This window comes from Amblyomma mixtum, chromosome 5 (genome assembly GCF_055824585.1).
Source record: "Amblyomma mixtum isolate Tamu chromosome 5, ASM5582458v1, whole genome shotgun sequence".
NCBI classification, from domain to species: domain Eukaryota; kingdom Metazoa; phylum Arthropoda; class Arachnida; order Ixodida; family Ixodidae; genus Amblyomma; species Amblyomma mixtum.
The window spans coordinates 80,647,714-80,718,408 of record NC_143016.1 but is presented as its reverse complement, the minus strand read 5'-3'; the positions used below and the strand labels follow the sequence as shown (position 1 = coordinate 80,718,408).

The window sequence follows — 70,695 nt, the reverse complement described above, 5'->3', positions numbered from 1 at the left end:
TTTAGGATGACGCTCTTTCAGGCGAGCCAGGAGGCGTCCGGTGGTGGTAATTGACTTGAGTATTGTTCGCACCCCTTCCTTTCGGAGAATACCAGCCGAGGTTGTACTGGCACCTTTTACGCATGGCCTGCATACGCGTCTTTCACGCTGGCGTATGCTTGTGCTAGGCGTAGAATTTTTTGCTTGTGTCTTTTTTGGTTTCAGGTGATACATGGAATGAACAAACTGTAGTGTGCTTTTCTTTGGAGGTCAGTGAAAAAATAGTCGCCATATTCGCTTTTACAACACCACGGAAAGCTGCGATCTGCACTCAACGCAGCGCCGGATCCGCATCGGCAGCTTCTCCAGTCCTCAAAGTGACGTCACGACCTTTCTTGACCAATCACGGGCGGCGGCGCGCCGCACGGCGTGCCCCGCGGCATAGGCCGCATACTTCTGCTAAAAAAGAGAATTCGCGCTTGTTTTTGCCTTATTTGGATGCGATATTCGAGCATACTGCATGAAAAACTATACGACGCCGCTGCCAGCCTGCCAGCCAGCGATAGCGTAAAGGCCCAACTCCAAACCCACTTCCGAGGCGTCGCGCCGCGCGCTGGCGCGCTGAGCGCCGTGCCGCGTCGGGCGTCGAGAGAGGTATACATCTCCATTCTCCGGGAACTGGCTCGCGCCGCTCGCGTTGGGTTGATGTTGCTAAAGCAGTTCGACTGCCAAGAGTGGTGAGAGGTAGTAATTCGAGTAAATAAATGATTTTAAAACGTGTGGAATGTATTTGGTACACAAATAATTAAGCACGCCTTTTCACTGTGATGCTGTATCGCAAAACCCGCAGCGCCATCGTCACTCGCTCACTCTGTGCCTATGCTCTGTGCTCGCGTGCGGCGCGCGCGGCGCCGCGCGCCGCGCGCGAAATATCTGGCAGGGACAGATCGGAGCGTCAGCGCTTGCGCTGCTCGCGTCTGACGCCGCGCGCATGCGCAGACTGGTTCTGGCTGACGCCTGCGACGCCTGGCGCGCGGTGACGCGCGGCGCGACGCCTCGGAAGTGAGATTGGAGTTGGGCCTTAAGGGGTTATTTCCCATATATGCAGAAGGTAATTCTCTACTTCATATTCATAGATCCCTGGGAGTTCCCATGCCCCCCTGGCACACTGAGCCAGCGGTTAAGCGGTCCGCCACTGCCCTGCGATGGCAGGTGCTCCTAGCGGAGGGCATTCTGTGGCCCGTGGAGGCTGATCTTCCCGAGCGACCAGTCATTAACTGCCATCTGCTACGGTGGGCAGTTTGCTCACTATCCGCTGGGCAGGTTGTGACGACTCCGCAGGGTCACGTGACCTAGGTGGCGCCCACCTGCCTCCTAGGTCGCTCTCTGGGCACCACCTGCCACAGATTTATGCTCGTGATTTTTCGCTCAGAACGCCGATGCCGGATTTCCCGAACAACGGGGCCTTGATGCTACCGCGTTAAAATGAATAATGCGAATAAACGACTTCATTGAGCGTCGGTGTATGTACCTTGGTTTAGTAAGTGCAGTGTGCTTTGAAGTACGCCTGGCTGCCAATACCGCAGATGTGATGAGGCGAAAACTGGTTCGTTTCAGAAAAAAAAAACAGTATAAAAACGTGTTGCGGCGGAAAAACCACAGTACAGATACAAGAAATGAATGAACAGCACAGGTGCGTAGCCAAGAACAGAAGCCCTTTACGTTTGTCTCCTGTTTTTTCTAACCGTCCCAGCTCTGTTCGTTCTTTACTTGTCTCCAAACAACAACCGACCCAAAGTTATACTTTACAGTACAGCTGTTCGCAGCGTCGGAAAACAATTTCTGGAGTCATTTGTGCATATCTCTCTACAGGCGATACGCAGTTAGAAGCAAAGAATTCAAAGCCGCAAAATCTGCAGTCGTGTATCTCAATAAGTAAGCCTGTTACGATTCCAGAGGAACGACGAACAGTCGCAGGAAGTGGGTAAGGAAGGGTCTCCTCTTGGTGCCCCCTAACTGCAGTGTACATAGAATATCGGATAGTAGCGCGCGCTCGTAGGGTTGCGTAAATGTCCGAAGAGATGGCGCCAGAAACACTGTAAAACGTGATCTGAAATACCGTGCGAAGTAATCAGAAAGGCTTCCCAATCTTGTGAAGCTCCGGCAGTTTGCGCTCGCGCAGCGAGGCGTGCTCTGAGCGCTTCGTCGGTATGGTTGCCTTCTTCCGCTGTCTACTATATATGATCATGACGACATACAAGGCCATCGCCTGCTCGACACAGTGTACGTAGACGCCGCTACATACACTGACGACAGAAACCACAAGAAAAGCAAAGAGGCAACGGTGATCAACTCAGACCTAAAAGAAATCACCAGCGCATCAATCCTGAACTGTACGGTAGTCGAGGCCGAAGAGGCAGCCGTGGCTCTAGCGGCAGCGGAGGGCTACCGATCCAACAGGTCCTTAACCATACTCACCGACTCACAAGCTGCACGCCGCAACTACCGAAACGGCAGAATCAGCCACAGCGCGCTCCGCATTCTCCGCTCAAGTGGCAAAACCGAAAACAACGAGGCCAAACACACGATAGTTTGGGTGCCGAGACATACCGACATTACGGGAAATAAGGAGGCGGATAGGATAGCTCGAGGGTATACGCAACAAACCGAGCATCCAACAATCCCGACCCCGCTGAGGAACCCGAGCCGGTAGCCCAAAGCTATACAGAGATTCTTAACTACTACAGAGGGATGAAATTACCCGCCCGCACACAAACAATTCAATAGAGAAGACGCCATAGCATGGTGACAGTTACAAACGGGAACACTCCTGTGCCTAAACATGGTAAGTAAAATCTACCCCACGCAGTACAAGAGCGAGTGCCCGTGGTGTGGAGACAAACCAACCCTATATACCATACATGGGCTTGCCAGAAAATAGACGAGCTAGCCACAATATAAAACCCGAGTGCGGAACAGTGGGAGAGAATGCTATCCAGCGACATCCTGAAAGTCCAACAAGGACTAGTAAGGCGTGCACGCAGGGCAGCTAACCTCAGCGGAGCTCCCCTGGACTAGGGGAACCGACCCTGAAGAAGAAGATGGAAGACTCCATCTGAAGCCGCAAAAAAAAAAAATACTGTAATAGAGCAAATAAACGTTTTGCACCACCACCATCGACACACACACGCGCATGCAGGGTACGACAAGTCTTTTTTTTTTTTACTCTTAGCCAGGAAGGCTAATGAGCGGAATCAACCAGTCTCGCGAAATTTCCACCCAGCGACCTCCGTCCCCGTCAATGGCGGCCGAAAAGCGGGGGAAAACCTTGAATTCAACGTGAGCCAAAAATCCAAGCGCCGATTTCTTACTTCAAAGATCGGCACGCTTCCAGCGACAAAGCCTCAGTCCATCATTGTCAACATGCGTTCTCGGAGGTATATTTAATGTCGAAGGAATCGCTGATATCAACCTGAAATATCATCCAGCCTCTCCAGTATCACCTCTCAAGCTAGAAATATTTTTATGAAAGCCGCATTGGCTTCATTTCTTTCCGGACAAAATTCAAGAAATGCATTGTGCAAAGAACGCATCGCGCAATGCAAACGCACGAGACACATGAAGATGCGTTTCTTACAAGGTGCGAAACAATGCGCGCCTGACGCAGAAAAAAACGAAGGGACGGCAGCTGCGCGCCAACAACAACAACAGAAGCCAACAACTCCACAGGCCAGCTCTCACTATATCCCTCTGCAGGAGATCAAGCTTGCAGCCATGGGTAATATAGCCACCAAGCCGCAGCCGCCAGTCATGGGGAACCCGGCGAGGCCGAGGAGGGCTGAAGGGCAGGAGCCAAGAGAGCGCTCCTTCTCGGAGCCGGCGAGGCGCTTGCCTGCGGACAACAGCAGGCAGAGCTGGCCATGGGAAAGCCCAGACGGCGCAGACTGGAAGTCCAGCAGTGGCGGCGCCGAACACTCGAGCAGCAGCAGCAGCAGCAGCAGCCGGTACGAGAACGATGAGAGCATCGCGTCGTCCAGCGACATCAGCAAGGACGAAGAACTGAGCTCGGCGATGAAGGCAGGCATGCTCGGCTTCATCCTAGTCATGTGTTTGGTCATGACGATATTCCTCAGGAGCCTGCCACGCTCTCCGGCCGCGAGGGAAACTGAGACGCCGGACGCCAACCTCTCGACGGTAGAGTCCATTCCTGGCGCAAGCAAAACGCCGGTCATCGTGGACGACGGCAACCAGGGAACAGAGCCGCCAGAGCGCGCTGCGGCGCCAGCGCAGCGGCAGCATCACGGCGGGTGACAAGACATTGACCAGCCGTCGATTACGGCTAGCGCGCTCTTCGCCGGACGCTGCACCATGGGGCGCGACCGACCCGTTGTGTATAGATGTCGTCAGGCTCCTCGGGCCATTAGATTCTGTATGTAGCGGACCAGCTGCCGATTGGCGCTCCGTGAAAAAAAAAACAAAAAAAAACACCTTACAGGCTGCTGAATTGTGTGATCATAAACGTCAGATCGCAACCTCTTGTTCTTGAATGCTTGTAAAGCGCAAGGCTATTCTTTAAAAAATGTACATTCCATTACGCGAACAGTGTTTAGAGCGCACGGCTACTGAGCCGGAGTACCAAGGTTTTCACTACCGCGGCGGCCGCGTTTCGATGGCGGAAGTTAGGTGGGCGGATTAAGAAGTTTGCGGGGATACGGTGGCCACCGCTGGCAAAGGACAGGGTTAATCGGAGAGGCATGACAAAGGCCTTTGCCCTGCAGTGGGCGCAGTCAGGCTGATGATGATGAAAGAGGGTAGGAGTTAGAGATGAGGTTTAGACAAGCGCGTGGGCCCTCTAGACTGCGCTAGGTGACTGCACATTCATGCTTATTGGTGACCTCCAGGGCTCAACCCACTATTCAGAGTTGCATACCTCTGGCTGACCAACGCCGTCTTCCACTGATTTCAGTTTGAGATTTGGAGGCTTGCTTTAGAGTGATTGCAGAGACTGCAGCGGGAACTTTATTCCGCTGGATACATCAGGGAGTGAAATGCAAAAGGCGCCCGAGTGCTATGCGAAATAGTGCACATTAAAGGTCCCTTTCCAGAGCCCCCTGCAATCAATATTTAAGTGTCGCTCGGGTGGAACAATGGCCGGCAGAATAAAATGCCAGGCTAATCCCACCCATAGCGATGACAACTCAACTCGCCTCCCGAGATATTTTTTTTTTGGTGACCGCATCTGCTAAACAATTTCGTCTTCGTATACACGTCCTGCCTTTATTACTTTCTTGGGACGCAATGTTATTCCCAAACAAGGGTGGCGGGCTGTGTCCCGGAGCATGGGAAATGCTCTTTAGTCACCGCTTTCACAGTAAGCGCGAGGTTTTTCGACTGTGGGGCGGAGTTCGTGGCTCGTGATCCTCTTTTGCTATCCAACCGAGATGCACGGCCACGCTTGTTCGTTGTATTTGAGAGGCAGTGCTATTGCCCTAACACATATTTTGACGGTAGCACCACCTTCTTTCGTAATAAGCGTGCGTTCGCAATAGCTGCTTTCATAAGTGGGCTCGACTGTAACCATTTTTTCCGGGCAGTGAGGTGAGGTAGGAGCTGAACCATACGACGCGGCTGCTCAACGTCGCGCTCGCGATCGGAGCGGAAACACCGAGCCCATGAGAGCCCAGAGTTTCGTGTGACTGAGGCGGCGAGGGCGCGTTGCTAAGACTGAGTACGTTGCATACCTCGGCACCATGAGAGGTGGCTCACTCACACTCATGACCACTCGCAATCACTACTACTCACACACACTCACACTCATGTCCATTCACACTCACAACCACGCACTCACACTCGCACTCATGACTCACACTCACAACCACTTACTCAAACTCGCACTCACGACCACTTGCACTCACTCGCACTCACACTCATCATCACTCACACTCACACGCACTCACACTCATGTCCAGTCACACTCACAGCCACTCACTCACACTCGCACTCATGACAACTCACACTCACAACCACTCACTCGCACTCATGTCCACTCACAATCAGAACCACTTACTCACGCTCATGACCACACGCACTCACAACCACTCACTCACACTAATTTCCACTCACACTCATGTCCGCAGCCCGCTCACACGCATTCACGTTCAGTGTACTGTTTCCTTGTTTGCTGACGACGGAGGGGATGAGAGATTTACTGTCGCGGCGACTGCCCTCGTAGCTCCCCTAACATTAGCCTGAGTCGCAAAGATGTGGTGGTGAGCTGCCCAGGCTTTGTCGGGCTATTTGGCCAATTTGCACAGTTTCGATGCTCGAAGAAAGTGGTCACTCATCACGCATATTCCATGCACCGAATGCTACGCACCTGTGCTCCTGCGCTTGCTGCTGAGATGATGATTGCCTGTATAGCGTCAGCGGCTGAGATGCTTAGACAAGTTTTTGAACAGTGTCCATAGGCGTGCGCAGGGTTCTCCATGAGAATGAGCCAAGTTTTAGCGCAGTGCCCCCCCCCCCCCCTCTCCCTGCCCCCCACCCCAACCACCTCTCACCTGGACCCTGCCGCCAAAACGGAGAGCAAATATGAGGAAAAACATTTATTTCCATGTGATGGAATTGCTAAATATACAAGATATTATAGAGGTGTAGTTTATTTTAGTCTGTAACATATCGGCAGATGAATATATGGTATAGAGAGGATAAGCGGCTGGTTTTATTGACGCTCAAAATGTGAACAAGTGAGGGGAAAGATTCACAGTATTGCCAGCGTCTCCACAAGAGGTCTTGTCTCCACCCAGACGAAGACAGTCCTCTTGTTGAAACGTTCGCAAACACCCTGAGGCTTTCCCTCCCCTGTTCACCACGTGAGTACCTGCAGAGGAAGGCAGTCATTGCGTCGCTGAAGCATTGATGTAGCATCGCGCTTCCGGAGTAATTTCCGTTCTCTCTAGACCACAGAAACTATAACATATTTGTTTTTTGGTTACTGTCACAGCAAAAAAGAAACTGAAAAGATTGCCTCCAAATTACCTGGCAAGTAAACCGTTCTTGGAACGCAACATCAGAGGTCTTTGGCCGTTGAAAAACCTGCTTGGCGGTAGCACTGCACTGTAAACAATGACCGAACAGGTGCGACAGATTGAATGTATGGGGCAGACTTGGCGATTAGGGGGGAAGGGGAGGGGGGCGCACCTTTTTCCCTTGTGCGTGTGCCTATGACGGTGTGCAAGTAATAATAATGAGTTTGCCTTGACAATATTCTTCGATGGTGTCTAATTACCAAGATTTGGTCTTCCTTGACAATGACGTGTCCGTGACTCTGCATCAACTCATTGGAGTCAAGTGACGATTATGAATACTTTTCGCGGCATGGAAAATGGAGCGTGTTTTTCAAAAGATCGAGTGATTTCCTCACGCAAAGGAAAATGGCTGGAATGGGTCGCAAGTAGAGGATTTCCCCGCGTAATAACGATGCTAGGGGAGGTTGCCATTATCAATCAATTTACAAAACCTACTAAGCTTACTATGTGTGACCGATCTGTGTACTGTACATGTCTGCAGGGCAGTACGTTTTCTGTATTGCCCATAATCCCTGTCTGAAGAAAGTTTTACAAAACCAACGCAGTGTTTTTGAGGCCAGTGCATGCGGAGACCACGTGCGCATCCGCGTGGTTATAGGGGGTGCTTACTTTGCACCCGATTATTCTCCAACGTCGTTCTCGGAAGAATGCATATGCAGCTAACTTGTGAGCCAATTTGAGCCAATCTGAAATGATATGACTTAACTGGGAAAAAGCGCTATCCAGAAGTTATTGGTGGAAATCATAGTATCTGGTTCAAATGATGCCTCATGCTGTCCAGATATCAGTTAAGGTAAGATTGCTGAAATCGGTGCGTGCCAACAGAAATTAATCCCCTTGCTGTACATGGAAAATGAACAAAATCGCATTTCACGAGCTCATTTCGGTTTCACTCGCCAAATGCCGAAGATTAGGCGGCACAAATTAGAACCAAGCCTCGCATACATGCAACGGAAGCTTGTATGCAGTTGTTGACTTGCCAGGGCAGCCCCCACCCGCTCATATTGCCAACGGCGTAGTTCTGCTTACATGACGCTGACGGGAGCCTATTCATGACCAAAGAAAAAAACATTTTTTTTTTGGACTCCGGGGAGAGCGTGGGGGAGCTTAATTTTCAACTCTTTCCTGTTCTGCGAGCACAGTCCAGAGTCGAATATGTCGGCACCCTTCGACCTGTTTGTGAAAAGCTCCTGGCCCCCCTTCCGCCCGCCGCCCTCAGTTTTCTGTTCCCTTCTGGTCACATTTTTGGCTGTGGCGTCGTATGTTTTTTTCTTCAGTGCCTTAGCAGCACTCGCTTGCATGATACTTTTAAGCGAAATGAAAACTGTCGCCCTAGCTTGATTCTTATTAACTTTTGGTCGCATGTACTGCTTTTCTTTTGTAGTTTCTTTTTCTCGAGTGAAACGGTGACAATACTCAGACACATTCTATTTTATATCCCTTTCCCGAGTACATAAAAATTAAGTTCGAACTGTACGTCCAACCAATCAAAAAAGGTCCGGCAATTTGGTTGCCACCTCATATCCACTGCCGAAAATCGCCGCAATGTTTCATCACAGTTGAGTTTCCCTCTCCATCTTGTGGAGGTAAATTACGTTGATGATGATCATTGAAGGGTGCTTGACGATATTGCTCGATCACGTTGCCAGAGGACACTTCTGGAGAGGCTAACTTTTTATTACCAATTAATAAAACAAAGAAAGATACAAGCAAGGAGAAAACTTGTTTACATTTAACTGACCAGTAGCTTAACGTGACGAAACCAGCCCTCGGTCCCGCCCAAACACTTGATTTTAAACCCTATGACCCTGCCGTCGGTGGAGACAGTAACCAATCAGGTAACTCCACAAACACCAAACACTTGATTTTAAACCCTATGACCCTGCCGTCGGTGGAGACAGTAACCAATCAGGTAACTCCACAAACATCAACCCAATAAATCATTGAGGAAAGGAAAACGTCGCCAATCAATAACTGTAAAAGGACAACACAGCCAATCAGTGATTTTGGAAAGAAGATAACTCACCTCCACAAACACTGCACAAATATGTACATTTTCCACCATCAAGATTTCGGAGGTTTCTCCCTTCCTCCCGCGAGTTTCGCAAACATTCTCGATTTCCCACGGTGCAGGTTGTTTCAACCTCTGGTAAACTCAGGTTCGGGGAAAGCCACCTCAAGGCCCATCTGTTCAGTACCGTGACTTACAAACCGTCTTCATGCCTGTAGCTAGCGTGGCAATGTCCTGTTGACCGCGCCTCAAGCTGTCAACGCGTGCTGCCATAGACATGGGACAAAAGCTACACGACGAGGATCCGCCTTTCCGCAAGAACGTGCACAGTGGGATGCGACCTGACGTATATGTTCCCGGAGGGTGTTTGACCTTTCCCTTATTCTCGGAATCCGTCGCTATCCCGCTCCCCTTATACCGCTGGGCAGCTAGTGTGACTCATCCCCCTCCCTGCAGTTGTGCGGAGGGCAGAAAAAAAACAAAAAAACTCAATGGACATTCCTTTACCGCGAACCCGGACGCGGCAAACAATGCACAGGACCGCGAACTTCACTACCACCATTGGCACGAAACAATAATTTCTGGCGCAAATTAAAACATGGATGATGGCTGGATGATGGCACCACCCATACGATAGAATCCCATATTAACGACAGCAGCAATACACTAGAGGAAATATCACTAACTGAAGAAGGAATATTTGCCCTACTTCTCAGTCTTGACACGAAAAAATCGGCAGGCCCAGACAATATACCGAACGCATTTCTGAAACGTTACGCTGAATGGATTTCCAAGTATTTGCTTATTTTATACAAGAAATCAATAGAAAATGCAGAACTCCCAGAAATGTGGAAAATAGCCAAGGTAATTCCGGTGTATAAATCAGGAGACCCAGCAAATGCTTCCAACTATCGCCCTATTTCCCTTACATGTACGGCTTGTAAAATCTTAGAACATTTAATTTTGAAGCACATTACAACGTTTGTAGAAAACCACAATTTACTTATTCCCAATCAACATGGCTTCCGAAAAGGTTTGTCCACGACAACGCAATTAGTAGAAACTGTCCACGACCTAGCTATGACAATAGACAAAGGGGGGCAAATAGATATGGTATTCCTTGATTTCTCAAAAGCATTCGACCGGGTATCTCATTCTAAACTTCACTACAAGCTAGTTCACTTTCTTGGAAACGGCTCAATAACTAATTGGATAAAAGCCTACTTAACTGATCGACATCAGTTTGTCTGTTTTGAAAACAGCCAGTCGGATTTAGCAGCAGTATTATCTGGCGTACCACAAGGGTCAGTGCTCGCCCCAATTCTTTTCCTTCTCTTTATTAATGATCTGTGCAAGAATATTGATGCAACAGTACGTATGTTTGCGGATGATTGTGTGATGTACAAAGAAATCAATAGCTCTGCCGACCAAATACTGCTTAACAAATCCCTGCTGTACATATCGGAATGGTACGACAACTGGCAGATGGCCCTCAACCTGGAGAAAACCGTCTGCATGACCGTCACAAGAAAGAAACAACCATTAAACTTCACTTATGGAATTGAACAGAAGTCCCTTACAAAAGTAGAGCAATTCAAGTATCTTGGTGTGATTATTAGCTCCGATCTACGTTGGAACAAGCACGTGACACACATTGCCACAAAGGCACATTCCGCGCTTTATACCGTAAGACGTTCCCTTCGACTTGCTTCACCTGAAACAAAACTGTTAGCCTACATTTCACTTGTCCGCTCAGTTATAGAATACAGTATTATTGCCTGGTTGCCCTACACTAAACAATATATTGATAGATTAGAAAGTGTTCAGCGAAAAGCTGTCCACTTCATTTATAACAAATACAGTCGCCATGACTCTCCCTCACTGCTTTTACAAAAAGCCGGCCTATCTACAATTCACACACGAGCTAGACTGTTGCGGCTTAAGTTCTTGTTCCTCCTCTTGAATAACGACACAAAACTTGATAAAACTAGATACCTGCTTACGCCTAATACACGTGTCACAAGAACAAAACATGAAAAACATCTATCTGAATATAGATACCACAGTGATGCATTCAAATTTTCATACTTCCCGCATGTAATCCGTGAATGGAATATGTTGCCTTCTGAAATTGTAAGCCAGCTCACTCCTGAAGCATTCGTGTCGAAGGTAGCAAACCACTTTCAAAACGGTTAACATTGTCACCATGTGTCATTTACCATGTTTCTTTCTATGAGAGTGAAAAGTTCCTTCTCTGCAGTCTTTTATTGTGTACTTTTTCATGCATATGTGCACCCAATCCTGTTACGGCCTCAAAGAGAGGCCAACAGTATGTAATAAATAATAATAATAATAATAAAATAAAATATTGCCGTTTTGGATATCTCCTTGGCCGTCAAAAGCATTACCATGCCTGATGCTATGCATACAAAAAAATAAATTATAAAAACCACATGCTTGATTTCCGAAGCTAGGCACTTTAACGTACACGATAGAAACAAGAATCCTCTAGCGTTACCGAAAAGCGCACTTGGTTTTCGCGTCGTTTCCGGGCTTGAGCCGGGTTTGTGCAGTTCATGACCTGGGATAAAGGAGGTCGGGTTACCGCATGGGTCAGAGCCTATGAACAAATTACGGCCAGAGGAGAGCTCTGCAATGCGCACACCTGGGCAAAAAGAAAAAAACCTAAGTCCACTGCAGCACCCGAGGTCCCAACTTACGGTAGTTATTGCCGAGCAGCGGACAGTCGTTGTTTCAGCAGTAAGCATTGTAACTCATATGTATAAGAGATCGAGCCATGCGGGGAGCGTGGCAAGAGACATATATCTATATATTCAGGACTGGCAAGGCGAAATTCGATAAAGGGTCTCAAAAAACTTGTAGCGGCTCACTGCATCCGCGAAGGGCCTGCGCCTGTGCCAACGACAACTGACTGGAAATTTACAGACGAAGAGAACAACGTGACACCACCACCACCCATAGAACCTTTAACATACACTAATCCTTGAACACTACAAACACCACATAAGCACACTTATTGTAACCTGGTGTACATCTATGTTAGTACGTGTACCTTGCTCCAAAACTCCAATCTGACCTGTACGTAAACATGGCCATGGCTCGCATGGCCTTCAGTGCCCAGAAAGCGGCTTATGTGGAAGAAGACAGAGACTGACATATTCAGGGTATTTACTCAGATTTCTAGGTGTTGAAGTCGACACGGGCCGCTGTAAAAGATGGCGCGCAGCGGCGACTTCATCGGGAGCACACATTTTAGTGCGAAAGTAGACGTACCATCCCCGAGCAAGAATCTTGTCTTGTGGCGTCATCACAACCTGCCCTTCGGATTGAGAGCAAACTGACCACTCTGGCAGTTGGCAGTTAAATTAATGACTGGTCGCGAGAGGTTGCCCGGGAAGAGCAACATGCGTGGGTCGCACAATCTCTACTGCTGGCTGTGATAGAAACAGCCACCTGCAACTGCAGTGGCGCATCGCCCAAGTGCTCCGCCACTGCGCTGGTAGTGTATGTGGACTCGTGTCGAATGTTTAGGGAATTGCCAATTCTGCACATACGAACACTAACCCACTAAAGCCCTTGAGGCGGAGCTTAAGTGTCCCCTGCCTTCGCACGTGTACTCGGTTTAACTACGTTAAACCACTACCGATTTTGGTTGGCTTTGCTGCACAGCTCACGAGCACGCGGACCACAACACTTCACCGCAGGACAGGAATGTCTTGTGGACAACGCGGATGCCAGACCGAAGGCATTCACGATGGTCGGTCGTACTCTGGTGAAAGGAAATTCTTTTGCGCTTTCGTATTCCGCTGCTTGGCCCCATGAAACCAGCGCGACCTCAACACCGTCACGAACACCAAGTGCGCTGCCAAACGGTTCTAACCATGCGACCACGCTGCGAACCAGAGAAGCACAGCACACTCTCAATAGGCCGTGTGCAGCGACGAGGTTGGAGAACGGTGGGACAGCAACGACCTCGGAGTCGGCAACTCTGTTGAGGTGCAGCATGGCGCAGCGGGTCGTATGTACTGGTACGTACCATGCAGCGTAGCATGGTTCAGCGATGGACTCTAGAGATAGTTCTGCGGACCGCGTACACGATTTCCAGTGAGGAAGGGAGCGCCAGCATCAGAACAAGCGCAGAAGCTGACCAACTGTCCATAAAAACGCTCCATATGCGGTCCACGCTTGGGGCGGGATAAGTTTTCCACATATTTTGTGCGGTTCTCACGGGAGCAGGTCATGCGAAGTAATTTCATCTTGCGGCATCGAATCGGCACGCAAGTGTTAGAGCAGGTCATGCGAAGTAATTTCATCTTGAGACATCGAATCGGTACGCAAGTGTTAGGCAACGTTACAAATCTGCATACTTTGCGCGAAATGCCCAATGGGGTTCGTTTCAGGTTTGTTATACTCCTTTGGTGGGAAAGTTTTACTCGTAAGAACGAGATATCAGCGTCATGGGCTTCTACAGGTGCTCCTAAAGAGAACGGGTATTCCTTCAAATTCCCGTTTATTTCGTTTTAAACCGTTTCGTTATAGCGAGATTAGACTTATTTTATATCCCATTTTGCGCAAGACAGTTGTTTCGTGGCAAGTGCTTTAGAATATGCGCTGTGGCTAACATGCTCCATCCAATTTTGGAGATTTCATCATGGTATCATCTAGAGCTGATGCCATGTCAATCTCTCAACAAACCGAATGCCTGGATTTTCAACTAGATGAGCAGAGACATTTCACAATTCCCTTTTTTTGTGTGTGTGCTTGAAACGAAGAAAGGAGGAGGGAAAAAAGTTTCAGGCAGTTGCCCTTATTTATTTCAGACAGTTCTGAAGCTTGCTCCAAACCACCATTGTTCAGGTTAAAAAGCCTCGGTTAGGCTGCTGACACAAAGAGATCGTTGCAAGTGCCATAGTCCATGGAGCAAACAGTGACATATATTTCCACAACCACAGTGTCCATAGTGTGTAGAAGTACCACAGGACAAGTCAACAACAAAAGAAAAATAATAATAATAAATTTACAAATATTGTGACTCTGCAGGTGAGGTTTTTGCAATGTCCCCTCAAGGCCTATTGCAGTGGTCCGTGAAAGTCACAAGATGGCTCTTGTCTGACACAGACAAGTTGAATGTGTATACAATGTGTTTGTCAGCGACTGGCTAATATACAGGCATCTTCAACAGACTGGTCTTGTTTAACATGCACACAGGCATTAGGGCTGCAAAGCGAAAGCTTTCACTACCTAATTGATCCACTTCTCCAGATAACAGCACTAGCTAACGATTCAGTTCCACATAATATCCCCAGTATTCTGCAGCCAGTCTATCTCGATGATGAGAAATTAAACATTTCCCAATAATATCAATCCTTCTGTACCTCATCCATAATAGAAGAATAAAAAAAACTTAGCTGATAAGCACTTCTCTTGAATTAAGCCATTAAGTGACACGTGACTAAAACCATGTAAAACATTGAACTGCATGCAGTCTAAAGTCGTCATTCAAGTGAGAACACAAACTAAGCAAAGCTGGCCAAAACTACGACCCATTGTTCTCATTTAATTGAGAAAGCCACACCAAGCCAATTATCATTCTATTTTTAGCCAACAAAATGCCAGACAATCACTCAGTAGTGACAGTTTCACAACCCTGATGCATCCCTTTAACTACACTCAGCGACAACTTCCGTCAATGCAGCAGAAGCTATGGAGTTAAAAAGCCCTCTCTTCATACGCAGCGGAATATAGACCCGATTTCCAGCTATTAGTTTCGTCTTAAAACATGTACTGTAAAACCTCGTTAATTCAAAGTTATTGGGACCGCAAAAAATATTTGAATTAACCGGGTTTTCGAATTAGGCAAGCACAACAAGAAATGGACCTCGGTAAAAAAATTTCGTTGCAGGAACAGGCTATTTTAACTGGGCGAACTTTGCGACTACCTTATAGAGCCGCATAACAGTCTACCGTCCAGCATGTAGCCCGTGCTGGCCAGAAAGAAGACAACAAATATGAGTCGAGGCGAACTGCCCGCCTGCCCTGCGTGCTTCATCCCACAGCCTCATTTTTTGTAGTAACATTTCCCTCCGAATGACACTGCGGCGCGCAACTGAAAGCAACAAGCGCGTAACGTTGCAGTCACAAGGGCAGCAATACGAAGCCAATGAACACGAAAAACAAAAATAAGGGGGGGGCTTCCGTGTGCGGCAAACTGAACTGCAAACATTCCTATAGTTTTGGATTCTGGCCCGACGCACGCCCCGAAGATTCTCGGAGTCGGAAGTTTGCCCTCGTGCTACCTACCGCTAGTTCGATGAAGCGACTGCTGCTGCGAACGAGCCAAGTAAACGGCACGCAATTCGAATTTTCTTCGACGGAACCTATCTGCACATTTTTTGGAGGAATGCAGCCCCATGCATCCTGCCAGGAACAGGCGGCACGGGGCGCGTACTACCTAGCGCGCTCCGTCCAAAACTACCTTGGACCCCGCAAATAGGTCGACCCCGAACTTTAGGATTATATATATATTTTTAAGAAAGGTTGACCTAACCCTTTAACCACGGCACACTACTCAAACAAACGGCGCAGGCCGACATTGCGCGCATTCGACCCATCGCGGGACACGCACTGACGCTGAGCTGTTAGAGGTGGGAGGTGCTTCGATGCCAGCGCCTAGAGAGAAGCGACGAGCGCGCGCACCACTGCCTTCAGTCAAGCTGTGCCTTGACGTAGCGCTGAGAGCATGTTGCTTTGAAACTGGCATCCACGCTCGTGTTGCAGTGAAGCATGTCTTCTCCTCTGCAGGCCCGTGCTCCGGCAGTCCGCGAGCCGTACCGATTGCCTTTTGTGTTGAGAGCACTGGGGCTGGGGCACTTCGCACATCAAGCATGCATCAGCTTTATTAATCGGCGTCGCGCTGCAGCATCGTCTCGCAGCTCCAAGAAATCGTCGCTACATCAGCTTACGGCTAAATCGGGATTGAACACCATCACACAGCACCTCAGATCTTCAAATTAACCGGACTGATGTGCGCCACCACTTCAAATTATCAGAGTTCGAATTATCGAGGTTTTACAGTGTTGCAAATATTCACTATTTAGATACACAACTGCCTAATTTCAACGCTGAAACTCAAGAAAAAAACAGCAGTCTCGATTACAACGAATTTGCTAGGCAAGTCTATTTACAAGAAGCTTCCATAGATGGCGCCAGCTGCACCAGCGATGGAGTGAGGGCACTGCGGAGAGAGCAAAACGCCAGGCAGCCAGGCGTATTTGCCCGAATGACACTGTTACGGACACAACGCCCCTGTAGCCTTCCCTTCATTGCCAAGGAAAGCTGCTGTCGCATACAGGAACACATCCGCTTCCTCATAACCCTGCTTGACTGTGACACGAGAGAGTAACTGGGCTGACCACAAGCACGCATCATGTTCCGCTGGCTTGGAACGATTGTGCCGAGTGCCCGCTGCAGAGACATAACACATTCTACCAAGTTACCAACCATGCATAAAAAGCATGCAGCAAGCACAGCTCTTGCAGATGCCAAGATAGTGCATGCGGTATGGAAAAAAAGAGGTCTGCTGCGCAGTGTATGTGCGCCTGAGTATACATGTATCAAATGTGACCAGACTTGAAAACTAACAGAAGCAAGCATGCGCTCCGTTTCCCAGGCTTCAGGTGACTTCCTTTTCAGAGAGAGGCAATAACGACAACAACAACAAAAATGAAAAGGAAGGGAAACACAGGCGGCTGCTTATAAGGGTCGATAAGAAGCCAACTCTGCCGCCAAGCTCTGCCTGGGGTTAGCTGCATGGCATAAAAAGTAGCGATCACAGAAATCTAGAGGACTCTTTGTGGGCTGAATGAAGGTAGTGCACACACTCCAGGTCCAAGCAAGTAGGTTGGAACTCTGGCAATGCTAAGGACATATAATGCTCCTTTGTAATCACTTCTGCAAGTGTCGTGCATCCCCTTCTGTTCACCTTTGTTTAAAGCTGCCACAATGAATCATGAACGCTGTCGTTGTTCTTCCTCATTTCTTTTTTTACCTTTTGGGTAAACTCGTCTGCCTTCTGACGGCATTCACTCGGCCCACTAGGAGTGCCCTAGAACACCATAAACGAGAATCCTTAAGTAATGCGGCTTCTTGGGTGTGCGCTGGAAACATCAACGGCAAACGGCTGAGAGTGAATGACTGGGGGGAGGCGGGGAAGGCGGTGCAGAGAACAGTGCCGTCTCAGGCCTTGCGGGCGGGGGCGTTGTACTCTTCGACGTCCGAGTCGCTGCCCTCGGATGCCGTGTCGTCCAGAGCGAGGCGGTCAAAACCCCGGTGTGGCTGCAGAAGCTGGCCCAGGTCCAACTTTCCCTGAGACCAGCCTTTGCTGCTGGACCCTTTGTCTGCACGCGCCAGTCACAACAAGGCTGCCTCAGTGACCTCCCAGAACACACTGTGCATTTAAGAGGTTACAAGCACGACATACTCAGGTGTTGGAAGCTGTACCCTGTTCTCATAATCCAGGGTTTGACAAAACACAATCAGGCCAAGTAGTAGCTCAACAGTAAAATATCAAGTCGTTGACTAAGCTGAAACACTATTTGAACCTGTAACCTGCATGACTCAGTTGTTCATAATCTTGTGAACAAGAAACTGATTTGGGTTCTGAAACGTCAACCAAAGTTGTGACTTATTCAATGAGTTGATGATTTGATTTATTGGGGTTTAACGTCCCAAAGCAACTCAGGCTAAGAGGGGCGCTGTAGTGAAGGGCTCCAGAAATTTCAACCACCTGGGGTTCCTTAACGTGCACTGACATCACACAGCACACGGACCTCTAGAATTTCCTCTCCATCGAAATTCAACCGCGACGGCCAGTATCGAACCCGCGTCTTTAGGGCCAGCAGCCGAGCGCCGTAACCACTGAGCCACCGCTTTGGGTTAGTCAATGAGTTAAGATATTACTGCTGCAGTCCCCTGTTCAGACACACTCTAAAGTTGCAGTTCAGCTGTTATGTGAATAGACATTTCACAACCTATATTAGGTGCATGTTACAAAAAGGGAAGAGAAGAGCTCTCTGCAGCAACATATCTCTGGCACATGATGCTATGTTACGGCAAAGTTTCAATGCAGTGCTCTGAAGGAGTCATGATGTTACATGTTGCAGATGTATTAAGCATGCATGCTGCTCCACACTGCAGACTAACATACTTTTGACTTAAATGACAATGCTATGTCATCTTGCTGCACAGAATTGGTGCTTCACTGTTCTAACTGCTGCAGCAAAGAGCTGGGCAATGTACAAACCCTTTACAAGAAAGTTTGGCCTTTTTCTTTTTGGCTGGCATCTTCATTCCATAAACAGCATAACAATTCTTTCAGTGGTTAAGCTGACATAACTGTAAAGAATGTGGTCTGGGCTACCACATGTACAAAAATCAAGGTATGTCCAATGTCCCATGCCACCATTTCAGCCACATAGTTAACAATAAGACCTTCCCAATTAGTCTCAGTTTCTGAGTCATGCTCCATACCATGCCCACAAGACAGCACTCCTGTTTAATATGCATCGCAAAAAGATTGGCGGAGATCATGTCTTGTGTGCTACCTGAGGAAGCAACCTCTGCCCTCAAACTAGCAACAGCATATTCTTTGTTAAAACCTGATAAGTTGTTTTAGCTGCCTGCAATGTTTGTGCAGCATTTCGTGTGCCTCGTCAGAGTGCCCACAGCAAGTCAACAGTTCCTTTAGACTTTTCAGCCATGTAAACGTGCGGCAATCATGGGCTTGTCCAGCAAGTTCTGCTTGGTGCAAACAAGGCAGGGTGGGGATTCAATTTAGGGATAGTCAATGCAGTGGGCAAAGAGTTGGATGATAATTAAGGCAAAGCACATGTGTCTGTTAGCAGGGTCACATTACAAAAGGTAGTCACAGCTCTCCTTGTAGTCTTACCGCACAGCACGTACAAAAGTGACAGCGGGCTCCTTCTGCCCCTTCCCCCTTAGGTCTATTCAGACACCTCTTCCTCACCAAAGCTTCCAAGCTAGGCCAAATCACACTTGTTTTTCAATTATAATAACTAACCAAACTGCCACACCGATGCGCGTCAAGGTGGTCCAATTTTTGAAGCTTCAAGCAGATTCGTCTGATATGGTTCGATTTGGTCTATGAGGGTTTAACGTCCCAAAGCAACTCAGGCTATGAGGGACGCTGTAGTGGAGGGCTCCGGAAACTTCGACCACCTGGGGTTCTTTAACGTGCACTGACATCGCACAGCACACGGGCCTCTAGCACTTCGTCTCCATCGAAATGTGACCGCCGGCTTCATCTGATACGATGCCAACCGACAAGGCTGTTACTTTCTAGTGATGTTGGCTGGTGTACAGGTGTTTCATTAGTACACTGGCAGATTGCCACTAAAATATGGCCGTTATGACCTCAGATAATAACTGCCATAGTTCAACAAGTGACGTACTAAGGTGAAGTACAAAGTGACAGATATTACGAATGGAGTGTACAGTGGGTTTACTCAATGCAATTGAAAACATCTTAACAACAACTCTCATTAAAAAGTGTAACACTACTCTTCAGAGTGGACAACACTAGCTGCACCTGCACACAGGCAGAAAAAGTTTACTACGATTATATATACTGACATATCGTATTTAATCAGTGGTATCCTGAGCACTACAAAATAAAAATGAATTCACATACAGCAGGCTCCATTACATACCTGTGCTATACGGATGCACTGAAACAACATTTCACTCAAGTAACATTCAAGACTCCAAATGGCATTCAAATCTGACAGAGTTCCATGGCGCTCCTTCACAATTTTCAAAGAGAACAAGAAAGTTAAACATTTACTCACTACATTGCAGATGCACTGCTGCATTAAGTTCCATTTTTGTCTGATGTTTTGTGTGCACACTGCATCTGAAGTTTTATGATTGGTTTGGTTTGGTTTATAGGGGTTTAATGTCCCAAAGTGACTCAGGCTATGAGGGACGCCGTAGTGAATGGCTCCAGAAATTTCGACCACCTGGGGTTCTTTAACATGCACTGACATTGCACAGTACATGGGCCTCAAGAATTTCGCCTCCATCGAAATTCGACCGTCGCGGCCGGGATCAAACCAGTGTTTTTCAAGTCAGCAGCCGAGCGCCATTACCACTGAGCTACCGCAGCGGCAAGATTTACGGTTATAACTGATAGTGAGAGAGGTACTGACAATGATGGACTTCAGTTTCTTTTGAAGATGGCTACTATTGTGCATTTGGGTTCCGAAACTCAGCAAACAACCAAAGCAGATGAGATTGAAGATGACTATTGGAGCTGCCATATGGCATAGCTACATGCACCACAATAAATTTCTTAAATAAAAGCACATATTTCCTTGTAATTTAGTGTTTTCCATATGACAGCGTGAAGACACTTAGCACAAGGACAGAGATGTTCATGTTTCGAAGGCATTTGAGGCTCTCGAATGTCTCTGTGGTCCTCTGTTGACCTAAATGACATCTGAATTGAATTTGCTGTTGATAAACATGCCATATTTGCGTAGCAGCACAAGGCTAGCAGTTGAGTTGAATGACATTTCAACAGTATTTGAAACACCCACGTGGTATTGGTATGAGATGAATTCTGTTCAGCTGAATTTTTTGATAAGATGAACAAGTCAGAAATAAATGTTTAATATCCTATAGGTGTGACACCTATAAAAAAAAGTGAAAATCTATCAAAACAAGCAGTTTGATTTGTGTGCATCAGTGAATGCAAACTTTTACGTTGCCCACGAATGTAACTGAATGAGACTGTACTCAGATGTTTTTCCAGCCTACAGACCACAGGCAAGTTGTGGCAGGCTTGCACACGACAGTAACTACCCATATTTTGCTCTTCAGGATTAGCGCTTTTCACAAGCATGAGAGGTATGACCACTTACAGGAAACAATGAGGATGTGCACCATGCGATAGCTGCATATAGAAAAAGCTAATACACATAACAGCTGAACGACTGACTGAAGGCTGAGTGTAAAATAATAATAAAAAAAAACAACTTTCTTTCACAGTGCCTAATAAATGATTCCAAGCAATTTTTACTTGGCTCACCCAAAGCTTATTGGTACAGTTGACTGATAATTTGAGCTCAAATGAGACTGAACATTTCTTCAAATTCTGCAGAATTTGAGTTAACACAAGCCTTTTTAATATACTTAAATGTAGGCTTATGTGAATATTTGCCAAGTTTGAACATTTGGTCGAATACTAAATATTCTATATTTAAATTCGATTAGAATATTTGGCATTTGAAATCTCGAGGTATTTGCCTCAAATGAATAATGGTTTCCAGAATGCTCGTTTCGTGCGGTTTCGGCTTGATGTGCCTCCTGTGGGATGGCATGTAGTTACCTTCTGTGCCAAGTTTATTTGAACTATTTGTTTTGAAATAACTAAAACAAAATCACCAAATTTGCTTCTACAGGGTTTGTCTTGAAAGTAAGGAGACTCAGCGTAGAAAACTCTTTATTTGACAAAATCTTTCAATACACCTAGTATTCTTCAAAATAAGGACCTTGGACATCAACTCTGCAAGCCCCGTGAGTTTTCTACCCTTCTTTTCTGGAAAGTCCTTTTCAGAGATTTCACTGAGAAACTTCGTTGCAACCCTTTGGACGCCTTCCACCGCATCGTATCAGAACAATTTCAATGTGTGTTTCATCCTTGGAAACAGGAAGAAGTCTCAAGGAGAGTGGTTGGGGCTGCATGGTGGCTGGGGAAGCCTCGTTATGCCTTGTCCATTCAAAGCTCCCCGACAGAGAGTGAAGTATGCGACAGAGTGCTGTCGTGGTGCAAAACCCATGATTTCGTGATCTCTCGACGCGCACGCAAGACGTGCTGTCTGTGTCTCTAGAGGACTTCCACATAGAAACTTGCATTTACTTTCGTGAAAGACATGAGAGCGCCAAAAGGCAACACGGACGAGTAAGGGAACAGGACGAGTGCTGCTTTTTTTTTTTTGTTGAACACAAAACAGAGAGCCCGACGTAGAAGAAATATGGCTGAGAAGTACTTGAAGCTGGGCTTGTTGGAGCATATTCGTGAAAGACAGTCTTTATAGTTTTTTGTTTAGCTCTGTCTTTTTGCTTCTGGGTGATATTGAAACACTCATGATTCATCTCCCGCAATAACTTGTGCTAAAAAGTTTCAATAACTGTTGACTCGTCCTGTTCCCTTACTCGTCCGTGTTCCCTTACTCGTCCGTGTTCCCTTACTCGTCCGTGTTCCCTTACTCGTCCGTGTTGCGTTTTGAGCTCTCATGTCTTTCACGAATATGCACCAACAAGCCCAGCTTCAAGTACTTCTTGCATTTACTGTCATCCCAGAGGGATAAAATTCCTAAGGACGATTCCCTAAGAGTCATGCAACATGATAAACATGAATTTCACTTTGGATTTGGACATCCGTGCCCTCCTCGGAGGTGGACTCACTGGCATGTCACTCTGAGCTCTTTCTTTTAGTGCGAAAGCACTAATCCAGAGGTTCAGAGCCCAGCAAAATCGTCTATTGACGACCTATGTTCGCATAGGAAAAAGAAATCACATCAATATCAACGACTGGGAGTCGAACCAGCAGCAGAGCGAACAGATCAGCTTCAAAGGCGGCTGCGCCAGACCACTAAAGTATCACAGCAGCCGAACACGCCTTGTGTTAAACTGAACCACACTCTTGTGCTGTGCACTGCAAAGCGCTGTTTTCATCAGCTTCCATCTGCTCCGTCCAGCGACACTACCCGCTCATCATCATCATCTGCGTAGCACAAATCCGTGCTTTAGCACTGATTCGACTGTAGTAAACAGTCTTTATAGTTTTTTGTTTAGCTCTGTCTTTTTGCTTCTGGGTGATATTGAAACACTCATGATTCATCTCCCGCAATAACTTGCGCTAAAAACGTTCAATCACTGTTGACTCATTGCAACAATTCGGCACAAACAGTCATTCAGGTCTCCATTTTCACACGGTCCAAAATTTTTGGCTCGAGTTTTGTGCACTTGTGAATTTTCAGTGAAAACTTCCTGAATTTGTATTTCTGGAATTCCTAACTCTCCTCAATCAAACGGACGCTTATACGCTGATCAGTGTTCACATAGCAAGTATACAATCAATATTAGTGTCTGTAACCATCTTCGATGGGCGCCCGGCTTGCTGGTGTCAGATTTTCAGGGCATCTACATATTTTTCCTTATTTTGAAGACCCCAAGAGTGAACATACATGACACACTACTATATATCAAAGGGTAGTAAGTGAATGGCTTTCCAAATAAAAGATTTGCCAATGTTACTGCTGGTTCACTTTTTTGGTATTTATTAAAGCTGGAAGACACAGAAAACGCCATATAAAAAAAAGTGAATCATACATTGCTATAAGCACAAAGCTATAAACAAAGATATAGGAAAAGTTAAGGAAGCGGCTAGAGAGTCCTGTATGTGTATTTCCAGAGTAAACTCGAAGGACCATGGGAAAATCATCTGCTGCAGCTATTTATGGTTCCAACTTCCTTCCTTTGCTCACTTGCTTCACTGCAGTCACTGTGTTGATATTGCGTGTTACAATAATTTGTTTGTGCTGCAACATCGCTAATTGTATTGCAACATTTATTGTGCTCGGCTGGTGAACCGAAATAAGCGAGTTCAATCCCAGCTGCGTCAGTTGCACTTCGTCAGCGAAATGCCAGAGGCCTGTGTTAGTGCACGTTAAAGTACCCCAGGCGGTCCAAATTATCCGGAGCCCTCCACTACAGCGTCCCTCATAGCCCGAGCCACTTTGGGACGTGACTCATCAAATCAAATCAATGTACTGCATCACTGCGAGACCAATGCGACATCAACTCTATGAAATGCGAGCTGCAGTGCAACGAAAATAAAAATTTGACAAGGCTTTCTATGGCATGCATGTTGTGCCCATGTGCGCAACAGCCAGCCTATGCCACCATACTAACCAAGGCAGCACAGCTTTCCTTTCAGGACTGTCTACTTCTGCGCTCCCATCATGCACATATACACAGCATGCGCTGGTTTTGTGATCATGCAGTAGGATCAATGATGTCACAGCCTACATAAATGAGCGAATACATAATTCCAGCATCTATGGCAACTACAATGAAAGAGGCAGGCAGTGAAAGAAGATTGAAACTGGAAGTATCCAGCAGATGATTTTCCCATGATTCTTCGTGTAGTCTCTAGATCTAATGTACCTTACCCCTTAGAACCAATACATTATGCAAACTCCTCTGTACCTGACAAGACTAAGGCAAGTAAGAGAGGCGTTAATATTAAACTTGGCACATTAAACAGAAAGCTGTCATAAAATTACACTATGGTGGTAACTGGACAAGAGATTAACCATTTACATTAATTACTAGGCTTCCTCCTGATACTTCGTGTGTCCAAAATTGATGTTGTTGAGATGCCTATCAATTTTCACAATCAGACATTTTGGCATGTGCCGCAAAGAATTTTGCAGCAGGCATGAAATTCCACAGGCATGACAATGAAAATCATGGCCTTCAAGCTTGCAAACATAACTTGCTTTAAGATATGAAAACAACCAATGACAAACAAATGAAAACAAAACGATAAAGAAACATAACAATTTTAATAATTAAAAACCTAAAACTTTTTTTTTTTGAGTATGTGCCATGGAATGCATATGTGCTTTCTTGCTGTTGTTCCAGTCAGAAAGTTTGATGTTGGCATGTTGTTCTGATGTCAGGCTGTGCAGTAAATATGTAGCAGTGATGACAGGTCGGCAGTCTAGTCAGGGCAGAGAAGTTCATCATTCGTCTTCATTTCCAACGGAGTGTACTCAGGATCTAGAACAAGCAATTCATCATTACGGCTTAAATACTTGCATGGTGATGACGAAACCCCTGTTAGCCAGTGCTGCCTTAAACAGAGGCAGTAAATTTAGATTTTTCTTGTTCTCCAGCCAGCATAAATGCATGGTGACTAGGACTAATTTGCACATGGCAGTACATCATGTTAACTAAGCACCCCAGTACCTTAGCACTTCAGCAAGCATTAACAGCCAAGTACTCAAGACAACAATGCCCACTGAAATAACGTAGAAAAGTGCCTGAAATGTGCATAAGCACTGCCTGAGAATTTGGTCAATCAGTTTGCATGCATGACTAAAATTCTAATCATGCAGCAGTACAAAAAGACAAAACCGTATAAGCTCTTATTGACTAACTGCTTGGAGATAGAGAATTAGAATGCGGTAAATAACAAACTCAATATGAAATAGCTTGTGGCTGATATGCTTTTCTCGGTGGTATAGTGCAGGAGGTGCTACGGGTTTTGGCAAGCATCATTGCTGCCCATTGCAACCAATTTCTTTTTTTCTAACTTCTCTTTCCTGAGGGGAGAGTAGCAGGCCAGAGGATGCCCATCTCAGGCTGACCACCCGTCTGTCACTGTCCATTTAATCTATCAGTGCCCTACACTGCCATGAGTGTTATGTCTAAATTCAGAGATGAAAACCTCAAAAGCTCTTAGCACTGTTGCAAGAACAAGCAGGAAAATTAAAAGAAATGCATGGACTGATGCAGCTGCATGCTTTGTTGCTAAAAATGCACCCAGAAATGTTAAATATGAGGGAGGGCAGCACCATAAAGCAATATATTACCATCATCAAGCACCAGCAATGATCTCTTCACACAGCGATTTAAGATTCTATACTCCAAGCATGCAATTGCTTGGATTATCACTGTCCTGCGCATGCACTAATGGTGCCAGTATTTGCCAGCATGAGAGCAAGTCTGCGCCTTGCTAACAGAGAGACAGAAAGCAAAAGCACTTTGACTGGAACACTGAGCCTAATATTATGAAGCCTGGATAGCTATGACATGTCTAACTAAAGCTTGCTGGTATATGCAGAGGAGCCGGGGTGGTGAAGCGAGCTAGTTTTCATGCAGAAAAGGGTGGTTTCAAGAACTGAACTTGAGACCAGGACTCAGCGATGAAGACCCTGCTGTGTGGATAGTTCATAAGTGTAGTCAGGACATCCTCAGCAGCATTTGCAGTAGAGGTGCTCGGGGTTACCCTGTAGAACAGAGTGCATGCAGTGGTCAGTGAGGAGGAAGTAGACTGGAGCACTGTGCAAGCATGTGCTGTTCTGGTGCAGTAAGGAACGGTGGGGTAGTGGCAACATGCATCGGCTGAGTCGCGGCTCTCTGAGGCTTGCACTCGCCCCCACGTGACGCTTTGGTGTGTCTGAGGGTGGTATACATCAGGCCATGGGAGGAATAAAGTTGGATTAGTCTTGCAGATCAATGTATGTGCCAGTTAATTTCCTGAAATCGCTGAGTTGTCTGGCGTCTACTGGATGATGACCTTGCAGTCTGAATGAGTCTGGAAGTGCTTTTCGATCGCTCTGTACCATAGAGTTTCTTACTATTACCTAGAGGGGAAGCTGGCAGCCCGTCTATGGGAGTTTGCATGGCGACTCCTCGAGACCACTTCAGCCATCATGGGCGTTCAAAGCATCATGGGGCGGTGAGCAACTTGTTGCGGAACTGCAACTTTTGGCCACAAAATAATAGAAAAATAAAGCTGTTTGATAACTACAAACGTCCTAACATTCAATATTTTGTCTAATGATTGTAACAAACGAGCAGAAAAGCATTTAAGTGCAAAGTTTGCCCAAAATAAGAGACGACTCGCTCTCCTATTGGCCAAGTAGTGAACACTATAAAAACTAATATTTCGTAATTAATAGGCGCACTTTTAAAAGTAAATATGTTTTCAAAAAAGATGTTGTTGCATAAATACTATAAGAGGTTTTTTAATGGCATTTCGGAAAAGTGAAACCTTTTATTGGCGTCGTGTGTCGTCGCGGTTTCACTACTATGGGTTTTGCCCACTGCGTTCGCACAAAAGTCGTCTGCGCACTCACGAACAGAGTTTCCGGAATGAAACGTCTTAGTAGTGCCACTCCATGTTCCCAAAAAATTACGACTGTGCCGCAACAAGTAGCTCACCGCCCCATGATGCTTTGAGCGTCCATGGTGGCTGAAGTGCAGCGCCGCCAGCTTTCCCTTTAGGTAATAGTAAGCAACTCTATGCTCTGTACTGACGAGAGGAAAGAATGGGGTCACGTGCAGATCCGAAGACATCCCAGCTATGTGCATTCCCGGGTATGGGAAAGGATCAGAAGGACAGCCTCACCAAGAAGGGAGCTGTGGAAACACTGGCAGTAGTTCCCTGGCTGCTCTCACCTTTCCTGCGCTTGAGTCGCACGATGAGGGTGATGATGAGGAAGGAGAGGATGGGGATGGCCAGCAGGGCGACCACCACCATGGAGAAGCCAAAGTTGTCCTCCTCGTCCTCCTCCTTCGAGGTGGGCAACTTGTTGGGGCCGGCCTCGTTCCGGGGACCCGGCGTCGTCGTGCTTGGCGCCGTCGGCGGAGGCACATCGTCCAGGACCTTCTTGCCGCTCCTGTGCACCTCTGCAACAGACGCAATGCACCGCACTGTCAGGTACTGGGAATATAAGTTCTCAAATGGTATTAAAGGTGCACTGAAGAGGAATCTGTCTGAACTCGTCTTTTTGCCGCGGGAACTCGATCTACACGTTCCTAGCATTCTTAGAAACTGCGACTTATTGCCCTGTGTGGCAGATTTCCCTAATTAAATCGAATTAACGTGTGGCTCCCGCCTATTTTTTTTAATTCTCCCTGGTACGGTGGGCGGAGTCGGCCAACGCGTGGAGTGCCTTGTAGCCAGCTCCGTGGAGGCTTTGCTTTCGCTTCATTTTGTTTTTTAGGTTTCCGTGAATAGTTTCATTTGCAGATAATATAACCGCAAAATAAGCCCGCAGAAATAAAAATATGCGCGGACTATTTGCTTCTACGGACTACTATGTATTATTCCGCCGATGGCAGAGCGGCAAGCCGCCACGGGACTGTGTGAAAGTCACTCCCCGCGTCGGTCGACTCCGCCCACCGTACGAGGGAGAATTAAAAAAAAAAAAGGCGGGAGCCGGACGTTAATTCGATTTAATTAGGAAATCGGCCACACAGGGCAATAAATCAAAGTTTCTAAGAATGCTCGGAACGTGTAGATTGAGTTTCCGCGGCAAAAAGACGAGTTAAAATTCCTCTTCAGTGCACCTTTAACTACATCCTATGGTAGTAACTACATCCAACCGGGTACCCAAAACCAAAATTAAGCCGAATTTCACACCCATTGGCATCCATTGTGCTCAAAGCATTGCACGCTCATCACTGCCATCGTTGCTCCACCTGTACCGCAGTCAAAGCATTCTGTTCTTTGTTTGACTTTTGACATGCGTGACACCAAAGAAGGTTGCTCTTACAGATGCAAATTGTCACTGATTGCCTATGATTCAGCCTGCAAGACATCAGTCTTGGAATATGGAGGTTAACAATTTGATTCCTGGCTTGACTGTGTATGCACACTTTTCTTTGCTTCATCATTACATAAGAGGTGGAAAACTGTGTTAGGGAAAGGTGATGACCGCCCCACTGATTACAATGATATGCACAAGAGTCTCATGCTAGCTTATGTGCCTTAAGGGGGGACGAGGGTCTTAAAACTAACTTTTTTATTTATGGTTAGAATCTCATGAAATTTTGCACACAGATGCATTTTCTCTTCTGATTCCAAATATGAAATCATAATTGAGCTGCTGGTCTTAGAACTTACAAAGTCTAGAATGTAATTAGGTAATTTCTTACGCAGCTTTAATGAACTTTCTCATAGCATTTTGTTGCTTTTATTGACGAATTGATAACCAGAGAGTTACCATACCCGATGACATTCTTTGTTTTTCTCTAAAAGCATGTCATCCTGACATACTATGTCAAGAGTAAAAGGTCGCAGTATCTTACACTGCAGCTCGTTAAGCTAATTGTAAATTGCTATTCATACGTGGCCTAAACTAAAAAAGTAAGGATGTCATCGGGTATGGGAATTCTCTGGCTATCAATTCATGTAATTAAAAGCAACAAAATGCAATGAGAAAGTCTATTAAAGCTGCGTAAGAAATTACCTAATTACACTCAAGAATTTGAGATAACTTTTGATCTAAGACCACCCGCTCAATTATAACTACATTTCTGAAGTCAGAAGAGAAAAACGCATCTGTGTGCAAAATTTCATGAGATTCTAGCCACAAATAAAAAGGCCAGTATTGAGACCCTCGTCCCCACTTAAGCATGCACGTAGACAAGTAAGCAGGTTTAGATAACAATTCTGAGAGGACTGAAGAAGAATGTGGGGGTATCTGCAGTTGCAAACTGTAATCATTTATAATAAAAATGCCAAAAAAATGGCACCCTGCCATTTTTTTACTCACCTCGGACAAACCGCCACAGTCGGTTGGGACCTATCTCGCCCACATAAACTTGTTCTATGTCCTTGGAACACGCAATGTCGTGAGGGGCTACAAAAGACTGGAAGAGGAGAAGAAAATGCAGAGCAATTCTGTTTACTGCTATAAATAACACCTTAAGTAAAAAGAAAAGCAAGATAAGAGGCTGGGCCCGCACTGACCTAACCCACTGCGCTGGCTCAGTAGCTATGGCATTTGGCTGCTGAGCTCAAAGTTGCGAGAACAAATACCAACTGCACTGCCTGCATCTCATGGAAGAGGAATACAAAAAACACCCCTGTGCTGTGCAATGTCTGTGCATGTTAAAAAAACACACATGGTCAAAATCAATCTGAAGTCCAACACTACAGCTCCTCTCATAGCCCAAGTGTAGCTTTGGGAGGTTAGTACTACCCCGCAATTGATCTAAAATACTGCTAAAGTCTCTGTGCACAGGCCGAATTGCTTTGAAACAAACAATTTGTGAAGTTCACTCTGTTTACATTATTGGCAGGATCTGACATTTGATGCCGTTGGGGCTGATATTCGATCATTTTTGATTTTTTGATCATTTAAGTAGTTCTTATGTAATGAAAATAAGCGTTACATACGAACTACCTAGCGTAATTTGCAACTGTTCCAGGCTGATTTTGAGACAACGAAGTTTCCGCTTCAGGAAACTCTTTTTGGGCGTCCTGTAAATTTCACTGTAAGGGGGGTTTGATCACGTCACTTTTTGCTCAGCCTTGCAGCGAAGGTCTTGCCCGGTCTCCCTTTAGAATAGAATTGCTACAGCTACAGTAACAAAGTTTGCCTCCAAGTTGCAAAGACCATGTGGAAGAGTCCTACACAAAATAAGGGGTGGGTTTTGAAGGTTTGTAATCTAAAAAAACTTCCTACACAGAATAAGGGGTAGGTTTTGAAGGTGAGTCATCTAAAAAGCTAACAGTAGTAGTTTCTGAGCTTTCATTACGCTTTCACTGAAACAACATAAAAAGACAACAGCAATGAAAGAAAGACAGCACGAAGATTGTAAAGCGTTTTTTGCAGTAACTCTTTTGTACGCGCTCGCTTGTACGCGCTCGCTTGTATGAACTAGCTCGTATGAACTAGCTCGTATGAACTAGCTCGTATGAACTAGCTCGTATGAACTAGCTCGTATGAACTAGCTTGTATGAACTCAGCAGTCATGGATGGCCCAGTAAGCTAGTACCCTAAATGCTTCAATGCAAAAGAAAATTTGAGAACATATTCATTCGATGTGCTTTCCAAGCAAGAGCATGGTAGTACCACACAGTTACATACCCCGCTAGGAGGGCCCATAGAGGCCAGTAGCTGCCTTGACGTCAGGTTGAAAAGGAAGGCCCTGGAGGGATTGGAGATAACACGGGGACCCGACACGGCCAGGAGCATGCCTCCGCTGTAGGCAACCGAGTACACCTTGCCTTGGAACACCTCCAAGGCCAGCTGCAGCACAGGGGTGCAAGTTAGAAGTGGTGAGTGCTGCTCAGACAATTCTTACAGCCACCACAATGCAGCTACGCCAAACAGAACCAGAAGACCCTTTTTAAGCAGCACTATTCCTTGAAAGTGTAATTCAGTATAGCTAGGTACTTCTTCATTTTTTAATGCAATGTCTGCTAGTAGTTGTGATGAATTGTCATCTGCGCCAGCTATGCACACCTGGAAAATGTGTGTTGTCAGAGGCAAACATATCGCACGTGAATAGTATTCCTACATGTGCACGCATCTTACTAGAAGTCTCCTCTGTACAGACAACACAAAATGAACGAGGGGTAAGAAGGAAGACTCAGCCCGCTAGCCAATGTTTTGACACGAAAACCTGCCCTTGTACAGGTAAAGACAAGTCTTCTAGTTGAAATGTTGGCTAGCAGACTGATGCTTCCCACTCGCCTCTTGTTAATTTTGATCTGTCAAGCATTTCATCTTCCCTGCTGTCTCTCTGCCATGGATTCTCAATACCAGGGCATCCTGAACAAGATGACAAATCTTTTCAGAAAGAAATAATAGTGCAAATACTAATGAGTGTGAAAAGTCTTGCCTTGCTTTCTGTGCTCAAAATGCAACAGCTTCATTTGAATATAAATTTTTCGTATCAAATACAAACTGAATAACAAAAGTATTTGATTTGTATTCAGAATTTAAAATATTTTCACATCGCTAATAAAACATATTTCATTCATGTGACAAACAGGTGTACACCATTTTAAAACAACTTTCGAGATGCAAATAAAGAAAGTGGGAAGTGATTCTATTACATTCATAACTGTAATGCACAAGGGCAAAATAGCTGCCCTATGGATAAAACAAACAAACATGCAGAGAGACACATACATATACACGTGCCTGATGCACACGTCAGAATGCAGTGTAAGCATGCTGTGTTGCTACTGCATCTCAACATATTTTGTGTTTTTGCTCACACCAGTGTTCTTTTCTGAGAAGCTTTAACTTTTTTAATCCTTACAACTTCTTGTTTTAAGCAAATACACTGCCATAGGCAAATACAACATCACAAGAAAGGCTATATAATTGTGAAACTTTTTTCCTCACACATATCTGCCTAAAAGCCGTATAGGTGGCAGTGGAGAATGCGAGTTTGTAAAGCTGGCCTGAACCACACATTACAAAGACGCAAAGACTATCTTTTGTTCGTTCATATGCTTGCTCACCTGGAACTTAAAGCTGCCGTCCAGAATGTCAAAGCACTGCACTCGGCCGTTTTCTCTGTCAGCCACGCAGAACAACCCCTCCGTCTCAGCCAAAATGATCTTGTGAGGGATAGCAAAGCTTCCAGGTGGGGCAGTCACTGGAAACCAAACACAAATATGTGGCAAAACCTTTACACTCTTGCTGACAGAGAAGACTTGACAGCAAAGCAAACGTTGCTCATAACATGAAAACAGATTTCAACAAGCAGTGCTCGGGAAACAGCATAAGACATGAATTCTTCAACCTTTTCTAAAATGATGGATGCTGAGCAACTTCGCAGCACCATGCCAAAAGTTACAGTATAATGAAAAAGAAAGCCCCCACTCCATTTTTTTCACTGGTGAACTTTACAATTAAGTCATGACATTTATTTCACTGGGAAAGCCAGGGAATTAAAAAGAGATGCTCACCAAAAGAGGTAGCAAATGCTCCATCTTCACCAATTTGGCGAAGAAATCTGCCTCCCTTGTCAAAGTGCACCACACGAGAGTTGCAGTACCTTTGGGTAGGGGGGGAAGAACAGATAAAGCAATAATCAGCACCACTTTGAGCCATGAGTACCAAGGCTAATCAAATGATACGGTGCACCAGAAAATTGAGGATTTCTATTTCTCTAAAAAAGAAATGTTCCGATCACCTAGCTTTGGCTCCACAACTTCTGTTCGCTACCCAATATACCTGTGAAACTTAGCTGCTGCAGTCTGACATCACTTTTTTCTCATGACTTCAGCGTACCGCTTGCATGCTCTGAACAAACCTGGCACACAACACACATTGTGTAATTCTTGAAAAGGGGTTCCAAATTTTTTTACCCTCGGGGAACCCCAATGGTTTTCAAGAGATGCTGAGGAGCCCTGTATGTTTTGGCTTTCATGCCGTTCAGCCAAATATGCACACAAAAAGGAACACCGAGGGCACTTCAAGAAATGCTCAATCTCAATAGTAATGACTCGTTGTACAGTGCAGCAGTCTGCAATGAACAACTACAGTGTGATTAGAGTCACAATAAAGGGAGTAAAGGAAAGCAGAGGTTTGGGGCAAGGCTCTTGGGTAACCCCAGAAAGTACTCACAGGGTTTCACGGAACCTATTTTGAGAACCTCCATTTAAAAGCTGAAAGTAATGCACCTTTTCATGTCGCTAGCCCGTCAAAAGTTGTCTTCACACTCTCACACAGCACACACTCACACAGCACAGCTACACCACCAAAACACACTTACAATGTTCAGCACATTACAGCTTATTGACAACTGGAATGACCAGAGAAGAGTGACTTGCCCGTCGGCCACGTAGAAGTCCCCTCCGCTTGCAATGCCCACACTGGTTGGCTTGCAGAAGTGTTGTTTGCCACCTCCTGGCTGGAAGCGTTCCCCAAGAGACAACAAAGGAATCTTGGCCCCACCAGGAGGGTACTTGTGGACCTGCAGCATATCCAAGGAATGTCCACCATGATCTGCCACGCTTGGACATGACAGCAAAAAAAAAGGACATTAAGAGATGGGGAGGAAGCGGTAAATATACAAAGGACGGGAAGCTAGCGCTAACAAAAACTGAGGGGACACTTGAGCTCCGCGTCAAGGGTGTGAAATGGTGGTGTTAATGGGTCCCTTCAGAGGCCTAGGGTCCTTTTGCATATAATTTCGCAGACACGGATACAGTTCAGCACGAGCCACTGGAGTTCTGGAATGAGGACCCCACCCATCTGATCATCAAGCCATTCTCAAGACCAGTTTCCCAATAAAGTTTATTCTGTCTCTCTTTCTTTCACCATCACATAACACTTAACCTATGCTTAAGAGCACATTGCATTAGCATCAGAGATCCCTCCAATGCAAGCACTCCTTCTCTGTTGCCTAGGTTCTGCCTACATGCCCATATATGCGGAATTGGTCATTCTCTCCATTCTTAGACCCCTGGGAGCCCTCATACCACTCCTAGTGCAGTGGTGCAGCGGTTAAGCGATGCTCTACTGCCCCGGCAGGTGGCCGCCTCAACACAGCCACTGGGGGAGCTTAGACCCAGGTTTGCTCTGCTAAGCAACCACTCACGATCAATCATCAATTTCACTGAACTGCCATCTGGATTTTCATTCACAATGCCAACATTGGATTTTCTGCAGAATGGCAGCCTTAACGCTATCGTGTTAAAAAAATGCATACTAAATCCTTTGCTCTGATGACGACCACAAATTGGCACTGAGCCCACAGCCTCACACTCAGCAGCAGAACACCATGGCTACTCAAGCACGCTGGCAGGTAGAAGACTGCCAAGCATGATAAGGTGATTGAAGACACTGTAACTAAAACAACCTTCCATCATCATTAAGCTGTAAGGGTTGCCTGGTTGGCTTTCTGCACTGACTTACTCCTACTGCAATCAGTGATGAGTGGGCCACCTTTCGAAAGTAGAAAATTTATAAATACTCCTTTCCACAGGCTAGCACAAGCCATCAACCTTACTAAAAAAGGATGCCCCCGACAATCTTCTGCAATTTTTCAGGGGCTTTTCTTGCCATCTTATCTAGGTACACTAAACAATGAGTGACTGCTGCTCAATGAACAGAGTCACGAGACCTGTATACTGCTTTAAAAAAAGTATACGTGACCACTGCAATGCTGTAGCTTCGACTTTCGTTGAATGCAATGAATCTGCACCCACAAGCAGCCTCCCAACAGTGCACTCACCTGGTGCAGTGCAACATCTGTGATCCAGATGAAACCATCTTTGTCAACAGTGAGGCCATGAGGCATGAAGAATCTGAATGGCAAAGCGAAGAAATAAAGAGAAGAAATGAGTGGCGCAGGGTGTGCATGATATGAAGGGAACAATAAAATACAAATGCGAGGAACAAAAAAGGTTGCATATCAAGCTAGAAGGCTCTATGAACTCAGTATGCCTACAAACTGCAAAAGAACAGGTGAAAATTTCCATGGGTAAAGACTCCAACTGTCCATGGCAGAACATTTTAAATTCCGTGAATGGAGAACAAAGAATTCATGAAATTCTGCAGGAGACATCAAATAGTCCTTCAGAATGCACCTCGCGTCGGGGACTCCGGAACTTTTTTTCTTGAGTGGGGGGTGGAGGGGGTGCAAGTCTTCTGGTGCGTTTTGCAGTTCCATGTTTTATTTACATAATAAATTTCTTAATTCTTGCTTACATTTTTTCCTTACTTTGCACTATCCAAAGGTGTATTTGTTCACGCACATACAACTTTAATCAAAATGGAGAGCTTTATAAAGATGCACAAAAGAGTGATTGGCTGCTCTAAAAAACTCTGCGCATAGTCTGTTTCAATTCTGGAAATCATGCTCATGAAGAGGGTCAGACAATCAACAACTTCTGTTGAGACATGACTCGTTTAGGTTACTGAAATTTAACACTTTACGACCGGCTATGAAGCCGTCTAGCTTGGCCCCACTGTTCTTTACATTTAGCAGCCTAGACTTTAAGCATTTGGCAGAAATCTAATCTGAGTGCAAGCAGTTGGAGGTTAGGGGGAGTGCTGCACACTCTGGAAAAATGTTGGGGGCAGCAGACCTTTGGTCCCCCGTTCTGGGGTCCCTGCCTCTCATTATATTTGGAATCAAGCTATGAATATTTTTTCGAGCTTGCCAAGCTAACCGAAGTGACCGTCGCCACCAGGCTACAGAAATTGGAAAAACAGCGCAATCAAAGACGAGACACAAGAGAACGACAAAACACCAGCGCTGGTGCTTTGTCGTTCTCTTGTGTCTCGTCTTTGATTGCGCTGTTTTTCCAATTCGTAAAACATGTACCAACCAGCCCGTATTTGCCCTCTTCTAGGCTTCAGAAACAATAGGAGAAGCCAGCTTTTTAACTCTTTCGTTACCACGCCACTGTGCTTCGATCACCGGTGATCGAAAAATTCGAAGCGCTACGGCAGCGCGACCGCGGCCGCTACGGTCTTGCTGAGTCATTCGGTTTGTTGTTCACACATTAAACTTCAACTTCCTGTTTAGTTTATATTTTTGCCAAGAAGCAGCAATTTTTGAGACGCGCTTGAAGTTGGGTGTGCGGCGTCGGGCGCTCCGAACATGCCGTCATCATCGGGAATGGCGCTCGCTCGAAAAAACCCCGTTCCACTCAATTCCGCTGCGTTTGCACCACATATTTTTGATGTATCGATTAGCACGGACCCTGACGACGATGCTGTATCGTCAGGTATTGTTTCGAAGCCCAAACTGGGCAACGAGAGCCCAGAACGCTCGCCTGTGCGTTCAGATTCCTCGTTCCGGTCTGTTTGTGCGAACCGAAGCTCCTCATTGTAGCCGTTACGGTGATGTGGCGCCATCTAAGTTGTTCTCCAGAGACTACAGTTTCGGTTTCTGCGTGGAGAGCAATTTTCCCACGACGCGCGAATTTTTGAAACGCCCTTGAAGCGGAGGGTACGGCGCGGACGCTCCGTGCATGGCGTCGGGCGCGCAGACGGTGCGCGCTCGGAAAAACCTTGCTGCGCGCAATTCTACTGCATTGACTGCAATTATTATCTATGCTACGAGTAGTAGAGCCTCTGGTGACGATGTTGCATTGTCGGATTTTGGTTCAGACGCTGTAACTGCGCAAACCGATCCCGGAACGTTGGCCTGATAGTTTCGCTTTCTTTTTCCTGTCCGCTTGTGCGGGCGCATCTGGTTTGTTGTTCAGACGGTTAGTTCCATTTTCGGCCTAGTTCGTAATTTCCCCGCCAGTCGTGCATTTTTGAAGTGCCCTTGGAGCATAGGCTTATTGCGACATAATACGCGGTGAGGATGGCGTCGCGTCGAGGTCGGGCGCTTCGCGCGCTCGGAAGAGTCCCGCTGCACGTGATTCTCCAGCCTCTGCAGCTGATTTTCAAGATCCTCCGAGCAGCAGTGACTCGGACGAAGATGTTGTAACGTCGGATTTCGATTCTGCAGCTACATCGCAGCTATACTTATCGCATACTATATATCGCAATATCACACCTATACTTGTTGTGTTTTATATATATATTTTTTTTTAATTTTTGACGTAAATTAAGTAAGTTTTGATTTGTATTTTTTAAACCACGCTTACCAAGCTTTCGTTTGGCTCATAACATTACACTTCCAATTTTTTTTTCTTGGACTGTAAAAATCATATAAAGGGCACTCTCAAACGAGCCTTTTCAAGAGGCATGAAGAAAAAAATTCTAGCTCGAAAACTATTCAAGTTATAATTTTCAAACTTTAATGCCATGTTTTAGAAAGAATTTGAATTGTTTTGTATATTCTAGAATTTTTTTAGTACAAGTGTTTGGAAAGTTATTGTCATATAAACACAAAACTTTTCTTCTTTTTTACTTTTTGTTGTGTTTACTGATTTTTTTTTTCACAGCATTTCAAGCAGAATATGTGTTCAAATAAATTTCATTATAAAGCGCATTCTATCTGAATTATTGTTATGCATTTTATATAATTTTATCTATCACACTTTTTCTAAAAAAAAAATGTTGTCTGAGACATGTGAAAAATGGTCGTTTTTCCCGTGGTAAGGAAAGAGTTAAAGACCTTGGAGCAAAGTGCTCGGCATGCAAAGGAGAAGGTGGCTGTGGTTATGGAAAGAAGGGCGGTGCAGGTCGTAGTCAAAGAGAAAGCATTGAAAGCACTGAAAGCACTTCGAGGAACACAGGAGCACAAAGGGCAAACGGGCATAGAACTGGGGAGCTTAAACAACGAGCGACAGCGGTATGGCAGTGACGACGGCTGCTGCAGCATGGGAAGCTACAGCACTGGAGGCTTGGCTTCACTTTATTGTGGCACGCACCTGAAGTATTGCCTCTTAAATACTGTTGCCACATCCGCTGCTTCCTTATTTTAGTGTACCATCTGTGTTTTTACAGGGGGCCCTTAGCTGTGGTTGGCCTGAACAGACTGAAATTACATTTAATCGTAGTAATACTTCTTTTAAAATTCTCCCGAGTTCTCAAACTGCCCCCTTGCATTCCATTTGTGCATATAACGCAAAATCATTTTTCCACCATTCCGTAACTCCTATGTGATCTTTATAACAACAATAGCATCAAAAAAGGGAATGTGGCTGCTAACACACAATTCCGTGAAAAATGCTCAAATTCGAGATTTTTCGTGGAATCACGGGACACTAGGGGCCTTATCCATGAGTATCCTACTTCGATAAGCATTTCCATGGGATGCCTATTTCTTGACTCAAAAGCAGCAAAACTCACTGCTGGCGGCCCCATCGGTGAAGCAGGTGTCCATTTCCAGGCTCAAGGGTGAGCACCGTGGACTCGGGAATGGGGCCCTCCTCAACACGTTGGTAAACGTCGTTGTAGTCAAAAGACCTGCATCACCAAATAACCTATGCCATACTTTTCTCACTAGAAAGAAAAGGAATAAAAAGTGGGCCCCAACTGTTTAGAAAGAAAACACACTAAACAGCTAGCTTTGGCACCTCGGTTCTTGCAAAATGACTCCTTATGTAATTCCCAAGAAATAGCTATCAAATGATGAAGAAAGCATTAAAACTACCTCTCGTAGAATAAACCAGAAATGCATGTCAAGTTACGATCCTTCCTTCGAAGACAACTACTGATGTTCAGCTTGAGTAGTGAATGAAAAATCACAACAGACAACTCAACGCCACAGTATGATATTAAGCCTAACAAAAAAAATTAATACCATGTAAGGAGTACACTCAAGCTGCTGTTACTAGCCATTTAGCACAGCTCCACTCAGCAAAAACACTATCAGAACCACTAACAGCTGAAAGTGCTTACATGCACCAATCCCAGTACTGACAAAGAAGCCTCCTTTCCATGAACAAGGCTACTTTCCTGACTGCGCCACAACTCAATGTAATGCGACCCGTACGGGAAGATCAACTAGAACAGAAACAAAGTGGTGCACATGCCAAATTCCGGGGCTTTCTGCTCTTCTTTATTTCTTACCTTTCAAATGAAATCTGATCTCAAGAACTCAGCACAGCAGCATTGTTTCTTTATCAGCTGCATGCTCTTGTAGTCTCTGCAGTTAAAGCATGGGTCGAGTGTGCACAAACCCACTGGTCAGATAATTGGCATTGCATTCCAACGTCGGGCGTGAAATAATCCAGGTGTGGCACAAAAACTGTTTACCTTCGCTGAGGAACTGTTGAAATAAACCTTCGTCCCTTTACTCCTCCTACTTTCTTTCCTGATATGGCGAAATCATCTCACTCAAACACATGGCATCGTAAAAAAAGAATACAACCTGTTCTCCGTCACACCTGCCAGATGCGACTGCTCTTATAATTTTTGAAAAAAGCAAGTCAGAGTCCAAACATGGGCACTCACTGCGATGTCCAGACACGGGAGCCTCGGTGGAATACGACCAGGTTCCCGTCCAGGTCCACTGACACGGCCACGACTTGGCCAAGGCGCACTTCTGAGTCTGGCCAGCCATCACTGGCCGAGAACACTGGTGGAATGAGGCAGTGAGTAAGCGATGATGTAAACAACATAGCTATCGCTGAGACTGAGCCCGTTGATCCGGTGTGCTCATACTTTCAACATAATAACCGTTGTAACATTGCTACAGATGGCACACAACAGGTATCGTTGTTAGTTAATTAAAGTGCACTAACAAGATGACTGCACCCATGACAAAAACGACTCTTTTTGAAATTATAAAAGGATCAGATTAACATTTCCGACAGTTCAAAACCACTACTGGTTGGTTTATGGGGTTTAACGTCCCAAAGCGACTAAGGCTATGAGAGACGCCGTAGTGGAGGGTTCCGGAAATTTCGACCACCTGAGGTTCTTTAACGTGCACTGACATCGCACAGTACACGGGCCTCGAATTTCTCCTCCAAAGAAATTCAACCGCCGCGGCTGGGATCGAACCCGCGTCTTTCGGGACAGCAGATGAGCACCATAGCCACTGAGCCACCGCGGCGGCGTCAAAAACCACTACTAGGAGCATGCATACATGTATAGAGAACAAAGAAGCACAGTGGCCTGACACACGCATCGTGATGTAAAGAACTCTCTATCGCTGCTGTGGCTCAGGGACTAAAGGTTTGGTTTATTGGTTTATTGGGGTTTAACGTCCCAAAGCGACACAGGCTATGAGAGACGCCGTAGTGGAGGGCTCCGAAAATTTCGACCACCTGGGGTTATTTAATGTGCACTGACATCGGACAGCACACAGGCCTCTAGAATTTCTCCTCCAAAGAAATTCAACCCCCGCGGCCGGGATCGAACCCGCGTCTTTCGGGTCAGCAGCCGAGCACCATAGCCACTGAGCCACCGCGGCGGCGTCAAAAGCCACTACTAGGAGCATGCATACATGTATAGAGAACAAAGAAGCACAGTGGCCTGACACACGCATCGTGATGTAAAGAACTCTCTATCGCTGCTGTGGCTCAGGGATTAATGGTTTGGTTTATTGGTTTATTGGGGTTTAACGTCCCAAAGCGACACAGGCTATGAGAGACGCCGTAGTGGAGGGCTCCGGAAATTTCGACCACCTGGGGTTATTTAATGTGCACTGACATCGGACAGCACACAGGCCTCTAGAATTTCGCCTTCATTGAAATTCAGCCGCTGCGGCCGGGATTGAACCTGCGTCTTTCGGGACAGCAGCCGAGCTTGGCTACTGTGCCAAAGGAATCGGGTTCAATCCCGGTTATGGTGGTCACGTATTGATGGAGGTGAAACATACAAGGTGTGTCAGTGCACGTTAAGGAACCCCAGGTGGTTTAAATTAATCCAGAACCCTCTACTACGGCATCCCTCATAGTAGCTCATGTGTCGCTTCGGCTTGTTAAAACCTGTAATTTACAATTTACAATTTGTACAGAACTCTCTGGCCACGTAATACATCAAGAAGGGCACCGCTTCAACTACCTATGAAACCAAATGAAAGTCAGCCTTTACAGCCTGAGAGAGACTATTAAGAAAGGGCTTCCCAATGGCTCACCATAATGGCTGCCAACCGATGGGAAGCCATCAACCACGGTGTCCTCGCCGCTGCTGTCCAGTGGAAGCTGGCTCACCAAGGCTGGTCGCTCCAGGTTCTCACACTGGCCTGATGTGCGACCACTCGAGCGCAACGCGTAGTACATCAGGTACAGGTTGCACATCTCTTGTGTGGCACCCGGCCTGCATGAATACATAAAGCAAGACTCATGACTGATGCACTCACTGCTACATAATTAAAAAAAATAAATAATAAACAAGCGAGGGCCCGACCAGCCCTGTCAAGGGCGCATAGTATCTCAGAGCTCTGCCAAGTTTACCATGCATGCTGCTCCTGCAGGAGCTCTTGTCAAAAGACATATGCTGTGATGCTATCGGTGTGCAGCATCTTGGCACACTAAGCAACACACTAAAAAAAGCTATCATTAAAAAAAAAAAAAAGTAAATTCTCAACGGCAAAAGTGTGGGGTGGATCCATTATGCAAGTGGGTTCATTACGCCAGTAAACACAGTAGTGCCAATGCAATACAGAGGACAAAACAGCAGCTGCCTCCAGTGTGTCACCTGCTAGAGGGCCAATCCTTGTCCAATCTGCCACCTAGAGAAACTCACTCGAATGCATGGAAGCTTGCTCAACTCATGTGTTACTCATTTCTTGAGAAGCAACGCTTACAGCACATTCTTTATGGCAAGGAAAGAAAAACTGAACAGCCAATAAAGTAATTAAGTGAGTATCAGGTGCAGCAATCTCAGCAATGCTTGCGGCAGATGACATAGTGCAGTGTTGTCTGTGTGCAATTCATCCTGTTTCTGCAGATGCTGAGGATTACATTGGTTAGGCACAAACATGTTCCCTTTCACAGCGGATGTCCATGTAAATAAGCCAGACTGACAATGTAACATCTAAAATGTTGAAAATGAGCAGACAGCTATCCAATACACACAGTATGAACAAGACACCCACGCTCACAAGCAGAGAAGTTCCCAGTATTCAAAAACAAACGACAGTGTGACTTTCACTGCAGGAACACAAAAGAGAAAATGCAGCAAAGGCAAAAAAAAAAAGAAAAGAATTTGCCCTCTCTTGTGTGCCAATGTTCACATCCTTTCTTTTTCTACACACTGATGTTTTGAGAAGAGGCCCTGCACCAACCCACGAAAGCAGGAGTCTAGCACGTCATACTAGTAAAAAAAATGTGTTTTCACAGTCGGGCAGATGAGAACAAAACAAATTAAGAAGCCTCTCATTTGTGAACAGCTTTTCACAAGGCCACAATTTGCATGTTTTGCTTGTGGTAAGGCTGCCCACACAAGCAAAATACACAGCCGCTGTGAGGAAAACATTAAGTAACTATGGGTGAGGAATTTCAACATGAAAGTAACAATGTCTGGTAATAACTTTGATGTCCACTCTCATCGTCGTGCCATTCATGCTGTGCTAAAGACTTCTTGCGCCTCTAGCAAACCTGCCCATGCAGCAGCTTACGAATGCATTACAAGCAGACCGAGAGGCAATGTATGTTGCAAAGCCCATTTTTGGGTACTCATTCAGTGGCAGTGAAGAAAATTTTCAAGCAAATTACACTCACCCAATTTCTGTGGGCAGTTTCCTGGACATTGTGTTGTATGTGCAGCGGGATGCCTGCAAAGTATTGCCAGTTCCAACCCACTGTCGTCCTCTACGGTGCTGGTTCTACGATGTGAAATGCGAGTAGTACTTACCAAAACATCACCTGGCTTTACCGGTACAGTCTTGTTCAGAGGATAAAAAGCCTGAAAAAAAAAAGCAGCAACAAGAAGGTCAAACTTAGTGACTAAACTGAAGCCACTTGTCTCCTTTCTACTAGAAGAAAAAAATAACTAAGTAGCAAGTTCTTCATATTTTGGTCAGGCAGTCAAGCCACAATCATGAAGCAGCAGAGGCTTATGTTTTTCTGCTAATTGCCTTGCAGCCATAAGAATGCTTGCATGTCCATTCTAGTCAGCATTTCTAGCTGCACATTAAGGGTACAGGAAAACAAAGCGCAAAGTAGCAAAACTAGACAACAAAAATAGGCTGCTGCATGCAGCATATGTGCACCTTCCCTCCTGTGTGAAGAAGCCAGACTGAAAAATGAACAGTTTTCTGACGACTTTGCCAAAGAGCTACAGAGTTGGTGAACCAAACGTTTGATGACTTTGCCAAAGAGCTACAGAGTTGGTGAACCAAACGTTTGATGACTTTGCCAAAGAGCTACAGAGTTGGTGAACCAAACGTTTGATGACTTTGCCAAAAAGCTACAGAGTTGGTGAACCAAACGTTTGATGACTTTGCCAAAGAGCTACAGAGTTGGTGAACCAAACGTTTGATGACTTTTCCAAAGAGCTACAGAGTTGGTGAACCAAACGTTTGATGACTTTGCCAAAGAGCTACAGAGTTGGTGAACCAAACGTTTGACGACTTTGCCAAAGAGCTACAGGGCTGGTGAACCAAATGTTTCATGACTGCCAAAGAGCTACAGAGTTGGTGAACCAAACATTTGACGACTTTGCCAAAGAGCTACAAAGTTGGTGAACCAAATGTTCACACTCGCTTTAGGTGGAAAATTCCAAATTCCACAGAAACAGAAATTCCATGAACCAGAAACGAACTTCACAGTGAAACTCAATCAAGTCATCAAAGCCATACTGAAGACGTCCAAATGATGGAGAGAAGTGGGCCAAATGGTGGAGAGCAGGAGGAATGGCAAGGAGTGGACCACCATGAAACAGTATACTCTGTTTTATACATAGCAGGCAACGCTGTCAAAGCTAGCGTGACTGTTCGCTCAGGCTAAGCCCATGCGCAAAAAGTAGTTTGCCATACAACCGAAGCGAACACAAGAATATTTCGTTGTGACAAATCTTACGTGGCGCGACAGGCACCTCGTGCCACATTTTCGTCCTGCGGCTCATTCAGACTTTGAAAAGAAAAAGTACACGTGGCGGTATGATACGCGGTTGGTAGGGCGGATCACTCCTACTCAATCCGCGCCCAAAAAGCAGTTCCCACTCTGTGAAAATTATGGCCAGAGAGCCCGCACACAGAGCGCCTGACAGCTTCGACCGTGGTTTTCAATGCTACCATATCGTTTTATACCGCTCTTTATTTTCGTCCAAACACTGACTGAAGTTTTGAGAAGAACGAATGATATGCGGCAGAGTAACATGGTTTCCCAGACGCACAACTTCAGCAACCTCCGCAGCGTTGCCTGCTATGTATGAAACGGAGTATAGCTTCACCAGCCAAATGGTTTAACCCTTTCAGGCGCCATTTTTTGTTTTGACTGAAATGAATTGTTTTTTCATCTAAGTAGTATATTCAGGCCTCAAGAAAGGGAGTTTGTTAGTTTTCGAGAGTGAAAGCCCAGCAAGTAAGTTTTTACAACGATGTGGAGAATTCTGTACAAAGTGTCAGATTTGTTAGAAATAATAACATCGAAATGTTCTCGTGTGTCAGATAAACCCCCAAGTGTTCGTGGAATCGTTATGTGCTACTAAGAATCACATTACCCTCAAAACTGAGCAAAAACAATCGTTGTTTTCACTCGCAGCAAAATCTGTCTGCACAAAAACAGCAGAAAAAATGCTACCACGCTCACTCTTATCTAAAATAATATTTACCGCATTCCCTACACAGTACAAAAAAGCAAGTTATTTGCAACAAGAAAGGCGCTCAATTTGACTGAAATAATGAAATCCCTGTTAAGTGCCCAGTTTCTCAGCAAAAGCGTTAAGTTTGCCGCTTGCACAATTGTGTACAAAGCGCCTGAAAGGGTTAACCATCGAGGAAAGAGGCTCTATAGGCATCCAACAGTGATGTCACACACAATGCAGCTAAGTCACTTTGCGATGCTCTGGATACTGTTGCTAACTAGCTAACCACTGTGATGCATTCTGTGCTCGCATGAACTTGTGGTTAAACAGGCAGGCAATTCTGTGACTACCTGGGGCTGGTGCGGGTCGCCCTTGGCCAGGAGGGACCACTGGCCATTGTGCAGCAGGTAGGCGGAGACTGCCCGCCCCAGGGAGTGAGTGTGCACCCGGTAGGCGAACACAAAGATGGCCTCCTCTCGGCTGGCCACACAGTTGACATCCACGGGGAAGTCTGCAGAGGGGGGAAAGCCACAGATGCACAATGCAGCTCAGAAAAAAAAGAAAAGAATGCTCTACAGTACTTGGAAAGCTACACACGACAGTACTGCTTTCACGACGAATGAAGCAACGAACTTTGCTGCAACAGACTAAGCTTACAATTCAAAAGAAATAAAAGTTGCAAGAATAAGCCTTGGCGTGTCTGGCTTTGGTAGCTTGATCTGCAAACCACGACATAAATTTTACGCTGATAGCTATACAGGCATGTAGCCAGAAATTTCTTTCGCTTTTGGGAGGTGCTCAAGGAAATTTTTTTTTCGGGAGGGGGGGTTCAGTGCATGCTCCCCTAGAAAGAGTGGGGGGGGGGGGGGGAAAGCATGTAGCTATATGACAAGCCTTAGCTGAGGAAATGGCCTTACTATCATATTGTTAGCATGTCTTCCCAGGGAGGGTGAAATGTGAAAATGATACACAGAGGTATACAGCTTCTTTTGTAGCCTTGTTGCTATGCTCATGTGGGTGTGAATCATAGCTGTTTACTCATATATCACTGATGCAATGGAACAGCAGTAGCCACTTTAAGGACCTTAGAAAGTCAAGAATGATTTGATGCCTTTCTTATGGTGTCCCTCACAGCTTTTAGCAGCCTGCGAAAGTTAAGTTCTGCACAGCTTTATTCATGTATATCAGTTCACTCTCAAGCCACAGAGAGGTCCCACAACATGACAAAGGCGATAAAGTGAGCATTTGTTCGATAATATTAGCCGCAGTGGCTCAGTGGTTATGGCGCTTGGCTGATGATCCGAAAGCCGCTGGTTCGATCTCGGCCACAGCGGTCGCATTTCGATGGAGGCAAAATTCTAGAGAACCGTGTACTGTGTGATGTCAGTGCACGTTAAAGAACCCCAGACGGATGAAATTTGCGGAGCCCTTCACTACGGCGTCTCTCATAGCCTGAGTCACTTTGGGACGTTGAACCCCACAAAACATGAAACCATACCTACATTAGGCTCCTGTTAAGAACTCAACCAGCAAAGTTTGCATCTGGAAACTGCATTTCTTAACTGTTCTGCATTCACTGTGAGAAATCTCCAGCTTAAAATATGAAAGATAGTATTTATGAAAACACATGTATTCCTGGGACCTAAGGCTAAAAACAAGCCAGAGCTAACCTACAATAACAGTTAGCACATTTACTAATTGGAACCTGGGTACACCCATTGTCGATTATGCCCATCTTCCTTCAATCGCTCGTGTGTGTTCCATCATTTGCCCAGTTGTGAGAAAATACTCTAACAAACCAGCCAGCCCAGAACTGTGCTAACAGGCATCCACTTTGCCATGCTGTACTTACGGACCACAAGGCAAGAGCTGGAAAAGAAACATGCAGGCTCGATGCACTCATGGTCAGTTACAGGGGTGATACAACTCATGGTACGTAATAAAGGTTTCACCTGCAGTGAGCTCAATATATTTACTGCAAATGTGACAATCAGATGTATATTTCATTCCAGTGAACACATTTATATACTTATCTAAAGCTGGTCCAAATAAAGAGTGCGTTTGGTTAAAGCAGTTGTTCGAGTAATGGTGATTTTACTATGTCACAGTTTGGTACTGGTCGTGAAGTACAATTATAGATTCCAGGCGATTTCGTATGACTGCTTATTCCCACAGTACTAATACACAGTCATGCCCCATTAATAGGATCCCCTTTAATATGGACGACTCAAATTAAGGACAAATTTTCAGGAGACCAAACTTTTCCATGTACTTTCACCTCGGTAATATGGAAACTTCACTGTTCAGACAATGGACAGAGCAAAAATGCTCACAGCCAATAATATCAGAGTCCATGTAATCTTGTCACGTTAATACAGACTGTGATGAGAACAAAATCTCCTTCGCATCATACAATTCCATTCAGCTTTTTAGAGTGCTGGACACTAGGAAAAAGCAGTGCAGAAGTGCAAGTACCAGGATGATGGCTCTGTTCTGAGGTTTCATGCTTTCCAGTGTCATGGTACCCGGTCGACATCCCTTACAAGGTGTCATATTGCATGAATGGCAGCTTGGGAAGCTCTCTATACTGTGTATGTCAGCAGCTGTCTGCTGTCTTAGTACAAATACATGCTATACGTACTAGCGGTTCATGGTATGAGAGCAGTCTAATAGGAGATACGTCATCAAGCCATAAGACATCGTGACATGTCTCAGACCACTATAATAGTTGGACACAACCCAAGAAGCAGTGGCGAATGCCCCTCAAAGGAGGCACTCCAGTCAATGGTGTTGACAAATCTTCATGATGCTGTGGCTAATCCTCTAGTGTGACATCACAGGTGACTGGTAGGTGCCTTCGTGAAGTAGGATTAACCACGACTAATGACAATTGGTAGACGCCATTGGCTGGAGGGTATCCATTGAGGGGCGTCTGCCGCTGCCTTCTTGAGTTACATTCTACCATAGGCACTTTCAACTGCATCACATTATTTTAAAACTAATGGCAACCAGGAAAATGCCCCTTGAGCGCCCACAATTTTATCTAGTACTTATACTACTTCAGTCCCCACCACTATTCACAGAAGCAGACAATAATCCCAAACAGGTTTTTTTTTCTTCATGTTAGTTACTAGTACGACTCTCTTTATGGATAGTTCTGCTTGGGAACAAACGTGTACGTATTAAAGGTGCACTGAAGAGGATTCTGAACATGTCTTTTTGCCACGGGAACTCGATCCACACGTTCCTAGCATTCTTAGAAACAGTGACTTATTGCCCTGTGCGGCCGATTTCCCCAATTAAAACGAATTGGGGAAACGAATTAAACCGCAGTTGTGGCCTAGTGGTTTGAGCGCCCGTCTCGGCTGCGGGAGGTGGGTGGTTCGAAACCAACCCACCGCCGGGCACCCACCGGTCAAAAGGGTACAAGCGTCCCCCGGCCTGGCGCTCGGCTTCCTTTAGGGGTGTACGTTTGGGAGAAGTGAAAAAAAAAAGGGCCACAAATTGGGCTTATGCCGCACGAGGCGGACTTATGGTTGCTTGGCGGGGGAACTTATCACTCATCCGTCAAGGCAACTGTTTGGTCTAAGACCCTTTTCCCAAGCATTTGACCCTAGAAGAGCCGAGCACCAGGCCAGGGGAAATCTTGTTCCCATTAAAGAAACCGGTGGGTACCCGGCGGCACTGGGGATCGAACCCAGCACCTCCCGAATGCGAGGCGGATGCTCTACCACAAGGCCACGCTTCGGTTAAGAAGTTTTCGGCCTGCCAAAACAGCCTCCCCCGGCCATACACAGACTAAGCCAGGGCCAGGCCACTTCCCAAGTGCAAGTCTCTTGCACAAAGTGCTTGGTGCGCCCCCTCACCAGAGACTGCCCTTGTACCAATTTAGGTTTGGTCTTCCTCGGGCTCGAAAGCCCTCCCATCGAGCGTGGCGGACTGGCGTACTACTGCCACCCCGATGGTCGTGTGTGGGTCCAACCCACGAGCTTCGGACAGGCGGGGTCGCTACTCCCCGTGGTGCACCTCTGTGATGTGCACCCCTGCCAGACGCCGAAGCGCCCTCGACTTCGGGTAATCCCTTCGCGCCGCACTGCAAGCGGGAGCCCGATTCTACCAACTTTTATTAAGCGTCTTGGATTTGACGCCGGCCCTGCAAGCAGGACCTACCGCCTACGTACCCGCAGTGCGAGTGTGGGCTTCATCCCACACCCGTCCGGTCTCACGACGGTACTACTCACAGACTCTCAAGGGACGCAAGCGCCAGTTCTGCTTTCGCTTTGCCCTCGCTCTCTTAGCCTACTGAGACGCCCGGCTCCCGCCTTTTTTTTTTTAAATTCTGCCTCGTACGGTGGGCGGAGTCGACCAACGCGTGGAGCGCCTTTCACCCAGTCCCGTGGAGGCTTTGCTTTCGCTTTATTTTGTTTTTTAGGTTTCCATGAATAAATAGTTTCATTCGCATATAATATAGCCGCAAAATAAGCCCGAAGAAATAAAAATACGCGCGGACTATTTGCTACTACGGACTACTACGTATTACTCCGCCGATGGCAGAGCGGCAAGCCGCCACGGGACTGGGTGAAAGGCGCTCCACGCTTTGGTCGACTCCGCCCACCGTACGAGGCAGAATTAAAAAAAGAAAGGCGGGAGCCGGACGTTAATTCATTTTAATTGGGGAGATCGGCCACACAGAGCAATAAGTCACTGTTTCTAAGAATGCTAGGAACGTGTAGATCGAGTTCCCGCGGCAAAAAGACAAGTTCAAATTCCTCTTAAGTGCACCTTTAACGAGGCACGACTGTAGATGAATGTGAGCAAGTGAAAACGGTTAACAAAAAATGAAAGACAAAGCAGCTTACTTGGCTGACCAGGAGGAATGGTTCTATCCTTGGCATACAGTACATGAATGCCAGCCAAGTATCTCTGCCTGCACAGAAAAATTGCACGTGAAAAGAGAAACAACTCAGAACAGTACAAATAACTTACTATCAAAGCTCACTGGCATTTAATAAAAAAATAAAATAAACACCAGTTCTTTCCGGGGGCTTTTAATGCTACTGATATACTTGGATGTTAACATTACTAACACAGGAGGTGTTTTATTTTCCCATAAAATAGGAGCAGAGAGTAAAAAAAAAAAAAGAAAATGGTCAAGGGGAGAGGAAAGAGCACAATACGACACTTACGGCTGCAAATCAATCTGCAATTCCAAACCTGTGGAGTCAGATTCACCATCTGTAAAAACCATGAGGTGACCACAATGAACAACAACAAAAGCATTGATACTCAGTCTAAGCATAAAAAAATTTGAATCATTAGAAAAACACCCATGATGACATCAGATCTGCAGCCAAGATGAGACAGTTATTTTTCGATCCAGAGGTTAGATGCCAACTCACTTTTACTCTGTCATTACCCACTGAACTCATTTATTCTGAAAGCTCGAAGAGGCATTGCGCACGAAACAAAACTATACTTATCTCGACATGCGCACTTACATACAGAGAGTTACTATATAGGCGTTGAATGTATAGCCGCATGATCAAACAAATATTAGCACACTACAGGAAGCCGCACTGCCCAAGACGGCTAGAGGAAAGCATAAACAAGCACTCAAAGAAGAACAAGGTGCTCAGGGTTAGGACCTACCTTGCAACGGATTGTCGTAGTGCACCTGAAGGACCAGATACCTGACAGGTGTCCTCTGGCCAACCTGGAAACCCACACCTGTGAGAAAAGTAAAAAAGAAAAAAGATTCTCACATGTATAGAATTCCATCAACTTAAATGCAGCAAGACTGAGTGGTCATACATATAACCATGCCAGGTAGCTGAAAGCAAGTAATTATTCAGGCCATCGGAACGCGGCTGGGAGCGCTCAAAGCGAAGCGTCTCCCTCCTTGGAACGCGGCCGCTCGCGAACGCGCCGGGAACTACGGGTGTCCCCCGCCCCGCGGTACCGTTTCGCGCACGTGCTGGCGCGAAAGTGTGTCTGTTTTTCACTTTTATTTGCAATGGAAAGGGCGTTTTGCCCTACGGAAGCTGGAGGGCTGGCCATGCTCTCAGTAAACCAATCATGTGAGGAGTGTAACATGATTGGTTGCTACGAAATGTGGGCTGGGCCTTTAGGTCTTTAAACCCGAACCCCGGAGCCGGAAGCAGGGTTCTGGGCTAAGGTGAGATGCTACGCATCTTCGGCAACGCCGAGTAGGGGCCTCCCCTAGTATTAGCCAGATCCACCTTTTGGTTGTTTGTCTTGTTGCCGTTGTATCTAACTTGTATATTCTGTAAATATTTGTATATAAATCTTCAGTTATTGCCTTTTTTATCCCTGCATCTCGACTGATCACAAGACCGTCTCTGACGGGGCACCCCTGGTGCGAAGATCAAGCTTCAGTCTTCGAGTTGAAACCAACCGTCTCTGGCGGGGCACCTCTGGTGCGAGGAAGGAAGACAAAGAACCTGTGATCTTTACTGGCGCAGTCGACGAGGATCCTGCGGCCATCAGAAGACGGCGCAGGAAGAAGATTGAACGCAGGGAGAAAGGCGACGGTCAGGCAACAGCAGCGTTCGAGAAAGGACCTGCGGAGAGACGGCGGCAAGGACGTAAGGACCACGGCAGTAGTCGAGCGACGCGGTACTGCGTCCGGTCAAGGAAGCAGCGCGTCGAGAACTCGACGGTCACCGGCGGGTCGCAGCAAGTGACGACCGCGGGCACAGGACGAGCGGCGTGCGACAGCTCATCGCAGCGTGCGGTGAAAGTGGCGGTGGACTCCGGCACCAGGAAGCTGGCAACGCGGATCGACGCATCGAAACCGTGAGTTTCCTTGGTCGCATTGTTCACGTCCCTGTGTTCGAGCCGGTAGGACAGCTGAGGGGTACGAAAGGCGGTATGGAGAGTTATCCAAGCCGGCCCTCACTTGATGTGAAGTACCGAGTAGAACTGGCGAAGGCGCGCTTGGCTTATTTTCAGGCAGAGCTTGCAAAAGTGAATGGAGGAAAGGCGCCGCTATGCGAGGAAAAACCTCCGGATTTGCAGGAGTTAGAAACAAGGCGCCAGCAGCTAGAGCTCGAGCTGGCTAAGCTCAAAGAATCTAGGAGAGCTAGCTAACTAGCCAGGGAGAACTGCTCCGAGTCCCGAGCGGAGAGGCCGCCAGTGCTGGAAGGCAAAGGCATATGCCTGTCAAGCACAGGTGAGGAAAACAGCCAGGCAGAAGTAAAAAGTGAGCCCGATTTCTGCGAAGCTGGAGTCGCAGTTCAAGAAAGCAGCCTGATGGAACGCAGCGTCGCGGTGTTAGAGGCGGTGAACGCGCACCCCGACGATCCAGCTGCACAGGTTAGCTCTACCCCAGATAAGACCAGGGACGAGGGCGCGAGTTCCGGAATAAAAACTCGGTCTCAGGCAAGTTGCGAAAAAGAGCAGTTGGTCCAGCGTGAAACGACCAGTGAAGACAGACGCCAGATCGGCGAGCGAGTGAAAGAAGGAAGTCTAGCGTTGCCGCAGCGGCACACTGTGTCAGGCATAGGGCATAAAGTGTCCCGTAGCGCTATTGACGCCAGGAACCTTTCATCCGAGGCAAATAACGAAGGTTGGCCTGATGTGCCGACTGGACTGAGTGCCGCGCAGTTGTTGAACGCACCCGGCGGGTGTCCCACCAGGTCCTTCGAGGACAAGGAGATGCGTGGCGACTTGCCACAAGGCAAATTAGGGTCAAGCGACTGCCAGGGAGCTCATGCAGCCTCAGACTATACCACGAAGCCGGCAAGCGCCGATCAAGCACGGAGCGGCAATTTCAAGGTTTGCCCGTGCAGTAAAGGTACAAATGGCTCCAAGCGAGGCAGAGTAGCTAGAGGCAGGTGCGTGGCCTTCACGTTGAAAGTCAGCGCGTGGAGCAGTACGTTCCGTGCTGCAGTACGCCAAATTCCGTGTGGCAGAAGCGGCCGCACTGATATGATTACATTGGACAGGGGCTATGCTCCTTACGCAGCACGCAGTCCGTACTGGCGCGCCGATGAGGGCGTACCCTTAGGGCCGTCGCATAGTCAAGGATTTGGACATATCGAGGATCATAAAGTGTTTGATCCTGGAGGGCAGCAATTTTTGAGTTCTTGCCCCGCTGTGGCATCAGTCTAGTGAGCGTAGCGGACATTAGGCGTTAATCGTGTCGATCGAGACACGTGTTGACTCGAAACGCACACAGGGACGCTCGGTGCGACTAAGGAGGCTCACGTGGCCACTTACGGACGTCGTGCGAGTGCTACTGAACGCTCCAGTTTCGAGTGCCTCTGTGTGTGTGTGTGTCGAGCAGGACGTGGGTGTGCATGCTGGTGAACTGCGTACAGCCCATCAACTTGGACTCCGTGTTACGGCGCACGGCAGGCATGCCACTGTGCGTATTTGAGTGTGCATTTTGCGTAATGTTGTGTTCGTGCCCTTGTGCATTTATTGTTTTTGGTTTTGTTGGTGCCAGTGCTGGTGTAGCTGCGGCATGTCACCCACAGGGTGGTTTTGTGACCCGTACCGATCCCTTTGTTATAATTCTAAAAGTGGCATTTGAGCCCTTTGTAGAATCTTGGGAAGGGCGTGTAAGGGATCGTTAGTGTACGCGGGGCCATCGGAACGCGGCTGGGAGCGCTCAAAGCGAAGCGTCTCCCTCCTTGGAACGCGGCTGCTCGCAAACGCGCCGGGAACTACGGGTGTCCCCCGCCCCGCGGTACCGTTTCGCGCAAGTGCTGGCGCAAAAGTGTGTCTGTTTTTCACTTTTATTTGCAATGGAAAGGGCGTTTTGCCCTACGGAAGCTGGAGGGCTGGCCATGCTCTCGGTAAACCAATCATGTGAGGAGTGTAACATGATTGGTTGCTACGAAATGTGGGCTGGGCCTTTAGGTCTTTAAAACCGAACCCCGGAGCCGGAAGCAGGGTTCTGCGCTAAGGTGAGGTGCTACGCATCTTCGGCTACGCCGAGTAGGGGCCTCCCCTAGTGTTAGCCAGTTCCACCCTTTTTGTTGTTTTGCATCTTTTTGCTCTTTAATTTGTCTCTAGTGCCTGAACTTGTATCTATTGTAAATTGCTGTACATAAACTGTACATAAGTTTTCCCTTTATCCCTGCATCTCTATTCATCGAGAGACCGTCTCTGACGGGGCACCCCTGGTGCGAAGATCAAGCTTCAGTCTTGAGAGTTAAACCAACCGTCTCTGGCGGGGCACCTCTGGTGCGAGGAAGATAAAGAACCTGATGGCCTCATCGTTGTAAGCAGAAGTTGTCGACAGAAATGTCACGCTTTTCAATTGGTCGAAATGGTCGTGACGTCACAGTGCGCGAATTTCAAACGGGGCCAATCGTACTTTGGCCAGTAACCATGCAATCAATTTACTCGGAGCGTCTGAGTTTAGTTAAATCATGCAACCAATTTACCTGGAGTGTCTGAGTTTACTTAATTAGTTAATTAACCAATTACCCTAATTAACCTTTCTAGTCAGACCAGATAAATAAATAAAATCGAGTAGGAAATTGGTCGAGGTGGGGAATCGAACCTGGGTCTCCAGAGTGCGAGACAAGCACGCAACCACTCCCCCATGCCAGCTCGATAGTTTAGAATGAACAAAGGCACATCTAGTGAATATGGTTTTTTCATTCACTCCCATCTTCCACCCTCCCATCTTCCACCCTTCCCTTATGGCAAGGTTCAGTTCAGGTGTCCACGCGAGACAGATGCATTTCCTTTCCTCAAAAACCAATTTACCGACAAGCAAGGTGTACAGCCGAACGGGCGATGGCGTTCTGTGGACTCCCTGGCAGCATTGCAAGACGCTGTCGCGTTCCACTCAGAGGCGAAGCTTAACATCTTAACCACACATCAGTGACACAAGCAGCAACCCCGCGCCTAAGGCTTCCGCCTCACCGCACTTTAGGTCAACAAAGTTGGTTTGGTTTATGGGGTTTAACGTCCCAAAGCGACTGAGGCTATGAGAGACGCCGTAGTGGAGGGCTCCGGAAATTTCGACCACCTGGGGTTCTTTAATGTGCACTGACATCGCACAGTACACGGGCCTCTAGAATTTCTCCAAAGAAATTCAACCGCCGCGGCCGGGATCGAACCCACGTCTTTCGGGTCAGCAGCCGAGCACCATAGCCACTGAGCCACCGCGGCGGCTGAATTTTTATTGTTTGCCTTGGTACTGTAATGGGCACATAACATTGCTTTGCTATCGAGTAACAAGCTAATGTTTTCAGCGTGCACTGTGTAATGTCCATCTTCAATAATAGTCAATTAACCTTTTCTTCCAATTTTTGTTTATAAGCCAAACATGTGCTAATGCTGCAAATGCTCACTGAACTTCAGATACTAAGTGTTAGGAAACAAACGATAGACAGGATCACTGATGGGTAGATAACCAGCACAATCAGCCATCTAACAACAGTAACCAAGCTTTCTTTTACATGGTGTTTCCTGTAGTCACAGGCAAAGTTTCAACTCGGTCCTCCCCCCCCCCCCCCCCCCCCCCCCCCTGGTGGGAGGAGTTGATGAGGTGAATCAAACAGACCGTGCAGGCTGTCTCGATAACGCTATAAAGTGTTAGGGGTAATTACGCCCCATATTAGCAAATTAGAGGCTGAAGTTGTGAAGGTCTTTGTACACAATATGGATAGGGCTGTTCGTTTTCGGGTCAAACCCGATTTTACCCGATTTTTGCACCCCGAACGTGTTCCTAAAATATCGGGTAAAACCCGATTTTTCCCGTTTTCTGAAACAATTGTGCCCACGGAATTGTTGTGCCTCTAGTCTCAGACAAAGAAGAAAACCAGTTGACATTGTGGAAACTGGGAGCTGTACTCGATCGGTTCCAGAAGCAGCTGCTGACTCAGTCGTTTGATGACTACCGACCTCTCTTTATTTCCGTGATGGATGATGTAGGCTCGCTTCGCGAGGAGTTTAACCCCTACTTGCTGGAAGCAAGCCCCATAAATGAACGTGTTGAAGTGATGGACTATTGGAACGACGCAACTGTGCGTTACCCAAGGCTAGCAAATGCAGCGTTGTCATTGTTGTGCCTAGCTAATGGCAGCTGTGACGTTGAGCGAACATTCTCTCAGCTAAGGTACCTGCAGAGACCAGACAGGTCTGGGATGCAAACCGAGATGTTGCGCATGCAGATGATTATGTATGTTAATAAGGACTTGTAGAACGTCGATGACCAGCCCTCGTGAATAAAATGTTTCTTTTCTCAAAACTGACCGTTGCCTCTCACTGCGAGTAATTTTTAATTACCAAAGAAAGGCCAAATTTGCAATACTTCCTTGAAAGCAGCCCAAAATATAGCCCTAATTGTTACCCACCGGCTAGAGCAAATGCAATAAATTATTAGTTTGCAAATTTAACCCGATAAAACCCGAATTTCGGAGATTTTCCACAAAAAACCCGATTTCTCCCCTATTATCAAGCCGAAAAATAATGCCCGATTTTTACCCCCCGAATTTGAAAAAATATAAAACCCGAAAACGAATAACCCTAAATATGGAATATGGCCAGTTAATAAACCAGTACTTTGACCGTCATATCACTGACTAATTATTGGCCAGCAGGTGAGCTTTAATGGGACTTGCATCAGTTTTACCTACAAAAAACATTGTGAACTCTACTCTTGCAGCCAAATGAAAGCTCTAAAATCTATAACTTTACACAGTTCTAGCGAACCAACGGATGAGGACAACATCCGGCAGCTACCACCGGTTGTGAGTGGTAGTGGTACTTCACGTCACAAACAAGTTCTGTACACAAAAAGATGCTGGTTAGGCTTTACAGTGCATGTCTGCATAGCAAGATCACTAACACAGTGCTTCCTTTTGAGTGCCAATACAGACCATCATCTTCACAGGACTTTTTAAGTAAATAAGGTTTCATCCGCTCCAGGTTTTAAATGTGTCCTTTTATTTTACATGTCTTGAGTAGGCCAGCTCAACAGAAGTCAACGTCACGGTCAATACGCACCAAGCCAACTTTAAAGCTATACTTGAACACAACTCAAGAACAAAGCAGCAGATGTCTCTCAAAGAAGCCCCTGCTGCCAATGGTGTTGATCGAATTTCATGACGCAGTGGTTAATCTGATTAGACTGTGGTTAATCCCTTTCATCTACCATACCCTAAGATGCGACTTTAGCAGGGCTAAGGGGATAAGGTGTGACGTCATGAGTATCAGTTGACGCCACTGGATTTGCCGCTCCGTTCTTGAGTTACATCAGGCTATAGTACTACAAGAATGAAGTTAACATAACATAACATAACATAACATAACATAACATAACATAACATAACATAACATAACATAATGTTAACATAATGGTACACATTGAAACTAGCAAAAACTGCTAACCTAAAGTAAAGCTGAACGAAAAGAAATAAAAACATTTCCATGCTCTTCTGGTTTAACAGTTAGCTGTAAGTGCACCACAGAAAAATTTCTACAAAGTTACGGCAGTCTAATAAAAGACCTGAAAAATGAAGTAATAGAATTTTTCACTACTGCTCAAAATAGCACAAATCAAGTTTCTTAATACATTGAATGAACTAACAATTCAAGGGTAAGAAGCACCACAGCAGTCAATGTGCCCTCCAGCAACTGCAGTTCGCACCACAACATTCATCTTCTATCCAGTCATGTGCAGTTAAACCATTTTTTGTTCTGGCACAAGATCACAAATGCGATCCTTTATCTTAATGGCCCCATTTAGATGAGAACAAAGTTTTGCAATGCCAAGTACACATAGTTTCATGCAGTGTGAAGAATTCCGAACCGCCAAAACTTTTCTGGAGACTTCCACTGCGGTGCTTTTGATTCCTTAAAGCAATGTGCTACAATACCCCCACCCCCAATGTGAAGCACCAGTAAGTGAAAAATACGCTTACCTTCTGGCAGCTGTGTGCTAGCTGCATTACGGGCCCAGCCATAGAGGACTGTTAAGTTGTCGCACACAGCATTGCGGTCGCAGTTCCTTTATAAGTAAAAATCGAAGAAAGAATGTTGAATAACATTCTTACTTGCTTAATAACTTAGCAAAAGACAATGTGCTTATTGGTCGGTGACATGCAATTAAAACCTCGAACAAATGGCAACTATTAAAAAAAAACAGTGGTCTGCTCCTTGCATCTGTGCAATGTTTACCAATAGCAGAGGTGTATAATACCGCTACAGTTGTGCAGTGGTTAATCTGTTCTGTTGCTGAGCGCTAGAGTATGGGTGCATTTTACCTCTACAGTGGCAGTGCTTTGAAGAGTGCAAAATGCACACATGCTCGTGCACAGAAATTCTGAAATAATATACCACGAGAACAGGTGCTCAGAATGATGCTACCTCCATACTTGCAGACAAAGCCTAGAAATGGCTAACTAACTTCTTTTTGCATGCATAAAAAAAATGTATCCAGTTCACTGGAAATGAATGCCAGAAACACTGACCAAGAGCCTGGGTGAAGATGGTCCTTCTTGAAGACGTTCCCGCAGCCGATAAGCAGCATGTGACTTGCTGTGCTATGATCTGGCTTTGGCCTAAAGCTCACTGCAACAATAGTGACCAAAAAGCAAATAAGTTGCACACAGTTCTAATTGAAGCAATGGCAAAAAAAAAATTTGCACACGAAAGCAGCTTATCTCACCTATGTAGGCTTCTTCATAACTTAAGTTATATGCTGTACAGTAGTAATCATCCGGCTGCAATAAAAGGCTGGAGTTAAGTACGACCAAACAATCGAGGAATGAGAATACTAATACCATTAGTCTAGCAGCAAACAGCAAGTAGCCAAGTATCTGTGCAAGCATACAGGCTAATTTTAATTAGGAGGATGATTGGACTCAGTAGCTGGTAACAGAGATGGGAATATACTACCTGCTGGAACAAAAGGTAGTTATGGTAGATTTATAGGCACCTAGCATCTGAGACCATCATACGCAAGAGTCTCAGAGGGAATATCTGTTAAGAACTGGACTGAAAAACGCACTCTGAGTAGCAAAGCACACTAAAGTGCATTTCAATAGCTACGATCCCCTTCAAGTAACCAAGCAAATAAACAAAACATCAAAACATTCATCTACTAGCGAGGTAGCTGGAAATTTCTGGCATGTTTAAGCCACATCGTCAGAGGTGAGAACCAGCCCTAACGCAGGTGCTTTTAAGAATAAAGCAAGTCTCTTTTTCTTCAGAATAGCTGCAGTAAATTATAAAATAAATTATAAAGATAGTCACCAAAAAGCAAACTTTATGTGGCAAGCTCTGGAACCTTCTGTACACCCTCATGTAATTTTTGGAAAGAATGAAGGAAACTGACTACATAAATGACATTTATAGCAAAAGCAAGGAGGCTGCTGCTTCTTTGGAGAGTTTCAAAGACATGAGCAAAAATTTGACAGGTTTTAGAAAAAGTGAAAAAAAAAGAAAAGAGCAATGCCTGATCTGTAGAGAATGGTACACACAACTCTAATGAGGCCATGCTAGCTTAGAGAGCTTTAACTACAAGCAAACAAAGGCGTCAAACATGATTTCAGCTCTGGAGTAACGCAATGATAACAACTTAGTAGAATCGACATGGCATAAAACATCTAGACATCGAAAGCTCTGAAAGAAGGCAAAATTCACCTGAGTAGGCTGCACACCGGGCATGCGCAGCAGTGTCTTTAATCTCTGCTGCCGGTTGTGTGGTGGCTCTCCACGGCGCCACAGACCTTCGGACAGCTGCGCGAGCAGCAAGCCACCCACCAACCAGTAGGCGCTTAGCAACGACCACTGGAACATACAAAACAGTACAGGTTCTGAAACAACCAGCAAGCAGGCTAGCATCAAATACAAGGTAAAAAACAAGGTTGTCACTTCTTGGTCTCAAAAATCTGCACTATTCCCACACAAGCTTTCCCTCTGGGTGTGTTTCTCTGGCAATGCTGTAAGAATTCAAATTACAGGCAAATGAATGAAACAGTGGAGAGCTTACGCTGAGTATAAACAACCTGGCACTGCAGGCGAACAGCACGGCTGAGGTAAATCTTCTACGATGCATTGCGCATCTGACACAACTAAGCCACATCAGCTCTGGCTGATTCCTTGAAATAGGCACAGCTAATGCGCTTCGCTGGCTACCGCTCTAGCAACGAGACTGCAATGGCTACATCATTGACTCCCATATTGAAAATCACAATTATGTCACTTACAGCATAACCAAAAAGGTCAAAATGTAAAGGGAGAATATGTTCAGCTGCACAGCTGTGGCTCTAAATTAGACGCCGATCATGGATGAAAAAAAAGTCAACGCACACGTGTGATGATACTGCGACAAGCTTCATTCGAAAATTCGCTACAGGTGCTTCGTATCCATCACTCACATCTGAGGCTGATCAAATTATAAGGCTCCTGTTTTCCAACCACCGCCTGCCCTTATGCGGTTTTCACAATGCGGAACACAGAAAAGAAAACAGTATGCCATGCAAACTATGAAAAGTATCTGAAATACAGTCCATCAAACAAGATTACAAGCCGCAGCATTATCCGTTAACAAGTCTGTGTTGGTGGCTAACCGTTAGAGACTTGACATCGCGCGAAACATCTTATGATAGAGAGCAGTATATTATGCGTAGTGTCCTGCGGTCGGTGTACAGCACTGAAGAACCAGGACTACATCAATTCCTGTACACATACGACAGGTTATGTAAAGTGCGATAAACATGTTTGTTTTTAAATCGCCAGCGCAGTCTTATCGGGAACAAGAATCTCGTACGTTAGACCTCCACCTACGCACTGAAAACACTTCGCAAGTCACTGGAAGAAATAAGATGTGGTTACAGCTTTACATGCACAATGGTGCCGATCGTCGATCAGCAGCGAATTTTCGATTTGGTGCCAAAGCGCAGTCTGTTAGATAGCAGCAGACCGCGATCAAAGCGGCAAGATTGCGGCCACTCGCGACATCTAAGAAAGGGTAACTGTAACAGAGCGTCTGCGCACACCTGTTCTACTTCCGCAATGTTCGCCCTAAAGTAGCAGAAACCAAACCATGTTCCCTCACACTATTCACTTAATCAATATTAGAAGTAATTTAGCGGCTATCAGAGACGCACAAGTAAAACATATTGTTACTCAACCTACCAGTCTGGCACCCATTTCCAGCGTTGAGTCCGCCGCAGCTCAGGCACTACCTCAGGTGTTCGAGGCGAACCACAAAACGGTTTGTGCTGTGCGTCGACCGCATGCTTTCAGCACAGGTTCTATGGCTTAAGAGTCATCATCAAAGCTTTGCACATCTAGCAGATCCCACCAAACAAGCATGCGGCCACTCTCGATAGTATCTATCAACAGTAAACAAGCACAAGCGCAACTGGCTCAACAAGTTACTTATCAGAACAGATTGGATTGGCTTCTGTCTGCAGTAACTTTCTTTGCTAAAAGAGAAGATTTATTTTTAAATTAACAAAGACAATACACCTGCGTTGGCTTTCTCAACAAAATTGCTTTACCTGATGTCTCTAAAAGACGCAGGCTCTTCGAAGCAATGTTACGTTTTTCGAAGTGCTGTCCCTTGGTGCAGTAGCGGTTATTTGGCGCCAACTTTAAATTTGTGAAGATATTGCAGCAACTGCCGAACGTTTATAAAATGCCATAAAGGGACTCCGGAACAGGGGTGGGGTCGTCGGCCCCTCGTCGCTAACGCTGAAATGAGATTTCTAACAGGCGCTTAAGTTCTGTGACGTTATAAATGCAAAGCATAGTGTGACTATGCAAGTTGGGACCTCAGCCAGCTTTAAAGCTTTTTCGTTGCGTCAGCGAAAGAAATACTGCCTCGAATGCTCTGACTGACGCTATTGGAGGTCGAAACTTCACGACGAACGCCTTACACGAGCTTTTAGGAGCAACGCTGTAGATTTCGACCTCAGTAGACTTCGAGCGCAACCCGTACTTTCGCCAACACTCCTGCGTGATGGGTCCGCCCGCAAGTGAACGCATATTAGGGGAAGTCTGCAGACATGTGTGAAATGATGGAACAAGGTTGCCCGGTACCTGCAACTGTTTTATCTGTAACCGCGGCAGCTGCTTCAGGAGAGCGCTCTTTTGGTGCCCTGAGGCGAATAAAAACTTGTTTGACGCACCTTTTTCTGCACGTCTACAAAAGGAGAAGTGGGGACCTGCAATTTGCTGCCATTACATATGAAAGAGTTGGTGTACAGGAACCGCACAAAGAACAACTTTCGGCCTCATTTGACAGCCTTTCTTGCTCAAAGCCTTTTTATCATACCAGCCACGAGGCTCATCAAGCCGTGAAAATATTTTTGTACCTATAGTGCTTACGTCTTCTTATTGCCAACTTGTATGGATGTATGAGCTCATATTTACTTCATTACGGGAGCGAATGCAGCAAGAAATAAATGACTTTTCTCAGCTTTCGAGCCCATTTTGTCATTTGCGCGGTTTGCGCATGGTTGCTGAACTTCTGTCAGACCAGTCAGACAGACGCTCGTGATGGTTACCAAGAAATGACCCCTTTTAATGTTCCGTCGTGAAATATATACAGCCAGAACGGTCACATGACTTATGTGAGAATTGGGTGCGGGAAAGGAAGGCATAGCGCATATCTCAGCACGTATCAGTGGGACGGCCGCGCGCACAGTGCTTATCAGGATGACTGTCACATCTTCCCCTGTTTTACAAGCACTGTGTTCGCCCACAAAGAAGCACAAAATACACTTCAACATTCAGTCATTGATACAGAGTCTTTTCGGTGTTCGGACGATGCGCCCATATCGCGTCGTTCTTTGCACTGGTGTTGAAGTTCCATTTTCAGGTACGTTCGCTTGGGCGTTGTTGGTTGACTGCTCCGGTACGATGGTGTTGCCAAGCGAATCAGAAGCATTTCGTGTGCTCACGTCGTTGGTGCTTGTTTCTGTAAGCTGGCTGCTTTGTTGACCCTGGTCGGCCTGTGCGGGGCTGGTTTCTTCGTCCGGGAGGAGCGCCAGATACGTCTGTTTCGGCGTATGGCTCCCCCTTCAGTCTGGACCCAGTAGCTAGGACCTTGGTGTCGAAGACGGACGAAGGACTTTGCATCGGACGCACCTGTCTCGCAGCCACACCTGGCTACCTGCAGACAAACTGGGAAGATGTACAGCAGCATGACATCTGTCGAAATACAGCTTTTGTTTCTGTCGGTACTTTTCGTCTTGCTTTCTCCAAGAAGCACCGACTACTCGAGGCTTTAGCGCGGATAGCATGCATGGCACTCTTGAGCGCAAGAGACGGCTCATTAGCAGTTGCGCTGGACTATAGCCGGTTGGGCAATTCACGAAGGCGGCTGTCGTGTTCCGCTTTGTTCTTGCTGTACACCAAAATGTGGTCCATGTAGTTCAGCACGCCGTCTAGGCCTTCTAGGACTTGCGAGAACTTTCTTTGGAAAATTTCAGGTGCGGATGCGATACCGAACGGTAACCTGCAGTAGCAGTACCACCCATACGGCGTAATGAAAGTTGTCAACTTTTGACACTCTTCGGAAAGCCGTATTTGGTAGAATCCGGAATTCGCGTCCAGTTTAGAGAAGACTTTAGCTTCCTGAAAGCTCCCCATGACTTGCTCCACCGTTGGCAGCTGATGGCGCTCCCGTCTTACAAACTGGTTCAGTTGTGTTAAGTCAACGCAGATTCTTACTGCTCCAGACGGCTTCATTACGGGGACAATAGGCGCGCACCATTCCGTCGGATCTTCCACCTTTATCATACCTTCTCGTTCTAGCCTGTCCACGTCTTCCTTGACCCTTTCTCTCATGGGTATAGGAATCCGCCGAGGCGTATACACAGCGTACGGGATTGCATCCGGCACAAGGCGAATCGTATGCTCCCCAGATATAGACCCTGTTCCTTGGAATACCTTAGGATACCTGCTTACTATGTCGTCAGCAATTCATCTAGAAAGCGTACTATGCACGACGTAAATAGTTTGCTGCGAACGGTTTTCTTCCCAAACTACTTCAGCGTCAAATTTTCCGATTGTACGGATGCTTGCATTGCTCGGCCCGATCAAATCGCCTGCTTGGTCCAGGGAACGTACGTGGAAGGAAAGGAAACTTTTCACCTATGACAGTCACTTCTGCTCCGGTATTTACTTTCATGCCAACCTCGTGGCCGTTTATCAGGACACTGACGAAGTGCGCAGACGCTCTGTTCCGAGATTGCTCGACCGTGCCGAGAAATTTATCAGGTTCGGCAATGCCGTCGACATTCCAGTCTGCCCGATTTTTTCGGCACGCTTTTTCGAACTGACCCAACTTTCGGCAGAATCTGCACCTGCCGCGCTGGGCACCTGCTTCTCGGATGAAACTGACCAGCGCAGAAGCCGCAGCTCTTTTGTCGATAAGCATTATTCTGTCCGTGTGAAAACGTGCTCTTTAGCTCGGCTTTGCTCTACTTTACTGCGCCGACAGAAGCTTCCGGGATACAGTCGTTGCCTTTTAGCTCGGCTTGCTGTTTCTTCACTGTTTCGCTCGTACGCGCTCTTGCCAAAGTCGTGTTCAATGTGAGCTTCGGATCTATTTGTAGTTCTTCCGATAAAGCCTCATCCCGTAGACTGACTACGAACCTGTCTCTAATTAGGCGGGCCTTCATGGCTTCGAACTCGCATCTGTCTGCTAGCCTGATTAGCTCGGTTGCGAACTGGTCTACTGTTTCGCCCAGCTGCTGACGGCGTTGATTAAAGCGAACACTCTCGTAGACTATTCTTGGTGTAGACAAAGTAGCTCTGAAACTTCGACTTTACGAAGCTGAGGTCCTTCATTTCTTCATCTTTGACATTTATTGACCGTAGAATCTCCCGCGACTTTCTGCCCATTGTTTAGAGAAGAGTCCTTACTTGAACTTCGGCTGTCCTCTCGTGTAGTCCGGAGGCGAATCTGTAGTCGTCAAATTCGTCCATCCAGGCGGGCCAGTCCGCGACGTTCTGGAAGTCGAAGAGCCTCGGAGGCTTGATTCCCGCCATTCCGAAGTGTTGCTGGTCGCCTGTCACCGGGACGACTTGCTCTTGTTGCAGCACCTTCTGGTCATCCCCTTGTTGGCGGTGCTGTTGCGGTGCCTCATCGCAGCCGGCCTTCATCCAACTTCTGACACCATGTCAGACCAGTCAGACAGACGCTCGTGATGGTGATCAAGAAATGACCCCTTTTAATGTTCCGTCGTGAAATATACGCAGCCAGAACGGTCACATGACTTATGTGAGAACTGGGCGAGGGAAAGGAAGGCATAGCGCATATCTCAGCGCGTATCAGTGGGACGGCCGCGCGCACAGTGCTTATCAGGATGACTGTCATAACTTCTGCAATTGCCAGCCATTTTTGAAGCATATAACAATGAATATGACAACGAAGAATAAGCAAGAATGCAGTCACGCAAAAATTTAACAAATTACATTAATAAAACACTCTTAGTTACTGTTATAAAGATCGAAATGCGACCGCCGCGGCCGGGATCGAACCCGCGTCATTCGGGACATCAGCCGAGTGCAATAGCCACGGAAGCCACCGTGGCAGCTGAATGTTTGTATAAATAAATAAAAATAGAGTAAAAATTGATGAAATGCTGAAATAAAAAAGAAAAATAATTAACAAAAGCGACATAAAAACCCTACAAAACTTGTCCCCCCCCCCCTTTCACTCCAAATAATTTCCAAAGTCCCTGCATAGGAACTTAATTTGAGCAATTTTGGCTACATAACGCACCATTTCTACACGAGCAAGAGTCATTTACAGCTTGTTAGGACACAGCGTTGCAGCGTTGGAGTCTGCAGTATTGAAAGCGCTGTAAATTATAATCTTGCATGCGACAGAAAAAAATACACTGACTCGTGATTGTGTGCCGATGTAAAGAGGAAAAAAAAAACCTAGCTATTCTGTGTTTAATGCGGACGCCGTGGTCTGTGCGCTCATAGAGAAAGGAGGCAATCGCGGGTCACTCTGCAAGCCAAGTTGCCAACGAAGATAAGAAAGAATAGTACTTGTAACTGCAGTGAAGTGCCATTTTAGGAGTGAAAGTTCGCTGAATTGAAATGAGCACGCCAACGCATCCACCCATTTCGATGAACCGTAGTAAATTTCAAGCATTCGTGAATTCCTTCATGAAGCATGGTTCATGGAGGCATTTATTTCACAATATTCTCCTGTCATGTATTCTTGGAACTTTCTATGACGTGCTGCAATTTCGTTCTGAATTTTCAATCCCCTCTGCCCGTTTCTTAAATTGCATGAGCTCGTCCGCGCTTTTGGTCACTTTTTTTTTCTGCTAAAAAACGCCTACTGGGTAGCAAAAGGTTTTGAATTCAAGAGACGCATTGATGCCGCTATTGCCGGAATACTTGTGCCATTTTCTTAAAAACCAGTTTTTTCCTCGACTTCTTCCCCAGACTGAAAGCGAGACAATCGTCCTAGACAGTATATGCGTTCAGCTATACTGCTGAAGCTAAAAGCCAGCTGCGTAATCATACCAAAAATAAAGCAAATGTGGAATCTCGAAGCGCTGCCAGGATTTGCAAGAGGCACAGCTTTATCCGAAGTTTCGGTCAGATTCCTGCACGTCTGCAGAAATGGTGCATTCTGACCTGAAAACAGCACACTGATGCGAACGTGTTCCATTGTGCTGAATTAGTTCAAATGAAAGGAATTCGCATTGGATGCAGTGGGGCTCCGATGGAAAATTTCACAAAGCTTTGTTCAAGTGAAAAGTTTGTTTAACTATTCGGTTCTTTAAAATGCTATGCAGTCGAGATAAACGATACATTGTCAATCGGGTTTACTCACGCTACACCGGGTGTCCCAGCTAAACGTAATCGAGTAAAAAAAAAAAAGGAGACAGCGTCCTAGGCGACGTGAAATCAACTGAGTGCTGTTGAAGGTCATGTGGCCTAGTCTGCGGTATATTTTTTTGTGCTTAAAATTAGTTAATTAGTGCACGCTAATCAACTAACCGTCTGTAAAGTGGCTTTGAGAAAAAGTGCTAACCGAGGTAACACCGAACATTAAAATGATGTTAGAAAATTGTTATGCGAGCTACAGTAACGTTATTTGTTACATTGGAACGTTGTCTTAATATTAAAATTAACAAATAACTTTTTGTGTAGCATCAAAAAACTTAAATTTAAATGTTAACATTGGGCCAATATATACTCTGTGCTCGAAACTTACTATAATGTTAAAAAATTACCATATAATATTATATATTGTATCATAAACATTACCTTAATGTTCAAACTAACCTTCTTCTAATGTGTTCTAAATGATATCGTCTTCATAGAAGCTTTCGACGACCCGGTCATCATGGCTGGATGTAGGCCCGTAGGCCTGTTTCAGTTTGTACCTCTTATAAGGCTTAATCACGATAACTACCACCCTCTCGTAAATACCATAGAATTCCTGTATGTTGCTAGCTATATCCTAATTGATTAGGAATCTCACGCCTAGTACTCATCTGTCTGCTAATCCACGAAAGCATACGTGCCCGTCCCTTAGCACTGTATAGGCCTCATCTGTCCTGCTAACCTGACGAAGCCCCGTGACATCACATTTAACACCCGCTAGTTCCTCGAGCAGCAATGCTAGACGCGGATAAGGCTGTAGCGTTAAACGCTGCCAGCTCCAGTTTCCAATGGCGGCTTTTCCGGAGCCAGAAATTCTTAGAGATTCTGCTGTTTCACAGGTCTGACCACCGTCTTGGTCAGTTGCTCCGCAGCACCTGGGGACTGAGAGCCGAGGGTTAATTGGCGTATTTTTATAGGATGTTGTGGCCAATTACTACACCCGGGTGGCCGAATCCTGTTCTGGTAAGGGAGTGGATTGTCAGCGGTGGGCACCGAGATCAGGCCGCACAGCAGGCATGGTTATGCAATTTCATCGAACACGCTGATTTTTTTTTTAATCCGGTGGATAATTGCTCGGCACCGGGGTTCGAACCACGGACCTCTTGCGCGCGAGGTGAATGCTCTACCTCTATGCATAGCTTCAATTGACTGAATTACCTAATTAAACTAAAATTTAGTAATGATATCGTTATTAAGACATTATCGGGGTTAGTGCAAATGGCGAGTTTGCAGCCGCGATTGAGGCGAGATATATACATTTTTGAAACGAAGAAATATTGGTTCTCTCAAATCCTACAGCACGACGCAATCTGATGCTTTTACCGCACAAAACCGAAAACGAGCGCGGCATGAGGCATGCGGAAAGTTATGTGCAAACGCTACGTCCGCTTGTGACGTGTTGCAATGCCTACGGCGCCCATTTCTAACTGCCACCTCTGTTGTACCATATAATTCACTGTCTCTTGCTTTTGACATATTTTGCAACCTCGAGCTTCGCGTTTGTCTTTCTGCGTAGTCGCGTCCTTCCAGCTGTTACAAAAACTGGGTGAGTGAGCCAACCATACTCGGCGACAGCTTCCCTTGGCAATGAAGGGCAGGCTTATCATAAGCGGGAGGAAAAGACGTAGTAACCGCGGCATCTACCTTCGAAACATGAAGCACCTGAGCTGCAGCTATAGCGGGTGCCCTGCCGCGGTGGCTCAGTGGTTACGGCGCTCGGCTGCTGACCCGAAAGAGGCGGGTTCGAACCCGGCCACGGCGGCCGAATTTCGATGGAGGCGAAACTCTAGAGGCCCGTGTGCTGTGCGATGTCAGTGCACGTTGAAGAACCCCAGGTGGCCGAAATTATCCGGAGCCCTTCACTACGGCGTCCCTCATAGCCTGAGTTGCTTTGGGACGTTAAACCCAAATGAACAATAAACTAATAAGCTATAGCGGGAGTAAAAGGACATGGAGAGGACAGGGAGGGGGAAAGAAAGAGGGGAAGCGACAGAAAGATTTCACCGAATAGTATGGCCGCACGACGGTGCTCCAGGCCGCGGGGCGTGTTACTCTCGTCGCTCAAGCAGCTGGTGCCATCTCTTGAAGCTTCTGGTAACTAGACGCGCCTAGTAAGTTTGTTACTGGGAGGGATCGGGGAGTGTCTCGGAGTCTCACATCAACAAAATTTTCACTTACCGAGAAATGACGAATCAGCTCCGTTAGGCGCGGAAACTTTACTCTGCACCTCACAAAGCCCTTACCAGACATCAGGCCAGAAACCAACGTAGAGCCCAAACTGGGACAGTCGCGACCCCCATTCTTCTGTCTAAAATTATCACGCTACCAATCGACCCCAACTGCTTACAGTGCGGTAGCACAGAAACAGACAAACACATCCTATGGGACTGTAAGCAAAATCCGCCTACAAGAGACCATCTACCGGCTTCCTCTCGAGAGGCCTGGCTTGGGCCCCTGAGGGAGCTCTATCTCTCCTCGTTGCTTTCGCAATCCTCTAGGTTTAACCAGAGCTAAACCACTGCCAATTTTTTTTTTGATTTCAGTGGGATGAAGGATATCGTTTTGTGATCAGACATTCCTTCAAAAACTTTTATTTCGGGACCGAGGTGGAGCGCAGCATTGCTCACAAGAAATAGATCCATCATCCATCATTACATGCCTTGAGGCCAGAAACATCGCTTAATAAAAGATATGAAATTGAAGCTTTACCGTACAGTTTAAAAAAGAGGCAGAGAGAGATAATAAACGTTTATTTGTCTAAAAGTATTGTTGCTCCATGTTGGGTGCTACCCCGCAGTTCAGGGCTCCAGTGGTGGTTGCCGCTGAACGCGCCCGCGAGATTAATCTCCGCTGAGCCTCGAGGGATGTGCCGGTCAGCACCGCCTCGCAGGCCAGATATCACTGAAGGAAAAAGTTGTCGCCACAAGCCCCGCCGTGGTGGCTCAGTGGTTACGGCGCTCGGCTGCTGGCCCGAAGGACGCGGCTTCGATCCCGGCCGCGGCGGCCGAATTTCGATGGAGGCCAAGTTCTAGAGGCCTGTGTATTGTGTGATGTCACTGCACGTTAAAGAACCCCAGGTGGTCGAGCCTGAGTCGCTTTGGGACGTTAAACCCCAATGAACCAAACCAAACCAAACCAAACCAAACCAAACCAAACCAAACCAAACAAGATCTAGAGAACAATGGGCTGTCACCAGTCAAACTATGGAAATCAGACACTACACTTTCTAATGCCAACCATTTTAAACAAATATAACCTTTGCAATACACATGTTCAGACTTTGCGCCCTAAAGAGTTTAAAATGAATTTTTTTCAGCTAAACGTGTGGAAGATTACATTTGCGAATTTAAAACATTGTAGAGTGCACGTGCAACAATAATTTCTTTTGCCATTTTGTTGAATTGCCTCATAGTGTGTGCGTTTTCTGTCTCGCTCCGTGGTTGTACTTACCTGTATGTCGCGCACCTGACCACATGATGTACGCCACGTCTATGTGCGGGGCCTCAGACACTCTCAAGCTGCTGTTTAGCAGCTTTTCGTCTGGGGTCCCTTTCGCTTGTATTAGAACTTGCTGTGGACTTGCCCGGCTACAGCTTCCGTGAGACGACGCTTCCTAAACAAGGTAGGCCTGCGATGGGACGTTGCAGGCAACTATCGCAAGTGGACTCATAATAATCGCTTTCATACTGGTGAACAGCGCAAAAAGGCGGGACAACGACAAGACAAGCGCTGACTATCACCTTGGCTTGTCGTTGTCCCGCCTTTTTGCGCTGTTCACCAGTATGAATGCATACCAACTCGCCCAGATCTCAGCTTTAATAATCGCTTTATCGTGAACTTTTGCCACTTTTTAAGCGAGGCTTGTTTACACTCCTTCTTGTAACTTTCTTTCCCTTTTACATTATGTCTAATGGCAAACGCCTCGAAAAAAAAACAAAACAAAGGCTTTCTTCTTCTTCTTCAAAATCTTTGTGGCCGAACTCTTTGCTTTCGTTTCATTACATTTATCTATGTATCTATCGACGCGTGTTTAATTTTTCATCTAGCAAGCACG

General features: G+C 46.2%; 1 protein-coding gene and 1 long non-coding RNA gene across 3 annotated transcripts; both read right to left on the bottom strand.

Annotated features, from left to right (window-relative positions):
* Positions 1–13,886: 13,886 nt before the first annotated feature.
* LOC149342788 (peptidyl-glycine alpha-amidating monooxygenase B-like) lies at positions 13,887–61,151 on the bottom strand. Of its 2 annotated transcripts, none has more exons than XM_089545246.1 (22): positions 60,909–61,151; positions 59,412–59,558; positions 58,435–58,489; positions 58,238–58,337; positions 57,689–57,774; positions 50,430–50,507; positions 49,967–50,015; positions 49,640–49,707; positions 45,131–45,291; positions 42,888–42,938; positions 42,755–42,807; positions 41,167–41,348; positions 39,537–39,660; positions 38,430–38,546; positions 34,906–34,978; positions 33,500–33,642; positions 32,633–32,721; positions 32,183–32,319; positions 30,795–30,956; positions 29,475–29,571; positions 27,373–27,603; positions 13,887–17,495 (listed from the first exon to the last, which is right to left on the bottom strand). In XM_089545246.1, exons 1-22 carry the CDS (start codon positions 60,921–60,923, stop codon positions 17,335–17,337), a joined length of 2,379 nt encoding a protein of 792 aa, XP_089401372.1. In that variant the 5' UTR covers positions 60,924–61,151; the 3' UTR covers positions 13,887–17,334. The 2 variants fall into 2 exon arrangements, with proteins under 2 accessions (XP_089401372.1, XP_089401373.1); XM_089545247.1 differs by lacking the exon at positions 13,887–17,495 and adding an exon at positions 24,731–24,966.
* A 1,196-nt stretch (positions 61,152–62,347) lies between these two features.
* LOC149342787 (uncharacterized) lies at positions 62,348–64,929 on the bottom strand. Its single transcript, XR_016282685.1, has 2 exons — positions 64,650–64,929; positions 62,348–62,903 (listed from the first exon to the last, which is right to left on the bottom strand). It is a non-coding gene; the product is annotated as an uncharacterized LOC149342787 (long non-coding RNA).
* Positions 64,930–70,695: the final 5,766 nt, after the last annotated feature.

Excerpts from the sequence above, each read along its gene's own strand:
- LOC149342788 (XM_089545246.1), bottom strand. Across the intron at positions 39,661-41,166 it reads ATCGGTTGGCAGCCATTATG|TGTTCTCGGCCAGTGATGGC; the intron begins GTGAGCCATTGG and ends TCATTCCACCAG. Across the intron at positions 33,643-34,905 it reads CAGATGTTGCACTGCACCAG|GTCCACAAGTACCCTCCTGG; the intron begins GTGAGTGCACTG and ends GATATGCTGCAG.